Below are 71027 nucleotides of genomic sequence, written 5' to 3'. Positions count from 1 at the left end.
GAAACAGGCTCCAGGCTCTAAGCTAGCTGTCAGCACAGAGCCCGATGCGGGGCTTGAACCCATGAATCGTGAGATCATGACCTGAGCCGAAGTCGGACGCTTAACGAGCTGAGCCACCCAGGTGCCCTTCTCGTTTCCTTTTTTCACATCTTGAGTCTTCAAAGACATTTTATGGATATGTCATAAATAAACACTATTTTTCTACTATTGGGAATTCAGGTTTTTCACATTTAAATTGTTTTTATAGGTGTTACTTTCTGATTCTTACCGTCATTTTCACTTTTGAGGAACTCAGACTGGGTGTTCTGGTATGGATCACTTTAGAATTGAGCAAAATAAGATTCTTTTGTGAAAATAATTTGTTGAAGGGACATAAATGAGGAAATTGAATTGTCTAATGACTAAACTTTAAGGAAATAAGTGTTTTCGAGGCAAATTTAATTCTGCACTACAGTGGATTTTTTTCCTGAAATTTAAAAGCACTTAGTTATCAAAAAAAAAAAAAAAGAAAGAAAAAGTCTATTGGGGCTCCTGAGTGGCTCAGGTTGTGATCTCATGTTTTGCAAGTTCGAGCCCCACATTGGGCTCTGTGCTGACAGCCCTGAGCCTGGAGCCTGCTTCAGATTCTGTGTCTCCCTCTCTCTCTGTCCCTCCCCCGCTCCTGTGTACGCATGTGCTCTCTCTCAGAAATAATAAATAAAACATTAAAAAATTTTGAAACGGCTTGTAATTCCTTATCTTGATCCTCAGATAATTACATTGTCTGATTTAGAATGTGATTACATTAATGCTAGATCATGTTGCTCGAAATTAAACAAGGTAAGATATTTCTTTACTCATTTTCTGTGTTCGAGGTTGTTATCGATAACCAGCAAAGGTATGTTTGATTTTGAAGTGCATTGTTTCTTACTCGTTGGAATGTCTGCACAGCTACTGTGTTTTGGCAGTATTTTAGATGGTGAAACTATACTGGAAGACCCCACTTGAAATTTTGTTTCTTCACTCTGCTTCTGCCTGGTCCCTGTGTCCATAGGTACTTGAGGACAAAAAGGCTCGTTAGGAGGATAATCGTTCTCCCTGCTCGTGACTAAAAAGCTCAGTCTGTGTTTTGTTCCATAAAAGCATAAAAGATGACCTTTTTTTTGCGGCTTGCTGAGAAATGGAATTAGTTGATTTGTTTCAAGACCAGTTTCCCTTTAGTGTGTGCTCAAAGATGCTCCGCACTGCAGTTTGTCTCGGTACAGGGAAACCGGTTAGTCCTGATTCACTTTGCGAGCTGAGCAGACAGAAGACTCTAGATAAAAGTTCATGTCATAGCTCAGTAAATACTGCAGGGAGGTGCTCTTGGCTTCACCTAGAAGTTTCTCATCTGTATCTGCTTCTGTTTCTCTGGCCCATGAGGGGTAAAGAGTGACATTCGGGTATTGACATTTCTAGTAAACTATATCCCTCCTCTTCTTTTTTTTTTATTTTGAATTTTCCAGAATGTGGTTTAATAGATCTACATAGTGATAGTGATAGATAGAAGTGATAGATCTAAATAAAAGATTTTGTATTTATCTGCCAAACTGCAAGACTTTTTTTGTTTGTGTTAATATTTTTTATTTATTTCTGAGAAACAGACAGCATGAGCAGGGGAGAGTCAGAGAGAGGGAGACACAAAATCTGAAACAGGCTCCAGGCTCTGAGCTGTCAGCACAGAGCCCGACGTGGGACTTGAACCCACGAACCATGAGATCATGACCTGAGCTGAAGTCGGTCGCTCAACCAACTGAGCCACCCAGGTGCCCCACTGCAAGACTTTTTTAAAAAAATAGAGATGTAATCAATATTATATTACTTTCAGGCCTCTTCATCTTTAGAAGAATGGTTATATATTTTACCAACTGGATTGTATCTTTTTTTTGTTTGTTTTATTTATTTCTGAGAAACAGAGAGAGAGACAACATGAGCAGGGGAGGGTCAGAGAGAGAGGGAGATACAGAATCTGAAACAGGCTCCAGGCGCTGAGCTGTCAGCACAGACCCTTACGCAGGGCTCAAACCCACGAACCATGAGATCATGACCTGAGCCGAAGCAGACGCTTAACCGACTGAGCCACCCAGGCGCCCCTGTATTTTTTTTTTTTTATGATTATTTTGAGGGAAAGCTTGTGTGCATGTGCATGTTGGGGAGGGACAGGGAGAGAGGAAGAGAGAGAATCCCAGGCAGGGTCCATGCTCAGCACAGAGCCCGACACAGGGTTCGATCTCACAAACCGTGAGATCCTGACCTGAGTTGAAATCAAGAGTCCAATGCCCAACGGACTGAGTCACCCGGGCACCTTCCCCTCTTTTTTTCTCTCTTCTCTTTCAGCAACTTGCACGAACTATATAATTCATCTGCTGGATTATCTGCCTTTTGTTTTTAAAAATTTTTATCCCTTTGGTTTTTTTGTACCTTTTTGTTTTAAGATTCCCTCTGCTTTATCTTCTGATCTCCTACAAATACTCCATTTACAGCAAGATTTTAATTTCTGAGGCCTTGTTGCCTAGCCCCGGTGTGAGTGTCCTAGCCATCTGAGAATCTCAGTTATAGCAGTTTTGAAATTTCCTTCTGTTTCCTATGTTATATGTGTTCCCTACAAGCTCCTTTCCCCTTGTGTTTTCCCCTCTCATTTTGCCGGGGGTGGGGGGATCTTCTTAATTTCTGGTACACGGGCATCTATTCATACTTAGGGTAAAGCACATACAGACTCACGGAGGCTCTGCGCATGGGCCAGGCTGTGGGCCGACCTGCAGGTAGAGCGGCCTCACTGTGGGGCAATTGGCGCTTACCTGGACCCTTGTCAGGCAGTTGTTTGTATGTGTTTTCTCATGTGCCATTCAGTTACTCACAGGAGCCCTTTCCAGGCTCCCGCCGGGGGACTATAAGCCCAGTGTGGGTGTTCAGAGAGCAAGTTAGGGGGAGAACACCTTGCTGGGGAGGGAAGACCATGAAAATCAGGGCTTGGTTGAAAGTAAGTAAAGCAAAAGCAGAAGAAAATGACGTGTCGCTTCCTAAGACTTTTGCCTCTGGTTTGTGGCTGTAAAACAAAGTTGACTGCAGCCTAAGGTAAGAAAGCCTGTTCGGAAATGACCACTGGGGGCGGAGGATGCAGCTGGTGGTAGTGGCGCTGGTGGTCATGGTAACCCCGCTGCGTTTGCGAGTGCTGGCTCTGCGTGTGGCTCACACGGGCTGCCTCGTCTAGTTTGCAGCCTCCTCAGGTGTGGGTGTCCTCGTCCCCAGTTTACAGATGAGCAAATCGAGGCTCAGAGAGGGGGAGCAACCTTTCCTACCCTGCATAGCTGATAGGGGAGAGCAGGGATCCCGCTCCAGGTATGATTGACTTCGCAGCTTACCTGTGTAAGCGTTATGCTCAGTTGGTTACACTTCAGAAACTCCACGTTACATTTTTAAAAGTGTGTTGATTGCAAATTAGGTTTAAGGCCTAGCACATCCCTTCTTCTTTGTTTACTAAAAGAAATATCTAAAATCGGAATGCAAGAGACCTGGGGCCAGTGTGTTTGGACTTACATGTTATTCAGCCACTAAGGAGCTTTGTGACCTGGGGCAGATTACTTAACCTCTCTGAGTTTTGCTTTTCTCATTTCTGCAAGCAGCAGTTTGTGTCTGCGTAAGTGTTCCTATTAACTTCCGTGGAAAGGAAAATCTCTCCTGGTGGGAGAGGAAGCTGGTGGATGGAGGACCTGTGGCCATAGCTGTTGGCACATGAGCAGTAGAGTGCTGCGCAGTCAGCAGCGCACACGTAAGGGCCCGGGTGCCCTGGAGCCCTTCACACTGTTACTGTGAGCTGTTAAAGTACGTGTGTGTGTGTGTGTGTGTGTGTGTGTGTGTGTGTGTGTGTGTGTGAGGGTGTGTGTATGAGAGAGAGAGGGAGAGGGAGACAGAGAGACGGAGAGAAAGGAAGAAAGGATTTTCCTCAGGGTTCTGGAGATTGGAACATATTTAAGTTGCTATTCTGACTTGCAGTGCAGTGTATATTTGGATATAAACCACCCCTATTAGAGTGAGGGGCTTTGGTACAGACCTTGGAATAGCCAGTGAATGAATGATACTCCATTTTTCCCCAATAGTCATTCATACCTGCTTGGTGAATGAATCTGGACCTTTGCTGAGGATAAAACATCATTGCGATTTAAGTGCATTATTTTTGAGCGGTGTGTGACATGTTTGCATGGCGTGAGCGGTTACAGCTCTATGCAGATCTGGGTCATCGGAGTCTAAAAATAAATCTTGGAACACCAGCTTGTACACTCTGTGCATCTCCATCGATCTAGCATCAGCTAACACGGACACTCGGGGAGCACGCAGCAGGGCCACGAATGCCGTGTTCTTCCCTTGCAGTGGGTCATTCCCGAGCTGATTGGCCACACCATCGTCACCGTGTTGATGCTCATTTCCTTGCACTGGTTCATCTTCCTTCTCAACCTGCCCGTTGCCACTTGGAACATCTATCGGTGAGTATAGTTTGTTTACTAATGCTTTGTGTCCTGGCAGTTTAAAGCAGAATTAAAAAGAAAAATATAATGCTCTTTTCCTGCAATAAAATACATGTCAGTCACGAAATAAAGGACAGCAGAATCCCACGTGAAGTCAGCATAAATCCCTGTTTACTTGGTGGATGGGGCAACTAGCAGTTTGCATGGTCTGGTCTTATAGTCAGAACACAAATTTACGTGCATAAATTTTAAAAATGTGTAACATTCAGTTGTGATGTCTAAAGACGTGTGTTTTCCGTTAAGAATGGTCAAAAGCCAGGGGGGCGCCTGGGGGCTCAGTTGGTTAAGTGTCAGACTTTGGCTCAGGTCATGGTCTCCTAGTTCGTGAGTTCAAGCCCCGTGTTGGGCTCTCTGCTGACAGCTCAGAGCCTGGAGCCTGCTTCCGAATCTGTATCTCCCTCTTTCTCTCAGCCCCTCCCTCACTCACACTCTTTCTCTTTCAAAAATAACGAAGATTAAAAAATGAACAATAGTAAGTAAATATTAAAAAGTGCAGTTAGAAGGAGGGGGTGTTGCTGGGTCAGAAAAGCGTGTGGGTCTTAAGGTCCTTAGTTTGAGTCCCATTTTGGGTAGAGATTACTTAAATAAATAAGACTTTAAAAAGGACAAAGAAAAGAGTAAAGGAGGGTGGGAGGAGGTAATGGGGAGCACAGGAGAAGGCTGTGAGGAGGAGGAAGTGAGCAGGTGTTGGGGGATGGATTTATAAAGATCATGAAACTGGGACCTGAGCCACGGAAGGGATTTTAAATCTCTGGACCTCTTTCCAAGAGGGAAACTATTACTTTTTCTTGTAAGATTCTTCATGCTCTCGCGTGGTCATCCCCGTAGACCAGCACCCTGACCTGAGCTCCGCGGGAACACGGGCCCCTGCCCCGGCGGCCGAGGTGCCACCCCACGCAGACATTGAGCGTGGGTCGGTGTCCTTGTGACCCCACTGGGCGGAAAAGGAACTTGGGAGGGAGAGCGGGAACCCTGAGACTGCATCTCAGTGACACCCCAGCCCGCACGTCATCGTCTGCGACGACAGAGAGCCCCAGAGGAAGGGAGGCTCCATGCGGCTTCTGTCCGCAGTATCAAGTATGGTGGGAGGTTCTAGCAGGTTTACTGGGGGCGGGACAGAAAAGTACATGGATTCTGTTTCCCATAATCACAAAGATCGTGTGGGTTTATTGCCCTGATGATAGCAGTGATAGATTGACTGGCTGTTCACAGATTTACCTGCTACTTAGAAAGGTTAAAAAAAAATCAACAGATGGGTCCTTGACCCTTTTCAGACACCTGCACTTCGTGCTTTTGGGGACGCAGACCTATGGGGAGTGGTCTCTGCCCACAGGACCGAGAGGCAAAACACTGAGTAACAAAATAAGCAGCGAGCTTCAGTACAGGGTGGGCGCGAGGTGGGCTGGGGCGCCCAGGGTGATGGGGAGGCCTCCAGCTGGGACCTTCCCAGGAGGGGGTGTCTGCGCAGAGTCACAGGAGGGGGAAGGATGAGGGAGCGCTGGGGGCCCTGAGGCAGACACACAGGGCATGTGTAGGGCTGTTGGGTTGCAGGCTCGTAGACGAGGCTGCGGTAACAGCAGGTGGTGCCCCTCAGGATGCGCCACCCAGAACCGTAAGCATCGGGTCGCGGAGCTCACGTGCCCTGCAAGTGCTGTTGGCAGACATTCAACAACTGCACATTCTCTGTTCCACATCTTTTTAGTACATTCGTACGTGTAAGCAGCCAGCACCAGTCTGGTTTAGAACATGCTCCTCACCCCAAAAGAAAGCCTATGCCCATTAGCAGTCTCCCCTCTCCTCTCCCCCTCCCCTTCCCTCCCTTCCTCTCCCCTCTCCCTCTCCCCCTCCCCTCCCTTCCTCTCCCCTGTCCCTCTCCTTTCCCCTGGCCCTAGGCAGTCAGCAGTCTACTTTCTGGCCCTCCTAAGATTACCTATTCCGTGCTGAGCTGTCGTACAGGAGACCTCAGTCTGTGCTCTTTTGTGACTGGTTTGTCACTAGGCACCGTGTTTTCTAGGCCCATTCTTGCGTGGCAGGTACCGTGTTCTTCACTCCCTTTAGGGGCTGAATCCCATTCCAGCGTGTGGACACGCTGCATTTTGTTAATGCAGTTGATGGGCTTTCGGTTGTTTCTAGTTTCCGGGTATTTTGAGTAATTCCCCTGTGAACATTCCCGTGCATGTTCTTGCGTGGACACGTTGTAACTTCTCCTAGGAGTGGATTTGCCTGGTCATGTGGTAACTTTACATTGAACTTTTTAGGAGCTGCCTGGGGGTTCGCAAGCAGTCACACCATTTTGCATTCCCAGCAGCTGTGCGTGCGGTTCCTGTTTCTCCACATCCTCGCCAACACCTATTGTTGTGTGTCTCTTATTTTTATTTAAGTAACGTCTACCCCGATGGTCATGACCCCTGGGTCAAGAATGCCCTTCCGACTGAGCCTACCGGGCACCCCTGTGTCTTTTCATTTTAGCCATCTTGCTGGGTGTGGTATTTCCCCGGTGGCTGGTAATCCTGGTACCTTTTAATGTGCTTCGTAGCCATTCATGCATCTCGTTCCGTATACTTTTGGGCAGCGAAGCTGATGAAGTAAGTGGTCTTTGGGAAGGTTTTCCCAGGAGCATCGTGTGGGAAGGACCAGCTGGAGATGGGTGGGCCCAGAGGGCCAGGGCAGGGCTGTGATGCGGGTGTGCAAAGGACACCCACACGTGAGAGGGAGGGCAGACAGAGTCTGACGGCGCGGCCAGGACCCAGCAGGAGGGGGCTCTGAGATGGAGCGGAGGCAGCCTCTGGACACTCGGATGTAAGAACCCTCTGCTCAGCTCTCGGGTTCTTGGGGGCAGCAGGGTTTGGGGGTGTTAAGTTTGTGGAACTCAGGGGGCATTTGCGTTTCACAGACGTCAGTGTGAGAACCGCGCATGGCAGGAAGGGGCTGACACACGCGAGGTCAGGGCACGTCCTTGCACACATGGTCCCAAGGGGTGTTGAAGCGGGTCGATGCTCCCCAAGTGAGCCGGTTCCTCTGCTGCAGCGGGTCGTGTGGGGAGCACCTGCTACACACGCAGCCATGGGAAGGAAGCAGGAGAGCCTGAGAGACCCCTGGCGAGTTAAACACGGGGCCTTCAGGATTTTTTTAAAAAGTCGGAGTCCCTCCCGAGTCTGGGGACACTGGGTCGAACTGGTCTGGTGTTGGAACGCTGTGCGGCCTCACGGTGCCCTCTCTCCCAATGGCTTGTGGCCCTGCTCCTGTCCCCACTGCGGCCGCGCCTCCACTCATACGCAAAGGACATTTCTGATGTCAGAATATTATCACTTAACAATACCGTGCACTTCACCTGTTGTTTTAAGGGTTCCGTAAAGTGAGACGTTACATGCTGAGTCTGAACTATTTACTGTCTGAAGAGGGGTTTTGTGTGACCGCAGAAGCACTCACACTACAGCATTTCCCTTCGGCCTTCTCTAAATTGTGTCTGTAAACTGGGCCCCGTTCATGGACCCTGTGGGTGGAGGCGCGTCATCTCGGGTCAGCAGGAGCCTCTCTCTTTACGGTCTTCTGTGAAATGGGAAAATTGTTTGACACTCCTCCTCCTCATAGGTGTTCTGGGGGAATTGCATTAATTATGTCAGAAGTTTCTAGGTAAAGAAGTTTCTGGGGCACGTGGGTGGCTCAGTCGGGTAAGCATCCAGCTTCGACTCAGGTCATGATATCGTGGTTCATGGGTTCGAGCCCCGCATTGGGCTCTGTGCTGACAGCTAGCTCAGAGCCTGGAGCCTGCTTCAGATTCTGTGTCTCCCTCTCTCTGACCCTCCCCTGCTCACACTATCTCGGTCTCTCAGAGATAAATAAAAAACATTTTAAAAAATTAAAAAAAAAAGTTTCTAAGAACTTGATAAAGTTGGTTTGGTTTTGGAGTCCCCTCCACTGTGTCTGCTGGAAAACAGCTGTAGGTAGGGCCGGTTTAGGAGTTCTCTCCAGCTGAGTAAAAGGGTCTCAGCATAAAGTACCCATCTCTAGAGCGTTACCTGATTTGTCCGAGGGCAGAAAATTAACACTCCACATTAACAAGTGTTGTATCTTTCAGAGGAAACCACATGGTGGCCCGTGACATCGTCGTACGAGTCTGTCCGTGTCGGGTCGGAATTCAAGGCCTCTGCAGTCGGTCACTGGGAAGGGCTGCTTGTTGTGAATATTTGTGCTGATGACCGGATTTCCTTCTGTCACTTGTGCATCAGGTTCATCATGGTGCCGAGTGGTAACATGGGGGTGTTCGACCCGACGGAGATCCACAATCGGGGTCAGTTGAAGTCACACATGAAGGAAGCCATGATCAAGCTCGGTTTCCACTTGCTCTGTTTCTTCATGTATCTTTACAGGTGAGTTCCCGGCCCTCCTGGCAGCTCCCTACACGGTCGCCTGCTCATAGTGGGGGGCACGTTACTGTGCTGTGGGTTCTGCATTGTCGCTGCGGAGCCTTGGGGGAGCCTGTGGAATTCTCGCAGCCTGACTTATGTCATTGGATCAGCGATCTGTCTGACCTGCCGTGGGTACTCGGGGTGTTAGTTTCTCCGTGGCCACGGAAGCCGTCCCTGTGCCTCATGCTGACTTTTATTTTTTAACTTCCCTAATTTATTTTTTAAACGTTTGTTTATTTTTGAGAGAGACAGAGTGTGAGCAGGGGAGGGGCAGAGAGAGAGGGAGACACAGAATCTGAAGCAGGCTGCAGGCTCTGGGCTGTCAGCAGAAAGCCTCATGCGGGGCTCGAACTTACGAACCGTGAGATCATGACCTGAGCCTAAATTAAGAACCAGATACTTAACAGACTGAGCCACCCAGGCACCCCTTTAATAATTTTTTTAAAAAGTTTATTTATTTTTATATAGAATCAGAAAAAAAAAAAAGTTTATTTATTTTTGAGAGTGAGCACGTGAGCAAGGGAGGGGCAGAGAGGGGGACAGAGGATTCAAAGGGGGCTCTACGCTTGAACTCACGAAACAGATCATGATCTGAGCTGAAGTCAGACACTCAGCTGACCGAGCCCTCCGGGTGCCCCTTGTCAAATTTCTAGCACCGGGATCTCACACAGGTCCTGTCTGGCTCACCTGCCACATGGCGGACACACACATCCGTCCGTGTTTCTTACATAGAATGAAAGGGAAAAATGTCGTCGTCTTTAGATAGTGGTGAGGGTCGATGCCATTGGTGTTTTGCTTAGGTGCCGGCCTCGTGTGGTCTGGGGATGCTATTTACTGCATGACCCAGGGCTGGTTTTTAACCTCTCTGTGCTTCAGGTTTTTTGTCTGAAAATGGGATAGTATCTAAAACCTACCTTACTGGATTTGATCTGGACTAAATGAGAGAACGCATGTAAAGCACATAGGTTTGTGCTGACCGGCCGTAAACTCCGAATCTTCCACAGGGATTAGCTGCTCCCATTAATCTATGCTGTGTACGGACTACACTTGGTTAAATTTTTTTAATGTTTTGTTTATTTCTGAAAGACAGCATGAGCAGAGGAGGGTCAGAGAGAGAGGGAGACACAGAATCCAAAACAGGCTCCAGGCTCTGAGCTGGCTGTCAGCACAGAGCCTGATGCGGGGCTTGAACCCACAAACCGTGAGATCATGACCTGAGCCGAAGTCTGACGCTTAACCGACTGAGCCACCCAGGTGCCCCTGGTTTGGTTAAATTTGGACAACGAATCACACCATCAGTGATGCGTGATGGGGTTTCTGTGAAGTTTGGTCATCTAAGCAGCAAAGAAAATGGTGGTAGTTTCGTTGGCTGCTGTTAACTGTGGTGGTTTTAGCCGAGTGCTTACTGAGCGCCTACTGAGTGTCAGACGCTGTCTGGCCATGCAGGCGGCACCCGGAGCAGCCCGCAATCCTGAGTGGAAGTGGGGGGCCTGCCCGGTGCACCGCAGGGCTGCGGGCTGCATGTGTGAGAGAATTAATGTTTTGTTTGCTTTTCTGTATTTGTTCCAAACTGTAGGCCAACATTGGTTTTAGGTGGTTGTCCTCCCACCCCCTCCCCAGTTATTTTTTTCTAAGTGAAAAAAATTAGGGCTTTGAGAGGCCCTAATTACACACTTGTTTTAAAAGTTTATTTATTTAGAGAGAGAGCAAGCACAAGTGGAGGGAGGGGGCAAGAGGGGGAGAGAGAATCCCAAGCAGGCCCTGTACTCTCAGCACAGAGCCCCACTTGGGGCTCGCTCTCACGACCGTGACTGAGCCACCCACGTGCCCCTCGACATTCTTTCTTTTATGTGTAAATGATTGTTCCTTGCTGAGCCTCAGAGGCACGAGTGTGGACAGACCGGACTGTGTAGGAACAGTGCTGAGGAGACGTCGCTAACACAAGTCTCTTCTCTCTACAGTATGATCTTGGCTTTGATAAATGACTGAGGCTACCAGAGCCGTCTGCACCACCGAGCGCAGTCAAGAAGCCAGAGACCATGTGAATCATCCTTAGAACCGTGACCATAGCAGTATATTTTTTCCTCTTTGAACAAAATAAAATATTTTTGCTGTATTTTTACCATATAAAGTATTTAAAAAACACGAATTGAGTTTTTGTAGATTTCTGGTTTTCCACTTTAGCCTGAACCCTCCCACGTGGTTCTCTTCATCTGTGTTGAAGTTCGGTACTTGTACGTAGCACAGCCGCCCCAGCCTTGCCTGCTGCCGAAACACAGGGAAGCCCGTGGGCAGTGGCAAAGGCAGAGTGCGGAGCGACACTGGTCCCCTAGGCAGAGGAGCAGGGTGTTACCCTTAAGCCTCTATCGCAGCACTTTGTACATTCAGTGCAGCTCAAAGGCTTATGAGACTGTCCGCTGAAAGCCTTCTCACAAGGATGTTAACAGAAAGGGACATTTCAAAACATATATTTATTTGCAGAATTTGTAAACCCTTATAAGCCGTTTGCCTGGGTACAGTGTAATTCCTGCTTCTAGAAAGGAAAATAAATCAAAAAAGCAAAATTTTATGAGGCATTTTCATTTAAAGCCACAGCCTCCAAGGTCCGCCTCAGACCCCCACAAGCACGCTGGCCTCTGCCCTCCTGCCCTCCTGTCCCGGCCACTCCCGCGGCATTGGTCTCTCGGGGGCACTGGTTTGGGGCAGTGATTTCCTACGAGATGCTCATCAGATTAGACCAGGAATAGCCGGTGGTCGAGTGACCATGGAGCCTGTCACCGCTCTGCCTGGGGCCCCTTTATGGCACCGATCGCCACTGTGTGACACGGGAGACCCAGACGAGCCACTCCTGCGGGTGGTGGGAGCACCGGGGAGCACTGACCTCTCTGGCTCCTCCAGGTGAAGTGAGCCAGGCCGTTTCGTCGCTCCTGTTTGGTGCCCTAACGCCATGCTCTGAAGCGCTGGCTGAGCGCCGCTGTGGAGCCCAAGGGGTAAACCCGGTGTGTGGGGTCAGCAGTGACGGGTGCGGAGGGGAGGTGTCCTGCCCGCCTCCCGGGCCCCGACACGCCCTCCCTGCGGTATTTGCACCTGCGCTGGCAAAGGGCCGAGGGGCTGTGACCGAGAAGGTCCCTTTCTTACCTTTCCCTTTGGAGGCACTTGCCTGTTTGAGAAGAAAGCCGGTTCTCTGCCATCCTCCCTCCTCCCCCGTGGCTCCCAGTGTCCCCTCGAGTCCCAAAAGCGGCGAAGCCGGGGGGAGAACTCAGGCCCTTGGAGCCCAGAGACGACGTGTCACCCCAGGAAGCTCGCATGTGCTGGGGGCTGTGACCTGTGACTGGAGTGGTTTCCTTTCTCCCGCAAGCCTTCCAGGAGCTGAGCGGATGCCCGGGTGCTCTGACTTCTGACACGCTCACTGTGGTTACACCCGCACAGTGCCTGTCTTGTGTGGCTGGCGTGCGGCAGGGCTGGGGGTGACAGGCATGGGCGTGTATTTCTAGAGAGTGTTGCCCAAGTGACAGCCTCTCAAAGCTGTGGGCGACATGCTAAGGTCCGTGTGCTATGCCGTGTCGCTCCTGCTAGAGGTGACCTCAGAGCCCTGAGGTTGGCTGAGGCCACTCCTTCCCTGTCCGCTGGTGCAGGCAGGATCCAGGGGCCCCCGCTGAGTGCCGAGGAAGCCAGACCGCATACACCTGGGCCCCCAGGGACTCATGGGGACAGCACACGCACCCCCGCGCCCCATCCCTCTCCCACACAGGACACAGCCCCTCACACTCAGCGGCAGTGAACTACTGAACTTCCAGCAGGAAGGCCCGACGGAGCAGCACCAGCCCAGCCCCACTATCTGTGTTCGAGGCCAGATTGGAGGCCGGGAAACCTGAAGCAGGGGTGGCAGAGTGTCCCGGGTGGCGTGTGACTGTCCCCAAATGTGAGTAACGCTGTCCTAGTTGTGCAGGAACCAGCAGTGAGCTGGAGGAGGGTCTGAAGCCCCGCGGGTGCTGCCTAGGCGCCCACCACCTGCTGTGTGCACTTTGGAATGAGGGTCCGTTGCGCGGCGAGGTGACGCCCCACAAGGCTGATCTGGCTTCTGCTGTGAAGCCTCGTGGTTCTCAGCGGTGCCTTCTGTGGAAGTTCTGAAGGTGGTAAGTAGTCATAAGTAGTCAACTTGTTCTTGGTTAAATCTGTATCCTCTTTGGTTGGTCCTGATGCATCTAAATTCCCAAATGAAGGCCACCCAAAGTGGAAGGGTAGGGGGAACTGCGGCCGTCTCATCTGGACCCTGGGGGTCTCGGGGGTTGCTCAGCCCTGAGTCCGCTGCTCCTTCAATTCCTTGACAAAGGCTGATTCCTCGAGAAGGCCACTTTGACAACTACTCCAGGTCCCGTTCCTAGGGGACCCCTGGCCAGACCTGGCCTCAGCTCCTGGTCAAGTCCCTCCTTTGTTTTCACTGAAATTGATAATCTGTCAGTGACGGTGTGAGACGGAGTCAAGGTGGATGAACAGATCTCCTTTGACAGCTGATCCCATGTTTATTTTGCAGATTGGATGCATGCGGGGTGAGCGCTGCACCGGCAGGCCCTCCATCCTCCCCGTCAGACAACTCGTGTGGCTGCACGGGAACACACTGACTTCTGAAGACAGTGACAGACTAGTCTTATTGGTGATTTTGTATCTCATCAGCTACAGTAATCGGTTGTGGGTATAAGCTGCCCCCTACCTGCACTGTTCTGAAGTCAGATGGTTTTGAATACGAGACATCATTACATCTGTGCTATTTTGTCCACATCGCTGTAACATAACGGTTCTGAAAACACTCACACATGCGCGCGCGCGCACGCCCGCAGTGTCGATATCCTACATAAACTAGTGATTTCTGGTCCAAAGTATCCGGTTGGTGCTCACATGTCCCCCGTTGGCTCACAAGTGTTTCTGTTGGTTTATTCACGCTAAGATAGATCTAAGCCAGATGTACACATTTCCTTTGTTGATGTCTCCTCCTCCGCCAGGTTCCTTCTCATTTCCCGGCAATCTGTAGAGCGGCTGGGTCATGTGACCCAGGTCAGGTCAGCTCAGGTCGTGTGTTGTGCAGAAGCTCCAACATTCTGGATTTCACTGATGCATCATCTGTGCTGACCTTTCAGTCTGTCTTCAAGCAATTTGCCAAGTGGCTCCGTAACGCAGGGTGAGTGGCTCCATGCACACCCTGCGTTACGGAGCCCAGCGCCCAACACCGTTAGCTGTACCTGCCTGCAGGTCAGGGGATGTGAAGTAGCTTATCTGCATCAGCACACAGTGATCCAGTGATCGGATTTAGAGTCAGGCCTGATGACTCCAGAACCCATGGTTTTAACTACTACTCTATAGATACGCGCACTCTGAAGACGTGCAAGCACACCGTGGGGGCTTTCATCTATAAAACTTCTGCGTCTGTTGTATTGACAGCTTTACTGATGCAGAGAGAAGTCTCGAGAGAATTTGAGAGTCATTTTCTTCTCTGAGCTGCGCAGTCGGCCAGAACAAGGGGGCCCTTCAATCTTCACCGAGCTTCGACAAGCTGGAATGGCTTTTGGACCAAAGGAGTTTGTACTTGTCGGTGCTTAAACATTGCGCTCAGAGGTGCCCAGCTTGGAGGCCCCGCGCCTGCAGACCAGTTCATTTGAGCCTAGGCCGTGCCCCGTGAAGCTGCTGGAGAATGAATGAGAAAGCACGGAGGTGGCAGCCGGCGGCCTGGGTGAGTGCCCGCTGCGTGGGGACCTCCCTCCACAGCCAGACAGATGCGTGGTGTGGGGGCTGGTCCCTGTCCGTCCCCTTCTCGCTCCTGCTCCCTGGCCTCATGGCCAAGGTTATGGGCTCAGGCTCCGCGCCAGCAGTGAGCGCCAGCCCAAAAAACGTGTTCATAGATGTGACTCGCGGTCTGGAAGCAGAGCGGCTCACATGGGCCGGGATTTGGGAGAAAGCACAGGCTGTGGAATCACAGGGGGATTCAAACCCCAGACCCGCCGCCCGTGAGCCATGTTAGTCTCATGAATCCGGGCTAGAGCCCCCACATGGAGGGGCACTCTTGCTCACAGGGACTATGTAACACACACACCGTGCACATCTGGCACCTGGCAGACGCCCCGAGTACCCGCACGGGTGCCAGGAGGGAGAGCAGATATACTTGCTCGCAGGTCCTTTGTGGATAAGGAGATGGAGGCTTGCTGGAACGTTTTCTGCATGCAAGCCCACGAGTGGGAACAAAGCTCACCAAAACACACCAGCCTGCCTGGGAAGTGCGCAGGCACATTCACTTAAAGTCTATTTTCTTTTGCAAGCTGTAGCTTTAAGAGCCAGAAGACGGGGCCCCCACAGGGCTCAGATAGTTAAGTGGCCAACTCTTGATTTCAGCTCATGATCTTACGGTTCGTGGGTTCAAGCCCTGTGTTGGGCTCCGCGATGATGGTGTGGTGCCTGTTTGGGATTCTCTCTCCCCCCCCCCCGCCCCTCCTCCACTCATGCGTGCTCTTTTAAAATAAAGTTAAAAAAAACAATACAACTTCTACTCTTGGATTTGTGAAGGCTGGAAAATTCTTTATGCCTGGTACTGGGCTCTGGCATGAGAGCTTACGTGTAAATGAACAGTTTCTGAGTCTGCAAATCCACGACGTAGCATCCTACAAAGAAAACACATAGACCACCCCTGCCCCAGCTCTGGCGGCTGCTGACCACCCCATTAGCTGCCTGCCGGGTGCTGACCTGTCACAGGTGAACGTCCTTTGGCGCAGGACGCTGCCGCTGGCACAAAGCCCTTATAGGCTCTTTGCCTTTCTTCGTAAGCACACCTGTGCTGTGGGTTTGCACACACTGGGTGATTTCTCCTCAGAGACATTTACATTGTCTAAAGAAGAAGTATGGAATTATTCATTAGGAAATAAATTTTAATTTCAAACTGGAAGCACATTTCTTCTACTCATCAACATACCTAATTCATAATGCAGAATTTCAGATGCAGTTAACATTTTTGAAATGGAGCAGGCATGGAATTCCTTTAAAATCCAAGTATCCCTTAAATTTGTTTCCTAATCTGTCCATGATTCCCTTTAAACAAGACATTCCAGGCGCACCTGGGGGGGCTCAGGCGGTTGAGCGTCCAACATTGTCAACTTTGGCTCAGGTCACGAGTTTGTATTTCGTCAGTGCAGAGCCCGCTTTGGAGTCTGTTTCTCTGCTCCCTGGCCCTCCCCTGCTTGCACTCTCTCGAAAATAAACATTAAAATAAACCTCCAGGAAAACAGAGGGAAGTCAAATGTAGCAAATCCATTGTTTTAGGTTAAAAGTCGTACTATTTAAGCATTCAGATCAGTGGATATTAGAAGATTTAACACAGCAACAGTTTCTTACTCATTCTGTTTATTGGATTGAAAGGGAATACAAAGGACTGGTTAGGTGCTACGCACGGACACGGAAAAGGTGTGTTAAAAAAAAAATCCCAGGAAAGCAAATCAAAGTTAATGTAGTTTCAATTGAACAAAATTTAAAGACGTTTAATATACTACACATTTATAAAATTAAAGTTAACAAAGGGTGTTTTGTAAATAATTAGTAGAACAAGTGAAAATAAATATCCGAGACCTGAAGTTTTTTATGCTTTAATGAGATAATAAAGCAAAGAATTTTAAACTACGAAATATAATCTGAGAGGCAGTTTAAAAAAACAAAAAACAAAAAAACCCCAAAAAACAGAACCCCCCCCCAAATTTAAGAACACAATCCTTGGATTGGAAACACTGAATCAGTCCATAGCGATGGTTATTACATACCAAAAGCTCTAAGTGTTAACTAGTTCCACCACAATGCCGGGTAAATCTTGACAATTTAGGTATCTTGAGATCAACACTTAAGTTCTTTTCCCGATCTCTACAGCTTGGTTTGTAAGTACGCACATGCTTTTGTGGATCTGTTCCCCTCACCACACACACAAGTTTTCAAGGAGCCAATGACAATTTTTCCATCTGTGCCTAAAAATGTTACGATTCGGTTTTAGCACATTGACCCTGATAATGCAAATGTCTGAGTTAAGCGTGGGGACACATCTCAATCTTATAAAAATATACCAGTATTAACCAGACCTTAACTTCAGAGAGGGCACTTCACATGTGCACGAGACTTTGTAAAATTGACACAAGAACCCAGAAAGCTGTTTCTAGGGCTTCTGATGAACTCAGTACACTCTCTTCCACACACACAACATGCACACGTTTTTATGCTATTAGTTTCACTCAATCTGGATTGAGTGAAATTCAGCCTATCTGGATTAAGTAGACAGGGAACAGGCTTGTACAGATTTTGTTTCTGCAACTAGAGGGAGGCCACTGTAACAATAGCTCATGGCACTGAAAACTTCGGTTCAGTTCACCCTGTTTTTAGAAAGTGTTTATGTGTAAATAAACACAAATTCACCTCTTCGTTTAAAGTGAGTTTATATTAAATCAGGTCTGGTTTTGAAAACCCAAGGAATCTTTGGGAAAGTAACGCTTAAAGAGAGTTGCTGAAGTCTAAATGAGAAATTAAAACTAAAGCGAGGTACGTTTATGCTTTAGAGATGGGACAAAAAGGATATTAAGAAAAATGTCTTCTTTCCTCCCCATTCAAAAGCTGCCATTCTTCTGCTGTGAAAGAACGTGACAGAGAGATTTCCCTCTCAAGAGATGTACGATACATTTACCACCGTGAGCAGAGGTGATAGGTCAGCTCTTGTGTGCAGGAAACAACACCCTAAAAAAGAAAATTTCAAGGTGGGGAGGGGTGGGGAAGAAGGGTTTTCTATTAATGTCACGGACGCCACTCTAGAGGGAGAACATACCTAAGAACAAAAAAATCGTATTTCTACGAGTGTGATTTCAGACAAATGTTGAGAGAAAGTTGGGATTTTTTTTTTCCTTTCAACTAGGCAGATGACTTTAATCATTTAGTTTGTATTTAAAGTTAGGGAATTCCTTTTTGCTCTCCCACCCACGAACACAGGCCCATCTGTAGGGACGCTGGCTAGTATGCTCTCCTATTTTAAACGACTTACCTGGTTTAAACACACACGTTTACCTGGCCTAGAAGAGCAGCGGGAACGCAGAGGGTAGGAACACTGACGGTACAAACCCCAGGCCAAAGCCGTCACCCCTCCCCGCCGCCACCTGACCTCTTCGTTGCCACCCCCACCCACTGCCACAGTCCTCCGCTCCAACACTGTACTATCGACCACCGGTTGTTTGGAGGAAAAGACATTTAATTTCATACTTGCTCTGCCCTTTATGAACAAATGAGAACACATTTTTAAGCACATGGAAACGAGCCTACTAACCTGAGTTTTGGAGCCCAAACTCTCCACTCTACTTTTGATCTATGTGCAAAAAGTATTGGTACTTTTCAGTTTCTACGTTAGCATGTCGCGCCAGCTTGGCGGTCCCCTTAACTCTTGGGCCTATGCAGAGACTAGAGCCCTGTTGGAGCTGGTCACCTCATAGCTACGGGTCGCCCCGTCCTGCTGCCAGGCTCTTTGCCTCGCCTGCCCTACGGGACCCCGCGCGGCAGGTGCAGGGCACGGCGTGTCTGGGTGGCTGAGGGCTCACAGCCCCTGAGACCTCGGCACCATCGTTCTTCTGTGTTCTCTGGCAAGTGGGCCTCCCTTTTATCCGCTCTTTCAGAGTGGTCCTCAACTACATGGGGGCAGTCGGGTGAGGCGAGGAGTGGAGGGCTGAGCCCCGCCACTGGGTGCCCATCTTGGGGGTGCGCTGGACCTAACCTGTCAGCAGCTGTGGCGTTTCCGTGCCCACATTTTGTTATATCTGCTGTGGAGACAGGGGTGCGGTAACTACCGGCCTCAAGGCAGAAAACATGACTGGATTTAACTGAACTGGATTTAACTGAACTATGGTAAAGAGAAGTTGCCACTGAATTATATACAGTTACCAATGAAGATTTTTATTCAAGCTTAAAGTAAGAAGTAATCTTAGTTAAGAAAAATGAAGTACCAGGTAAACTGTAACAGGTGGTTATCGTAACTTATAAGTATCAAAACAGGAATTCTTGATTCTCTAAGTGGAGGTCTCTGCAAAATGGAGCTTAAGGAAATCTTTGACATACCAATTTGATAAAAGGACCTGCTGACCACAGTCTGTCACTTCCTGTTGCTATGAGCTTTTGGGAGAATCTGTGCTATTTTAAGGCCAATTGTGGTTTTCTTTCGTCTCCCCTCCCTGACACCCCCACGGGAGAGTCCCCGACACCCAAGCCTTTCCTCGCTCTGCTCTGCGGGTCCCAGGCCCTAGAGGGGACTTGGCATAGGCCCTTGTCCTCGCCAGAACCTCACCTCGGGGGCGCTGCCACTCCTCCCCCACCGTAACAGCCGCGGCCCCTTTGACCCTCTGCGGGAGTGGGGAAGGGTTTCAAAGGAGATCAAGTACGCTGTGCCCGGCTGTGGTGGGGTTTAAAAGCACAATGTGAACATCAGGCTTTTGGCTTCTTTTAACTGTGAAATTCTCGAGATTAAAAGTGCTTTTCCATGGAGAAAACCTCTCCTCGAGCTTCCAGGGAAAGGGGAGGCAAAGACTACCCACAGCACCAGTTTGGAATGAGGTTCGGTATGGCAAGATCGGAGACACTGAGGAGCGTTCTGTACGTTTATGTCCCCCTGTAGGTCAAAATGTTAAGGGCAATTCAGATACAGGGCTCTGAGGTTTTAAACCCGGTTCCGGTCTGTGGCCTGTGGAGTCTTCTAACACACTCCACCCTACTATGAACTTTCCCGGTGGTCACACCTGCTTTCCACTTGGGCTGGACCCCCGTCAGAACAGCCTCCCAAGTGGGGAACAGCTTGGAACGTGCTCTAGGAAAAGCTACGCTGACTCACTACCAATCTCTCCTATTGGTATAGGTTTAAAATCCTCTCTTTTTGAATCTTGAATTTCTTCGACATCAGGTACTGATGTTCCTTCAGGGAGAAAAAAAATGGAAGGGGCAAACCTTCAAGGGATTACTCTGGATTTCCTGTGTCACGTCCTTCCAAGCTCTGGTTCTGACCAAGTCTCACGTGGGATTCCGGAAGAGTACTGCGTATCTAAGTCATACAGGAAACTCTTTTAAGCTGGTTTAGATTCCAAATGTATACAAATGAAGTCACTTTAATCCTATAAATACTTCTTAATTTATTTTTAAAAAATTGTGCTGTTAACCCTTTTACGGGGCAACAAGCTATGTGAAAAGTACAAAACTTTTTGTCAAATGTCATATTGAGAGTGCTTTTGACATAGTTCACTGGTTTGTCATCTGGATCAGTATCTACTGCGCAACGGGCAAAGGCTAGAATCCATGAACCAAGCTGCAAAGATCTCAAGCTAAATAAGGCGGAAAGATCTGGAGAAACAAAAGGAGGAAACTCTTTCCTATCCAATGTGTACTCTTCAGACTAATGCACTCCTTCTATCAAGCCTTCTAAACTGTTAAATAAAGTTTTCCAAACAAGCATTTAAACTTCATTACACAGAAGAGCAACAAGAATGGTGTCCCACCAGACAAAAGGCAGGAGGGAAAACAATATATATACGGAGTTCGGTGGGTAAGCCTGAATGTAGCACAGTCCTTCACAACCGATGGGGGCGATTCGACATGGCGTCCAACAACGTTCTAACGACGTGCTTCATCTCAACTGGTTACTATGAAGCAAGGTGTAAATGTTTGGCCCCAATCGGGCTTCAGAAATGGTTCTTTTTTTCATGACGAGCATGTCTGTCCAGCTATCAATCATGTTTGTTTGCACCAAATCCCAAGCCATTAAAATACGACTAATTTTAAGTTAAACAGAAGCCGTCTGCTCCACACTCGCCATCAACTATCCATGCTACTGCATTCCTCTGAATGGAGACAAGACGAAATGTGTTTGGGGTAGGGAGAGGGGGCAGGGGAGAGAGGGGAGGGGAAGAAAAAAGTTACCAGTTAGTAAGTTTTAATATTGGCATCATGACATTACAACACATACTCCCACTGAAAAACGATCACACCAAGGCACACACTTGACATTTCCGGCATAATCATTACAACGAAGTGTCTGTCTTATGTCTCAGCCTAGACAGGAATGTCTAAATTCATTACTCTGGAGCCCAAGTGAACAATCAAGCTAGGCTCTCATGGACTTCTGAGGAGGGCCTTGCTTCGCTCGTCTCAAACTGTGCCGTCGTCAGCCTCCCCTTTCTGGCTGTGGGTCTACCAGCTTTACGGCCAGAATTCACGTTCCACACAACACACCCACTTAGAGCACACCACTCAACAGCTCTTACTGGCACATTCACAGGACTGTACAACCACCACCGCCAACAACTGTAGAATGTTTTCATCCTGCGCTGGCACTCATCTGCAAACACCAGCCCCCGCCCGTCTACTTTCAGCGTCTGTGGGTTTGCCTGCTCAGGACATTTCAGACAGAATCACACTAGGCGGTCTTTAGTGTCATCTATGCTGTAGCACGGGTCAGTGCCGGACCCTGTTCCATTTTCTACCTTCCTCAAAAAATATAGTGTGGAGCTCCACCATTATAACCATTAAAACAGAAGTATCTAATGGAGTCATGGTTTTTGGCTATCACTTTCTTCAGCCTCACCTTCAAAATTTCTATTCCAAACAGGTGTTAATTAGTAAAAAAAAAAAAAAAACCAAAAAACCAAAACAGTTTCTTTAAGCGGGGGGAAAAGAACCAGAAGAGAGCTACCTAGAAGGCCTACAGCCACATAATTGGTTATATGTCTATGGAAGCGGTTTTTCCATTTTAGGGCCCTCTCTATACAGCTCTATCGATGCTGCTAAAATCCGAGGCAGGATGCTGACCTGGACCAGATCTCACAGACACACCACATCAGGTGTGTCCGCATCAACTAAACCCACGGAGTGGCAAAGCGGCTCTTCACTGGATAGAGACAGAAGCTCACAGGTGTGTCTAAAATAAATCCACTTAGAAGGTCAGTATGACAGTACAGACCAAAGATTCTTCTGAGCCTTCAAATCTTATTTAAAGAAATAACTTCCAAATGACTGAGGTTAGAAACATGCAGTGATGGATGCATGCAATGTCTGTTAGAGCGCTAGCCCAGAAATCGCATCAGGACAACAAATGGAGGCGGAGGCTGCATCCTCATGGCTTTCCCAGAGGCAGCGGGTCAGCCAGGTGGTGACGCATAGACCAATGGCTCTTCGGGCCCTAAACCACTGACAGTGGTCTGCAAACTTCACCCCTGTCGTCTTCAGGCTCCTTAGTCTCATCTGACAGCAGCTGGTCGCCTTTCTTGCTCAAACATTTAGGTGGAACAAATCTCCTCCCGGTTTTCTAGGTCAGGGACTTCCTTCTAAGCAAACAAAATACTCTACTTGCTCCATTTGAAAGCAGAGCAGTATAAAATTTCTCATCATGCCTTCCCTCCAGTGACAGTGTCTGGCTCAACGGAGCTTCCTCGCTCTGGGCCTGCTTCATCGCCAAACATTCCGAGGTGGTGGGAAAACCCTTTTGGACTCAGGACTCAAAGGCTGGCAGCATTCAAGTGAGGCTCGCCCTGACTCTGTCTAGAACCCTCCAGAACTGAGGGTAAATGTATCTCTCAGAGGGCCGGGAGGATTTACGCAAGCCCACACATGCACAACTGGGCTGGCACACTGCCTGGCCCCGAGGTCTGGGGGAAATTCAGTTTCCTTCCCTCTCCTCTGCACAGAGGCCAGGGTGCTACGTGGTGCTATACAGGTTTATTTTTAAGAGTAAAATCCATAATCAAGATTGTTCTAAAGTGGTTCAAGTTTTGTATACTGGCTAGTTTTCGTGGGTATGAAAGTAAAAAATGCTTTCTGCATCATGAAGCAAGATTTTCTATAGATTGTTGAACTGACCACAGCCAGTGGATGCGAAGGAGGTGGCACGTTCCAGTTTATTCTCCCCACCGTTACCCTGCACACGCGTGCACACACACACACACCCCCGTGTGTCTCACATTACTTACACTCCTTCTGTGGAAGGAGAGAGTATACAGCCTCTAAATGAGGGAGAACATAAATCCTGTCCCACACTAAAAGTCCCGCAACTTTAGCCATCGGGGCAACGTTCCACTGGAAGGGAGCGCAGGCTGCCGTGCAGCGGCGTTACCTTCAATATTCTGGTGGTCTATAAAAGGTGCTGGTCCCCATATTCTAACAGTGCCGTCGTCGGAGGCGCTGGCCATCATGGATGGGATCTGTGGGTTCCAGCTCACACAGTTGACTGTGCGCGTGTGCCCTGTCAGCTCCGCGATGGGCAGTTCACTACGTTTGTGCCAGATGTAAACCTTGTGATCTGAATGAACGGCAATTCGAAGAAAAGTTAGGGAGCTGTCCTACTGATCTTCAGTTTATCATTTGTTACACACAGAACATGTGACATGATCATCAGGATTTAAAAAGAGATGTGACATGAGCAGTTCAATAAATTACCTTGTAAAAAAACCATTTTAATAAAATACACATTTTCCCCTGTTAAAGGTGCCTGATTAGCTCTCAAGTCATCACAAAACCTGCAATAGTGTGTAAGACGTGAATCGCAGTTCACAGTCCAGATCTTCCGACGTGAACAAATCTAGGGCAGAGATAATAAATGCTGGGGAAACTGGAGGGAAGAGAAGAGCAATGCATCCAAATTCAGAAACAGCAATGACGTGGGCAACAGCAGACACCTCACAGGGTATCTGGCGCACACTAGGCCCTGGACGCTGTCTCCCTCGCCCCACGCGGCGCTGCTGTGCTCACACCCTTTCGGGGCTTGGGGATGGTTGGGGCTCTAGAGCCGCGACTATCCAATTCCCGGCCGCCCTCCACCTCTGACCAGCCCCATCACCGTGGACAGGTAACCCGCTCCTGGTGATGCTTTCACTGTAAAGGAGGGACTGGACTTACCTCATCATGTAGGAGGGTGAAACTCATTTGTGTGTGAAAAAGAGTTTTGAAAAGAGCCCGGCACAGAGGAGACACCAGGTGTTACTGTGAAGTGATGGCCCTTAAACAGGGGGCAGAGTCCTGGCTGAGTTAGAAAAGGGTTCAACCTCAAGAGACGCACCACTAGTGGCCGGCATGGGAACTTCCGGCGGGGGGCGGTCAGTCCTTTGGGGGAAAGGACGTCTAACGTGAAGATGCAAGGCAAGGCCGGGGTTGCCTCTGAGCGCTCTGCGTGCGTGTGTGAAGCAAAAGCTGAGACCCTCACTGGAGAACTAACGGGTCTCCCAAAAGGCGTGTGCCGTGCAATCCTTTCTCCTTGCACAAAAAGACAAAACACGGAGAAGACGGACCGGCAGATTAGCCATGCTTCCCCCGGAACTGGAGAAGCTCCCAAGGAAGGACACCACAGGCCTGCAAGTGTGAAGGCGCCTGCCAACTGCGGGGGGCACTCTGTGAACACGCACCCATGGAGCGTGTGGGCTGAGGCAGGGCTTGGGCTCAGAGCCATGGGCTTAACCGACCAAGCTCTGCCAGCCACTGCTGTCCAGGGCACCCGCGGCTCGCGTGAGGGCAAAAAGTAAGGCAAGTGATTTTTTGTATTTTTTTTTTTACATCGCCAGAACGATGACTAAGCTTGAGTACCAACAGAACTCCTCTGGGAAAAGGTTTCCTCACTGCTCTATTTCGTACTGGCATTCATGTGTTTGGGGATTTGGAAGGTCCTTAAAGTATTTTCCTTGCAAACGAATGACAAGCAAACTAACTAATGTGATCATCTCAGGACAGAAGACATTCACTATGTCCATGTGGTGCTCAGGGCATTTTCAGAACCGGTCTACACCACCCGAGTTGTGAGAACGCGTATCTTGCTACTTCAGGTACATGTCACTTTTAGCCCCGAACGGAACATACTGTTGTTACGTTACTCATCGTTCAAGGTTCGTTCGGGGCCTAGAATAAAAGAACTGTATCACTAGTGATAATGTCAGCCAGACGGATTTCCGGGGGCTTCCAGGGCACATGTGACATTCGGAAAGGCTGTGAGGCCTAAGAGGGGACACAGGGCTGCGAGAGGCCTGGGGGGAAGCTGATGGGCAGGCAGAAGGCTGCACAAGCGCATACCAAGTCAGAGTAGGAGCCCATGCAGAATCCGGGCAAAAACAACACACTTAAACTACCAGGGGAAAAAAAGGATTTCTACCTGGAAAGACTTGAGCTTTCATAAATACCTACAAACCACTCTTGTCTCTTCTCAATCTTACCTGATGTATTTTTTCTTTTTAGGGAAAGAAATAACTGATAAATTCATGTTTCATATGAATCCCTAAAGGTCTTTGTCCTGATTCTTTTTTTTTAAAGTTTACTTTTGAGAGAGAGTGAGTGCAAGTGGGGGAGGGGCAGAGAGAGGGAGGGACAGAATCCCAAGCAGGTTCCACGCTGTCAGTGCAGAGCCCAATGCAGGGCTTGAACTCACGAACCATGAGAGCACAACCTGAGCCAAAATCGAGTCGGATGCTTGACCGACTGAGCCCCCCAGGTGGCCCTGTCCTAGTTGGTAAGTGTATCTTGTACACAGAGGAAAGCTCCTGTGTTGCTCTGTGATCCTCTGTCTACTGAGATCAGGTTTTTGTTAAGATAGGTGACAAACAGCTTCTATGATAAATGGATTGTTAGCAACATAATCAAGTTCCTTGGTCTGGGTTGTAAAACTAGAGTCAGTATTTTTAAAAGTGACTTAAATAATTTGCTGCCCTAGAACTTAGAACAGTAAGTGGATACTCAAGAAGAATGTGACCAATGAAAATTTCCAGTAATTTCCCATTACTTGTATTTCCATCACCATAAAAAGTACACTAACTTTTAGTACTTATTCACCCATCTGTGTTGCATATTTTAAACAATTTCTCTTTTAAATTGGATGGACTAATTTCTCTTTTAAATTGGATGGACTACTTTAGGAACAAGCCTGCCTGAAACACTGATATTAGCAGACTAGAGAGCACATTTACTCCGAAAGGCAGTAGAGACTGTTCTAGAATTTCAGCTTTTCTGAGACTGTAAGAATTATCAAACTAAATTATTCTCTTTGGCCATTAAAGAAACACTGAAACATCTAACTATCTAACTATCGTCAATTTTGTCTAAGTTCACGTAAATCATCATAATCAACTTGACTATTCAGATTCTACTAACCTCCAAACGCCACCAGCCTTGTGAAAAGAGCAGGCAGCATTCGAGTTTGTATTTAAGTAAACCTTGATTTGACACATGCACCAAGCACGCCCCCATGCGGCCAGAGCAGGCACTACTGATTTGGGGGGAAAAAGGATGGTCACTCCGCCAAAGGGGAAATGACCAGTGCTCTCCTACGATTTTTAACCATGTTAATACCCTGAATCTGCCTGGCGACATGGCCACCTTCACACACAGAGATGATCACAAAGCTCCCACTCCATCCGTACACACATGCCGACAGAGCACACGACTCACCCTCACTGCCACTAGCGATGAAGTCTTCGTTATGGCCTCCAAAACATGAATGAATTGTATAAAACCCTTGCGTGACACCTTGATACTTTCTTACTAAAACTCTGTCTTGCAAGTCCCATAAATGAACTCCCTGTAGGCAAAAGAAAACATATATTTATTCTACCTCAACTCCAAAGAATTTTAAAAAGTCATCTGTGAATTCCCCTTTTCTTGATTGAACATTTTCAGTTTCAAGTTACACAAAATGCCAATGTGCTGATAAATCTATGGTGGACTATACACACTTAAGGGTCAAACACATGCAGTAAAATGTAAGAATCTGTAAAAACAGCAGTACTGGAGAAAAAGAATTTGTAGAAATATTTGTTTACACACACACACGCAAGCACACACCAACAATAGCACTTAAAATCTGAACTACACTAACTCTTGTGAGAATGACAATAAGCTTACCTGAGTTGCTACATTTAACAAAGCTAACCGGCCGTTCTTGGAAATAGTAAAAGACATAATGGGGTGATCTTCTTGTACTCTGTAACCAGAAAACAATCTGTCAGAAGCAACGTACTGAGAATTAAGACATTCAAATTATCAAAATATAAAATGTTCTACTAGCTTAAAGACCACAGTTCTGCCTATAATCAGCACTACACACTGCATTTTAATCAAGGAAGAAAATCAGAGTTTCTGGTTACTAAGCACCACTGGCCCCACCAATCTAAACAATCAAACCATGGGGTGCCTGGGTGGCTCAGTCGGCTAAGCATCCATCCGACTTCGGCACAGGTCATGATCTCACGGTTCGTGGGTTTGAGCCCCTCATCGGGCTCTGTGCTGACAGCTAGCTCAGAACCTGGAGCCTGTTTCAGATTCTGTCTCCCTCTCTCTCTGCCCCTCCCCACTTGTACTCTCTCAGAAATAAACAAACATTAAAAAATAAATAAATAGTCAAACCAAACCCACAACATAAACTTGTCTTCTACAATAGCAAGTCCCACCACATATTTCTATATAAATCAACAAATATTTAACAGACACAAAAAAGAGTTACATGTTCCTATCTGTAAGATCCTCGAAGTTGTACCCCCGGATTCGCTGGTGTGTATCTGATGCCAGAACCGTCTTGCCGTCGCTCAAGCACCAGAGGCATTGCACTCTGACCCCTTCCCAGGAGTCAAGGAGGTTACCATCTAAATCCTGCAGAGAAAACCACTATGAGCCCCAATGCTAAACAGTGTGTGGAAAACAAAGAACAGAAAGAATCTCTTAGCAATATCTTTCTGCAGCAATGCTTCCCCCCAATCTCAACTGAATTGTTCCACAGCTGGCTTAAGTCACCAAAATTTGAATATAGGTCAAATTTCATTACAATAAAACTGCTGGGGGCGGTGGGGGGTGGGGGGGGCGAGAACCTCTGTAAAATCTATCTTTCCTTTTATAACCAGCCAGATACAGTCAAACACAGTAAATACAAAGAAAGAAAGAATCCCGGAATTCCAAGTAAGGGCCTCACTACTATTGGAAAAGAATTCAAATGCTCCTTTAAAATACATTATGCTAGGGTCTGTCCTAACTACTCAGAAGCTGAGATCCGGAGATTACCCAAATTGTAATTTCAGAAATTACTGGAACTGTAGCTTTATGGAACCCAGAATGCACTACAGCGCTTTAAAAACTTATAACATGCTCCAACCTGTAATGTGCTCTACAGATCAGAGCTCTCAGGATCATTATTTTGTTGAATGTTCAAAGGTCAGAGAGGTACCCTGTTCCCATTCCCCAGGGGCGCAGCTACCAAGTCCCTGTTCTGAAGGGGTCAACACCGTAGGGACGGCAGGGTCAGCAGAGACATGGTGGGCATTTGCAGCCAGTGACTCAAGAACAAATGGCTTAAATGCTGTCGCGTACAGCGTGGTGACTAACTTGCAGACTGCGAGTTGTCCTCATGACGACTTTGGATGGTAGTGGACAATTACTGCGGTTTATAATGTTCAATGCACACGAATATCAAATCATTATGTTGTATGCTTGAAGCTAATATAATGTTACATGTCAATTATACCTCCATGAAAACAAAGCAAACCTGAGTAAAGAAAAAATAAAACTAGTACATTAGCCCTCGGATAAAAACTCCATTTAAAATATGGGAAAATCACGTACAGATCAATACACTGTGTTGAGACAATTGGGGACAAAAGAGAACCGAGGGCTTATAAACACGGGCCACTGGCCAGCCTAATGAAGACCCCGCGGTCTGTAATGACCACATAATGGTCTTAGCGAAGCTCCATCTCCAGCTACACTGAACAACCTATAGGACTCATGATCTTGTTTAATCCTGGTCTTAGAACCACGTCTCAAGGGCCCCTGGTGCCAAGCCTCGAGCAGACAGGGTGACGACTTTGCACCCTGGGTGGAGTCGGCCTTGTCACAGGACCTGTCGCCTAGCACATCTGCTCGTCAGCCCACCAATCCAGGATGCACAGGGCAGATGCAAATCAAGATGCTTCAAATAAAGACTGGAAGGTTCTCTGGTAGCTCTCCTCACCACTTTTAGTCCTCAAATACTTAAGGCAATCTACTCATGAAACTCAGCATATTTTTGATACAATAAACCTAAAACCTGGAAAGAAAATTAGTAAAATATTTTCAATTCTATACATCAGAAACTTGTTTATGAGAACAAACTGTTCGGTAAAATAATTTTCTGTTTTACTGAACTCGAAGTCCACAGTTCGTATAAGAAGGAACACAGCACGGTCAGTTCTGTACATGCTCGTTCAGAACGAAGGCAAAGCAGTTTTCACAGGATGCATCTTATAAAAGATAACAGGGCAAGTGGATTCTTTATTTAACCATGACGACAAGCAGAGGCGCAGAAAGGCGCGCGGGATACTCACACACTGATAGAACTGGCCGCGCTGGCCTCCAGTCACGAAGCGCTTTCCGTCTGGGTTCCAGGCCACACTTGTTAAACTGTCCTCGTGAGACTGGCTCATCTTTGTCCTCAGCTCTCCCGTCTACGGAGAAAGGAAATTGTGGGTAAGACCTTCAGCTAGTCTTCTAAAGGGAACCTGTAAGAAGCCAACCGTGACTGGGCTGTCGGTTAGTTTAGGCCTCCTAACTGGAGGGATGGACTATTTTAACCGGCCTCACAAAAAGCAAAGGAACAAAAACACTGCAGCCTCAGGAGAAGCATTAAGAACGTGATGAAAACTCAACGCTGCAGGCCCGTCCCTTCTGAGTTCCCACCGCCCCTTACTCCACAGCTCTTTACAGATTTTCTTCTAAAACAGCCATTAATGCCATCAGCAATTCCTCAAGAACATGATTAACAGATCGAAAAACTGTGCCCTTGAACTAGGGGAGGGGTGCAGGCAGTTCTAAATTATGTTAAACTTTGTATTTGAGATGCTCAAAATGTAGTAGGGAAGATGGGAAGAGAGAAATGAAAACTATTTTCCTGATATCTAATTTTTTAAAATTTATTTTCAGAGAGAGAGAGTGAGAGAGCGAGAGTGCGCACAAACACATGTGTGCGTGAATCCCAAGTAGGATCCGAACTGCCAGCAGAGAGGCTGACATGGGGCTCAAATTTACAAACCGTGAGATCATGACCTGAGCTGAAATCAAGAGTCGTATACTTAACTGAGTCATCCAGGCACTCCAATATCTAATTTTATCTCAATTAAAAGTAACAGAAAAGAAGAACTTTTTACTGTTTAGCATAGCCATTTTAAAGTATTCCCGACTACGAACAACTCTTTAGTGGTTGCAACACTGAAATGTCCTCCTCTTATTTTTCTAGGTTATTCAGCTTAGAAAGCAGACCCATACTATTTAATCTAGTCTTAATTCCATTTTGTTCATGGATTAGAAACAGGCTCTGAGAGAGATTAGCTGCCCTTGATGTAACAAAAAGTACATGGGCATAACTTTCCTGTGAGAAATGGATAATCAAAAGTAAAAAGAAAAAGTGAAAACAAAATATATAATCAGGAAATGGGGCCAAGTAATAAAAGCACAGAGGACACAAAACTAGAAAACCAGAATCTCCCTTACGCTGGGGGGGAAAAATGTCCAGCACCATTAAAACCTTCCCCCACATTGTTAATTGCTCTCACCTACTTAGCTTTTTGGGTTGCTTGAGAGAAACAGAAGTTTAGAACCACAAGTACACACACAAATGCTAAATCCTCCACACTTCCTGTCACAAACACGCCAGCATGTGTTCCTGCAGGCAGAAATGGTCCTCTGTCACGCTCAGGACAGTGCACGTATGATTGGGAGACAGCTTAAAAATATAAAGGAATAATGTGAACATGGACTAAGTAACGGGTCCATCGAGTACTCCACAGGCACAGGTGAGCAAGAACAGCATGTAGTGGTCCAGTAACTCAGGACTGACTCAAAGACTAGGGTCCCAGTAAATTCCGAGTCTGCTGCTGCAGAGCGAGGACTACACACACCTTCTCTTTGAGGGGAGAGAGCTTTAATGGAAAAAAACCTACTTGGTCTTTTAGAGAAGATTCACTTCAGGCCTGTTTTACTGAGAGAAAGCTGCCTATCCTCCTGTGCCTTGCCACTCCCCGAAACGGATCACGCGTGCGCACACACACCACTTACACACTGGTTTGATAAAAATGGCAGAAGACACTTGCAGAGCAACTGGGTGTGTTTGATCATGAAATGAACGTTAGCTATTAGAGAATTAATTATAGTTAACGTTATTGGATTACGACAATAGTACGTATTATATGGGAGAACGTCATTGTTGAGAAGATACGTGCTTAAGTATTTGGGGTAAAATAGTCCATATATAATTTCCTCCCTAATGTTTTGGACATGGATGTCTGTGAGTGTGTATGCACATCTACATGTGTATGCACACATGTGCCCACACAGGACACAGAGAACGTTAACCGCTGAATCCAGGGTGCTGGGCTCAGATCACCAATGTATCCCTCTATTTTTCTTCTTAATGTCAGAATGTTTTCCTTGAGAAAGCGGGGGAGCAGTAAGCGAGCAGTGACAGAGCCTCCTGGGGCGGCAGCAGAGCAAGAGAGTGGCGGGTCACCTGAGGTGCACACTTCCGCCGAGTCTGAGCTCTACTCTCTCAGTAAAAACCAACTCACTTCCAGGCCCCCAAACTCCCAATCCCACCCCATCAACTCACATTTTACACTCAAACCACAGCCTGGACCACGCCCTGACCTTGGGTCAGAAAAATGAAAGGAACAGCATCGAACCAGCCATCTTGCAGAAGGAAGTCAACAAAACACAGTCCTTAAATCGGAACTATGAGGTTTCCAAAACAGAGGACAAAATTAACAGAGGGAACTTAATGCTAATTTTTTAAAAAATGGGACCCTGGATAAAGGCCAAGTTTTCATTTAGAGACAGTAACAGAGCCCTTATTAGTAAGAACTGAAACTTCACTATTTCCCAGATTAGACAAGAACATCAAACACGGGCGAGGAGATGACAGCCTGGCCACCAGGGTGAGAAGTCTGGACCGGCACGGAGGCCGTCACCTGACTGGGCTGTCCCATGTACATCCAACTATGAACCCACAGGGTCTCCTCGGTGGGGGGGGTCCACAGTAAACAATCCCAAGTCCAACATCCTTCCTTTTTTTCCAAACTCTATCATGCTCAGCATGATATTTATGTTTACACAGTTGGACACCTGGGTTCCATTCGATGGATTCTCTTTGCTAAGGGGGCCCAACGGCTCTGCTCCACGGGGGGTCAGGTTAAAAGCTTGTGTGTGTGCAGGACGTTTGTCTGTAGGGGCGGCCGCAGGCATGGAGCGCACTCACCTGCACACTCCAGAGCCAGAGCTCAGAGCAGTCATCTGGGCCACACGCAACAAGGTAGTTGTCATCCGGACTCCACGCTATGTAAGAAACGCCATACGCATGTCCTTCTAACGTCTTAAGCAGTTTTAGCAGATGTGTGTCCTAAGAGGGAAAAAGACCACTCGGTTAGAGTCCCCAGGGTCACATCCTACTTCAATGAGCTGTGAGGGTATACTCTGAGAACATAATTCACTCTGAGGAGGTTTTCAGATTTCACCAATCTCCCCCCAGCTGAAGCCCGAATAGCTTGCTTCATACACTCGTCCACAGAGCAACATCCAGTAAGCATCCACCATGTACCAGACCCTGTGTGCTAGAGGCCAACATAAGCACACAGGCCATTCCTGTGGATGCTCTCGGGGACACAGAGCAAGCGTGGTCACAGGTACGTTTCCGTTTTTGAAAACTGCTTTCTCGAGACAGGACTTACGTAGCATAAAATTCACCGTCAAAGTATACGACCTAGAGCATTTAGAACGTTCCATCACCTCACAAAGAAACCCCATATGCACTGGCAGCTACTGCCCCCGCCTGCCTCCCCGCAGCCCCTGGCAGCCACTCCGGTCTCTCCAGACCTGCCTAGCCTGGATGTTCCATACGAGTGGAACCATCCAATACGGGTCCTCTGCGATCGGCTTCTTTCACTCCACGTGGTGTTTCCAGAGTTCATCTGCTTTGTAGCCGGGGTCAGTATTCTGTTCCTTTTCCCTGATGACTATTCCATCTGGTAGATATGTCCTACCCTGTGTATCCACTCATCAGCTGACCAACACGGGGACCATTTCCATGTTTTCAGCTACTATATCTAATGCCGCTATGACTGTGGATGAGTCTCCTCTGGGTTCGCGCACACGAGTGGAGCTGCCACATTTCTGTATGACACTGAGGAGCGGCCACACTGTCTTCTGAGCGTGCCCCCGGCAGAGCTGCTGCGGCAGGGTAGGACAAGCACGCCTGGCATCACCCTCGTCAGTCTCCAAGATTAGCCCCTCCCCCCCAACAATACAGGGAAGGAGGCTAAGTCTGTGAATGTGGGAGGCCTGCCCCTGCCTGGGACCCACGTGGGCCATGCAGGAGGGACTGCACTGTGAGAGGGGAGGTGGTGAGTGACAGGGCCGAAGAGCAAACACCTTCGCTTTGGGCTAAGGGAGAGAGGAGAGCCACTGACGAGTTTTAAGCTGGGGACATTGTGACATAACATCTGGCTCTAGGAGGAAATGGAAGGTGAGTCAGAACAAACAGATGCAGGATACAGACACCCGTAAAGAGTAGACACAACAGCCATTAACAGTTAAAACAAGACATGCCGTCCAAGATGAACACAGTTCGGACTGCAAGAGGTCACACACGACAGAATGAGACAACCTGTACATTTGTGTTGTGTGGACAGGAACAGACGGAGAAGGTAGCTAGGAGTTCAGTTTTAGGCTTTGGTCAAAGATTGAGACTAGTATCAAGCCTGCAGGATTCCAATGGTGAGGACCCAGAAGTAGTAAGGGATAGGTTTGATAAACTGCTTTGATAAAAATAGGTTGGGAGATTTTTTCCAGAAATGTCACTGACAAATAGATGTGTTTAATGTACTTTGTTTCTTCACTGGACCCTAAGTTTATCATTTTTTTCAATCACCTTGTCTAAACCACCATCATTGGACAAAACTAACTAGTTAACACTATGACTACTTGTGATTCTTCTCTGGCTAACATAACAGGCCCCGGTATCCGTACAAGAGTGGAGGATCACCAGAATAATTTAACAGGCAAGTCGAGGCTTTTGGAGTGGCTCAAGATCTTCCAGCAAGAATCTCTCATTCACAGTGGTCCTTTGGATCTACCCAAAGATTCACTTCTAAACTGATGACAAACTAGAGGTATGTAATTGAAAAGCTAATTGTTTCATGCACATTAATTAATCCTGGAAAAAAAAAAAAAGCAAAACATCAATGGGAATATTAATACTAGGTCTTTACAAGCACAGTGTCTCTATACTAACCTATTCCAAGCGGAAATACCATGTTCATGGATGCTTAGAGTATGGGTGGCGAAATAGTAAAATGTTTTTTGGGGAGAAAAGTTCAGAAAACTTGTTAAAAGAAATTAGGCACTGGAATCACACCAACTAAAATCTCAAAGGTCCCTATGTATTCTCTTTTCTGTTAAAACACACAACACACACAGACACGTAATACATACTCAAGAGGATCACCAACTTTCTTACGAGTTTTTGAGCTTTCTTACCTGACATAACAAAATACCATCACACTAAACTCTAAAACCCATGGCCTCTCAAACTGGAACAAGAACATTAATTCTGCACATCCCAAGCTAACCTGGCCACAATAGCCTTCACGTGGAGCTCCTGTTCTGGCAATAGCACCCTGGGTGACATCAGCATAAAGGCCCAAAGTCCCCCGCAAAGAGTACAAGACCTCCTTGCCTGGCTGCCCCATCTGTCATGGCCTCATCTCCTAGTCTGCAACGCAGCCTCTCCCCAGCCAGCCATGTCCTCCTGGACCCAAGGGCCAGTAGGAACTAGTTCGTCTAAGTAACCATTTACTCCTTCTCCTCAGACTTACTCGTCTTACTCTGCCTTGCTTTCCAGCTCCAGTGGGGCTTCTTCTTTGAGCCCCTGTAGCACCCAGTACAGAACAAGGATACTGTATGATCATGAGCTTGCGATAAGGCCTCACATACAGCACGTGCTCAGCAAATATGTGCCAAACAGAGGGGACCGTTACATGCTGTTGCCAAAGGAAAACATTAATAATGCACAGTCTGATACAATTTCTTTTCAGACATCTTGCAAATAATTGCTGAAATGCAACTCCTTAGAACAGCACTCAAAGGCCAAGATTAGATCCCACACTATTTTACTAGTCTCATTTCCCACTCTTTGCCTTACTCACTCTATATCTGAAGGTAAGGGTAGGAGAGGTTAAGGTCCCTCTTTCCCCAAAATGCCCCTTCCTGTCTCTCCGTGTTGTGCATATTAAGGTCAGACTAGGCACGCTCACCTGTGCAGAAGGCCTGCACTTTCATGACACTTTATACATACTGCATGAAACTTCCTTCTGTTCACAGAGATTCACCTGCAGTCTGCCAGGAGTTGTTTAGGGATAGAAACAGGGGTCCCTGAACTTGAATGGGACAAGTGCACATCTTTATTTTCACTAACCATAGGCTAAAATTCAGTATCTCCTTCAATCTTGAATGAAGGCAATTAACAAGGTGGAATTAGGTGATACCTGAGGGACATTCATATACTTACATATCAGGTAGTATAAGGGGACGGTAAACAGAAATCTCAAGTATTCTCACGTCATGTTACTTGTTGTGGTGATCCTGAAATATTTATGCTCATCACTACTTTAAAACCTGGTATTTGTTAGATCTCTTGCTAGAATTTGTTGTTTAATGTGTTAATAAAAAAAGCATATGATTACACTGTATCTGTTTTTATACTATTTTGACAACTATATTTCAACATACTTGGGCTTCCTATATGTTCTGGTCTATCCAATTAAAAATGTTATTTGGGGGATGGGGGGGGCCTCTAGTCATCAGACCACCACAGCAGTACATGGTACAAAAAAAAGAATGCCTGCTTTATGGCAAAGAGTAGATCATATTTACCTTTCATCACAACCCCGAGATCAAGAGGCATGTGCTACGGACTGAGTCCAGTCAGGTGCCCTTGATTGTTTTTTTAAACAATATTTTTTTAAATGTTTTAAATGTTTTTTAAAAATATTTCCTTCTAGAGGCGCCTGGGTGGCCCAGTCAGTTAAGCATTCAATTCTGGATTTCAGTTCCGGTCCTGATCTCAAGGTTTTTGAGTTCAAGCCCCGTGTCAGACTCTGTACTGACAGCGCAGAGCCTGCTTGGGATTTTCTCTCTCTCTCTCTCTCTCTCTCTCTCTGCCCCTCCCTGACTTGTGCTCTTTCTCTATCAAAATAATTAAACTTAAAGAAAAAAAGATTCAGAAGGCAAAATGGTAATGAGTCTTCCCTAACCTGTGACACAAGGACATTGTACTAATCCAGAAATCAAGTGTTAACAAACTGGCAAGGGGCACTGAGAGCAGTGGGTCTGGAACAAAACTGTTCCTGGATCAGAGTCTAAACTCTGCCACTTGCGAGCTCCGAGAGCCTGGGCATTTAACTTCTACCTTGGTTTCCTCATCTGAAAACAGGAGGTGTGAGTAGAGGATGAAGCCAGATCACACGTGCACAGACTCAGGGCCGGCACGTAATCTGCATGAAATGTTGGTGTACGCGTATCATCTAGACAACACAGCAAGAGGAAAGACATCACAACAAAAATGATGGGAAAATGCTCTTAGAAGAACCCATTTACATATGTACACTTTACAAACAGGTAGCCTAAGCACACCCGCGGTGCGGCATGTGCTGGATACACCCGTGGTGCAGTACGTACCGGGTCAACTTGCCATATGATAACTGTTGTGTCCTTTGATCCTGTTGCTAGTTTCGTGCCGTCATTAGAGAATTTACAGAACCACACTTCGTTACAATGCTCCGTAAGGATCTGCTGAGTATAACACGGGAACTGCCTCCTAAAACAGAGAAGCCCACAAGTAATTCTTCATTGGAAACAGAGTAGAGTAATAATGACGAAAAAGGTGAAAAAGTGACAGAACTGTGTGGAGATCAAAAACTTCACAAATGAGATATCAGCTCCCTTATAAACCTGGAGAATCAAGCTTCCCTGGTACGTTGAAGATTATAGTATCAGCTAAAGTATCAGCTAAGGCCTCTCAGGGGAAATCAGTAATCCAAAGTCTGCTTCAATGTACAAGTTTTCTTTTTATCCCTATTCCCAAGATTAAAAAAGAGTAAAAGTATGTATCCATCAGAAAATTTTTGGTCTGATTAATTCAATTCATATGAATAAACATTAACAATTAGGTGTTCAAGTTCATGTGAGCGGGCCAGCTTCAGGAAGGATGTACGCTGACAAACAGAAGGGTGACAGACATCAGGCAAGTGTGGGTCATAAGCTGTCATGTCTGGCAGGTCCCGACCTCCTCTAAGCCTCCTCCATTCCCTCATCTATAAAATGGGATTCATCTATACCTAACAGGGTCTGCCAAGGATGAGAAAAACATCTAAAGTTCCTGGAAAGCAACAGATACTCACGAGTGATCACTAATACTCACTAATACCCTGTTGGGGGGTGGGGGGAGCAGAAAAGTGCCGCATCCGGGAGGGGCCACAACGGTCAGCCACTTATCAGGTAGCTTCCCAGGAAGTAGGAAACTCCTTTCATCCAAGTCTCAGTTTTTCCAACCATAAACTAGAGAGAAGGGGACCTGCCTCCTGAAATTCCTTATGCAAGGGTGGAGTCCAAGAACGAGGCCCTGAAGGCAGAGAACGGAGACAGTGCCTGATGCTTGGCTGGCACCTCGGAGGTGGCAGTGCCCATTCTAGACCAGGGGCAGAGACTTCTACAATCACCAATGTAAATAGGAGGAAGTTATCACAAGAATGACTGTTCTCAGCACCTTTTATACCATTTTTAAACTCACTTGAAAAAAACCCATCCAATTGTTTTCCAACTCCCGCAGCAGCACATTGGACAGCTTCCTGAGCTAACCTGGCAAGTTTCCGGACCCGGACCACCCAGCCTGAGCCCGGCCACAGGGGGGGAATCTCCTGGCCACATGACATGTAGTTGGTACAACTGAGGAACTTGAGTTTTATTTATATATAAAATTTTTTTACTGTTTATTTTTTGAGAGACAGAGAGACAGCCCGAGTGGGGGAAGGGCAGAAAAAGAGACAGACACAGAATCCAAAGCAGGCTCCAAGCTCTGAGGAGATGTCAGCACAGAGCCAATGCAGGGCTTGAACCCACAAACTGTGAGATTATGACCTGAGCTGAAGTCGGACGCTTAACTGACTAAGCCATCCAGGCGCCCCAAGAACTTGAGTTTTAAATTTAATTTTAGTTTCTTTATGTTTAAATTTAAGTGGTCACATATAAATTAGTGGCTACTTTTGGAAGAGCACGGCCCTATAACAGTCTCTGTAAGATTATAAAAAAATTATTTAAACATCATTAGATAAACTGTTCTCTTCTTAACTGAAGTACACTTGTACTATAGTAAACGAGTTTCAGGTGTGCAGCAGTGACTCAACCATTAAGTACCACAAACGCTTATCACAATAGGTGTATTATACCATTGAGTAGGATACCTGTACTGTACTTTTCATCCCTATGACTTGATGAACTTCTAAGTCTGTTTTGAAAAATGATCTTCCTTATGTTTTACTCAATGTATAATCTAAAAATAGATTTCTATCAATTCACTGGCCTAATATGTAATATATATTTAAAACCAAATTAACATTCTTTATCTGCACACAATGACCATCTACTTTAGCACTTGATATGCAGGGGGCTTTAAACTTTCAGATTGTCTGTAAGTTGCTTTAATACTAAACTGTTATTCTATATCTAAAACATAATCGATACCAGCTGACATTTATTAGGCACTTTCTGGATGCCCAGCACTATGCTGAGCACTTTACATGTAGTACTGCTAATTCTAAGACTACCTTGCAAGGCAAGTAACTATCTCCATCTTCACAAGGCTCAGAGGACAAATAATAAGTACCACAGACTGGTAACTGAATTAGGATTTAAACCTATGGTTGATTCTCCAAGACCAGTTTTCTTTCAATTATCATTTAAGTTGTATTTTTTTTTTAATGTTTTTATTTATTTCTAGGAGAGAAAGAGACAGTGTGAGCAGGAGAGGGTCAGAGAGAGAGGGAGTCACAGACTGAAACAGGCTCCAGGCTCTGAGCTGGCAGCCAGCACAGAGCCCGACGCGGGGCTCGAACCCACGAACCGCTAGATCATGACCTAAGCGAAAGTCGGACGCTTAACCGACTAAGCCACCCAGGCGCCCCTTAAGTTGTATTCTTAAAGACACCACTGAATAAAACTCCAATCAAGTAAGTACTTTCAATATCAACAGTATTTCCTCTCCTTTCTGGGTAGTAATCAATAGTGAGATCTTTTACTCAGTGAGAAACACTTATATTTAGGTATAAAATACACAATAATTCAAATGGGTAAGACTGATCCCATTATCAATGAAATGACAAATCTAAAAACAGAGCAATAAAATGTTCTTGAGAAAGGACCAATTCATAATCAGAATTTAGGCACAAATCATCCAGTCTACCAACAGTCATAAAAGTAGTATTTAAATTGGCATTTTTATTATTAAATAATTTTTGAAAAACAGCCCTCAGTTTAATAAAAGCCTAATTTTAGATGTTTACAAGTCAAAGTTGAGGACTTTGTTTTCAAGTAAATTTAAGATGATGGGGTGCATGGTAGGTGGCTCAGTTAAGCGTCCGACTTTAGCTCAGGTCATGATCTCGAGGCTAGTGAGTTCAAGCCCCATGTCAGGCTCTGTGCTGACAGCTCAGAGCCTGGAGCCTGCTTTGGATTCTGTGACTCCCTTCCTTTCTGCCCCTCCCCCACTCATGCTCTAAAAAAAAAATCAATGTTAAAATTTTTTTTTTCTAATTTAAGATGGTGTTAAAAATAGCACCTCCCCCCAAAAACTTAATAGGATAGCATTTTAATCAAACTGAACCTTCACATTTTAAGTTTCTATAAATATTTCATAATAATCTTTTACTAAAAAATTAATACTTATAAAGTTTCCTATAGAAACATCCTTCCACTGGATGCTGGTGAAAAACCTACCAATTTAACCAAAAATATGCACTCACTGTTACAAATACAAATAACATAAGATCTAAAGAAAACTCCTTGGTGCTGATGAGGATTTCTAAAAGTTCCTGTTCACTTATTCATGATCAATTCTCTACCCTCCAGAGAGAAGAGAGAAAAGCTGGTATTTAGGCTTCAATGCTAAGATTTAACTTATAAGTTACAGTTTTCTAGTTTCAATGCTAATCTAATTTCCACAAGGGAGTATGGCCGGTAATAAAAAACAGAAAATTTTCTTTTGAAGACCTCTAGGTAAAAGGGGAATACTAGGTATTAAATCAAATCCAGGTTCTCCTCTCCTAGTCTGGCAACAAAGGAACAGCTCTCTGTAAAGACGTGTAGCCCAACTTTATGTATGACACGCCCCGCTTTGGTGTCGTTCAAATGCACCCCTGGAATGTACCGCGAGGCTGAGTCCTGGTGTTCTGGCTTGGAGAAGCTGGGCAGATGGAGCCCTTCACGGAGACCGAACTTAAGAGGAAAGGCAGACTCTGCACAGACAGTCAGAGGAGAGGCAAGTTCCACTTCGGACATGGTGCATTTAAGATCCTCAAGCAACACCCCCGGTTGTATTAGGGTCCAAGGCTTAGGAGATCAATTCCGCAGCCCTCGCCTGGACGCGAGCACCATCAGAACACAGAGAAGGAAGGTCGGACGACAAAAGAAACCATCTGGAGCACACATTTAATAAAGGGACAGGTAACGGGCAGCAGCCAGCAGTGAAACGAGAGGGAGTCTGCACAGAAGCTGTTCGTCACCTGCATCTGTACGGGGCTGTGCTGGCTGCAGAAATCCAGATGAGGGACACAGTATCACTGCACAGCAGGGAACTACCTCCAGCAGCAGCAGACTCTGAGGCAGGTGTGTGTGTGTGTGTGTGTGTGTGTGTGTAAAAGACTACAGGGGAGGGGTGTGTGTGTGTGTGTAAAAGACTACAGGGGAGACCTTCCAGTCAGTGGTGAGTTCTGAAAAGCATGAACCCTCATTCCCACGTAAAACTCCAGGGGTGCTCTCTATGCAAGGGTCTAAGGGCATAGAGATCCCTGACCTGAGGGCAGGACAAGATCAGACTAAACGTTTTCCATCATTTACTTCCACAGGTGCTACAGACGTCAAGAAAAATGCAGGTCTCGTGCTCACAGATTCGAATTTCTGCACAGGAAGGCAAGCCCTTCACCCACTGACACCTCTTGAACCATAAAGGTCAACGCAAATAGCATTCAGTGTGTTCCACCAGCAGCAAATTCATGAACCAAAAAGAAAGGTTTGGGTTCACAACTGCCTCAAGTTCCCTAAAAGGGGCTGTGAAGGGTGAAATCATGTCACCCTTTTAAGTATTATCTCCTACCTCTATTCAATTCAGAAATTCTCCTAAGTTAAAGACCCACGTTAAAGAGTAAAACAGAAAAAAGGAAAAGGACTCTAATCAATCTCTTTCAGCAAGTTTAAGACACACCATGTCATCACCTGCTACATGAAGGCCAATGACACTACTGTAGCTCAACCGCCAGCCTCCCGCTCTCAACCGTCTGGGGAGGGGAGGCGACACCGACTCACACAGGAAGCACTCTGTGCACACCCGGCAACCTCCGCTCCAATCCCTGCGCAGGCACACTAACGTCTGGTGGCCGCCCTGGGCCCACCCCGGCCCCACCTGCCACGCCAGTGCTTCAACAGGGGTCTTTGGCAGAAGACACTGGGCACATGCACCGCAGCTGTCTTGTTTGCTTCACCAGACCCAAATCGTTTCCCTCCTAATGTCTGAAACATTTCCGGGTTGGCTCCTTAGCACCTTATTTATTTATTGACAGAGAGAGAGAGGGAGAGAGAGAGAGAGAGACACAACACATGTGTAAGTAGGGGAAGGGCAGAGAGTCCCAAGCAGGATCTGCACTGTCATCACAGAGCCCCGGGCGGGGCTCAAACCCACAAACCATAAGATCCTGACCTGAGCTGAGATCAAGAGGTAGACGCTTAAACAACTGAGCCAGCCAGGTGCCCTGTTCTTCAGTACCTTAAAAATGAGAGCTCTCTGCTTTAATTTGAAGATCATCACTGCAACTGCAGGGGCATTTTCACTCAAAATACTCCTCATATCAAAAGTGGAGCCTTCATCCATACGAGTTAAATTACGTATTTGACAGATTCAGCAACAAACCCAAACCAGAAAGTGAATGCCTGTGACCCCAGCCACGTCTAGTTCAGGGGCCAGGTCCTGCTAAACAGCAGACCTTCCATTAGGAATGAAGTAGTTCCATGATCTTTAAGGGCAGGAAATAATTGGGGCCACTGTTAAAGTAGCGAGAGCGTCCAGAAACAGAGTCCTGGCCTCTAAGCACAGCCAACACTCAGGTCAGTGGCATTGCCACCAGACACCACTCACAAGCCCTCCTAGAGATGGCCGGACACAGAGGATCACCGACCTGCCCACAGAGAGGGGGACCCTCTCCAGCTGAGGGTCACTGCACAAGCACCCTCACATTTCTCTGCAAGTGTCAGCTTCAGTAATTCCAGCCCCGCTCGTGAATGCTGGATCGGACATGAATGGTTTCACTGCCACAGGACAACACTCCAAAAAAGGAAACCTTTTAGCGAAGTTCGTACTGAGTCTGTGAGGTAACAGCCTACTTCAGAACAGAAGAAGTTGCTCTCTTACCTACTACACACATGATCTATGAGCAGAGACACGGAATCTAGGTTATTATCGAGTTTGGTATTGTGGTACAGGCACCGGTCCCTCTGTAGCTCCACCGCCTGCCGCAGGAGGGTCTGTAAACGCCGCGGGGGCAGCATCACTGATGGTGGCAAATAGGCTGCAAGAGAAGATAGTTTTGAAACAAGAAATGAAAATAAATGTTAAAAAACCAAGACGGTAGAACCTTTTATTGAAGACATTTGCTCGCCCTGTGCTGCCCCTGCCCTTCCCCAGTAATAGCGGCCCCCTGGGCAGAGCCATGGGGGGTGGGGCAATAGAATGTGGGCTTTATCAGTATCTGCCAGCGGCTATGGGGATGCTGTCACAAAATGGGACGGACAGGAGGGCTTCAACTTGCATTCTTTTAAAAAATGCTGTTTAAAAATTTTATTTATTTATTAAGTAGGCTCCACACCCGAAGTGGGGCTCAAACCCACAATCCCAAAGTCACATGCTCCCTGACAGCCTGCCAGGTGCGGCAGGAGGGCTTTCATTTGTATGCAAATTTACAAAACCAAACAAAGACACAAAGCAAAACAACAACAAAGAACAAACCCCACAACACCTCCCCCCTCCCAAAAGGCAGTGATGGAAAGAAAATGTACAGATGACGACCATGCGCCAGAGGGAACTAAGTGGCACTGTGTGTGCAGGGAAATCTAGAGACGGAGGGGGACTGGTGTTTTGACACGACACCTGTGCATTCCAATCCCAGACCACACGGTTTCCCGATTCCTAGGATGTCTACTGCACCTCAACATGAAACACCCAGAATAAGACGATTTAGTCCAAAAGGGAAAAAGGTCGTTTATGTACAAAACCATAGTGAAATTAAAACCCTCCTGCTAATTAGGAAGTTATACAGAATAGATCTAGGGGGAGAGGAAAACCATGGACTTAAATCTGGGCCTTCCTACTGACATCAACAGAACACTTAGAACACTTGTAGTTTGGTGGCGCCTGGCTGGCTTAGCCCGTGGAGCGTGTGACTCTTGATCTTGGGGTCGTGAGTTCGAGCCCTGCATTGGGTGCAGAACTTACTTTAAAAAAAAAAAAAACAATAAAATCTTTAAAAAGGAAAAGCAGTTGTTTAAAGGTCTGGTTTATGTCCATTTTCTACAACCGCAGCACTTGCCCCACAAAGAAAATCTTCGCAGAGCATCAACACAACACGGTGCCAGGAGAGCCGCACGGGCTGAGCATCCTGCCCTTCCCGCCCCCTTGCCCGGCTCCCAAGGGGTGCACTGCCTCCCAGGCTCTGTGACCCAGTCTGGAAAGGGCCTCCTGATAGATTTTCCCTTCTTCCCTATGCACCCGCTCACTGCCCGCAAAGAGTGCGTCCAGACACAGGCTACCTAGTCGATGCTCAGTCTCTACTGTAACGTGAGCAAAAGCACAGAGACCAAGCACGGAGACTCCTCTTACTCTGCAGCTTGTCCAGCAGTTTGGAGCGGGAGGCCGTCCCTTTGCCCTCCCATTCCGCTTTTGCTCGGAGGTCTTCTGCGTGGCTGCACATCAGATAGCTACAAACGTGACAGAGAGAGTGGGTATCAGAGCCTGTGCTTCGGATTAAACATAATTGGAAAACATTGATTATACTTTCACAGAAATATACTCATCGAGAAGAAATCTCTACAGTAGACAATGCACGGAGACAACCTGGCACCTGGACAGAATCACAGAACCGTAATGCAGCGTAGTGGCACCACGCGCGGTGTCACCCACTTGCGGGTTCATGTCGTCCACCAGCGCACACGTGCAGCTTGCACTGTGTTCCCGGCTCCATTCCAGGCGCCACACTCACTACTTGACTTGACGCCCTCCACGATCCCGCCACTATCCGTGTGGAGCAAGCACTAGCATTCTACTTGTACAAATGAAGTGCCCAAGGCACAGAAAATCTTCAGGAACTGGCTTAGCTAAGAGGCAAACACAAAAGGGATGTAAACCCAGGCATTTGGGCTGCAAATGTTGCTCTTAAATCCTATGCCAACTCAATTGCTCCTCAGTCGTCAAACAAAACCCCCAAATAAAAAGAAAAACCCTTCAATTTACATGAAGTTAATTAAACAACAACACACTTTCCAGAGCTGATCACAAACGTCACTCAAGAAACGGTATAACTTGATGACCACCCTTGTGTCGTCCCGTGAAAGGTGCTGTGAGCCCCCCCGCCCCGAGCAGGAAATCTGGGAGCTGCTTCTCGGTTCACTATGTGTGCTGAAGATGGCAAGAATGCTAGTCATGGATTCTAGAGAACACGGTGGGGGGCGGGGAGGGTGGGGGGCACGGTGGGGGAGAGGGTAGGGAAGTGGGACGCTGACTTGGCTCTCGCACCTCTCCCGAGAACCGGCTTTAAAAGGGAAGTGAAGGCATGATCCAGACGCAGCAATCAGATCTGGCAAGGGACCCTCCTGCTGCCCTTACTCTATCTGGGATGATGTTCTCAGACAAATCTGCTCTTCTCACTTGTTAAAAGGGTACTAAATACGGAAGTAAGGATTAAGAGAGAGTACCTGAAGTACTTGGTCCACTACTTGGTATGTAGGTAGAACGTACTCTCAGTTAACAGGAGTATCGCCTACTCTCCTCTTGAGTTGCACAGAGCACACTGTACTTAGCACCCAGTCACTTACTCCCCTCTTCCCTGGGAGCGGACCTACGTGCTCTCTTGCTATTTACTATACAGTGTCTTAGCTGATGAGAACTGTAACAGCACGAGTAGTTTAACTCAAAATACCCCATAAAAAACCCAAATATCATAAAAATTTTGGTTTCTAAAATAACTTTTTGAAGTAAAATTTATCATCAATAATTTTATGGAAGAATTGTTTACTTTGCCTGGGTGGCTCAGCTGGTTAAGTGTCCGACTTGATTTTGGCTCAAGTCATGATCTGACAGTTCCCGAGTTTGAGCCCCGCACCGAGCTCTGCGCTGGCAATGTGGAGCCCACTTGGGATCCTCTCTGCCTGCCTCCCCCCCCCCCCCCCGACTGCTCTCTAAAATAAGAAAATTAAAAGTAATAATAAAAAAAAATACACATTATACCTTAAAGTTCCAAATGAATATGTTTACGGGAAACCACAGGGTATAACTGACAGCAAGGAGCGGCCGAGAGGAAGAAACCCTGTGTCCGAATGCCAGTCCACACCTGGCCATCTCTGGGCCACTTCCTTACGTGAAACATTTCAGGGACACATTGGGTGAAGTTCGTTTTGGAATAAAGGCTGTATGATTAAGTTACGTGTCTGTTATTGGACAAGACAAACCTCATCATGGGAATGTTCTTTAGGTGACACAGAAATCAGACCCCTTATCAGAGAAGTAAACTGGAGAAGGCAGGCGCTCAGCCAGTGCATCATACCCAGCAGCTGTACCATTTCAAGAGGCAGTGGGTGTGGACTGGTCACTCCAGGATCAGTCAAGCCCGACTCTGGGTCTCGGCTCTCTGGTTTGTTAGCTGTATCCTGGACTGGCTATTTTGCTTCTCTGATGTTCAGCATCCTTTTCTCAAAAACCCTAAAACAAGCCCTACACCTCTCTGGGTGCATCGTTTTACCCATCAGTTTGTATCTGCAAACCCCTCAAGTGTCAATGCAGACGCCGAGGCTGGGGCCCTGTCTTACAGCCAAAAAATGCCATGACGAAAATCATGAAGCACAGGGATGTGACAGAGAATGCCTGGTGGGTGGTTTCAGGAGAGGACATTCAGGCTGGGACCCTAGCAACGAGTAGCCCCTAGGAAAAGATGAAAGGAAAAGCATCTAGAATAAAGGAAACCGGCAGTGTGAGTGGCCTGGCAAGTTAAGGAGCGGAAAACACACTCCTGTCACTGGAATGAACGGATAAAGGAAAAGGTGGCCGGGAGGGTCAGCAAGCGTGTGGGCTTGGACTGAGGTTCTGGATTTTAAGAAAGGGAGAAATGACTTCGTGTACGGTTTTACTTCTGTCTGTCCGGCTGCTGCGTGAACTGTGTGTCACCAGGGAAGCAAGAGCGCACAGCGTGGGACGTACAAGGAGGCTATGGGAATATTCTAGGAGAACCATTTGTGGACTAACTAGGGTAGAAGTGGTGGAGATGGAGAGAACTGGACAGATCTGCTATGTTTTAGAGTCAGGCCAACACACGGCAGAGTGAAAGGGTGAAACATGTGCAATGATGAACCTCGGACAAGTTTGGACAAGCGGGAAGAAGGTCTTACGGTTTACGGAGGGAGGAAAGTGAGAGGAGATGGGGGGGGAACAGGAGGACTGGAGAATGTGGGGAGCGTTCACCTGAGCTCCTGACACACCTCAGAGACACCCTGGGGACATCAGGCAGGCAGGCAGACATGCGCCGGGAAGCAGGGAGCCTCCCGCTCAGACGGCACGTGAAGGCGCAGCCGGGAGTGTGTGCATGAACCGCAGGGGGCCAGGTGCAAGCCCCAGGGGCCGCCCCCCGCTCCCCCCGCCATATACGACTGATGTGAGGCTCTAGTGAGGCGCTCAGCCAGGGTCCAGGATGCGTCCACGCTAATGGAAACGTCTGCCGCTTTGCGGGTTCTCACACAAGACCACAAGATGGCAACACGCACGTCTTTCTTTCGCCCACAGGGAGCAGCTCTGCCCCCAGAGCTTCCCACGATGACAATAGCAGCTTGGACACTGAGTGAGTTTATCCAGACCACCGTGGTCGAAGGGTTCAGCAAGATTCAGACGTGGGCAAACCATCAGGAAGTGGCGCCCTGGCACAGGGCCCCTGCCAAGCCTGGGGCCCGGCCCGGCCAGCTTCCTTACCCGCTGAGAACATGGATGCGCTCCGTGTTGTACTTCAGGGGCGTCAATTCGCAGCGCAGAACTTGAAGCGCCTCCAGGACCTTGCCGTCCTCCAGGTACTCCAGGTACTTCTGCTGCAGCAGCAAAAACTTCATCCTCTGACATGACAGAAAGCAGCGGTCAGGGGAAAAAAGTTGATGGAGGTTTCAGAAAATGTTTGTGCCTAAACAGAACAGTAGAAACCATTCTACTATGCCCTTTGAAAATAACTTTTATAAAGCTTTACGATGACTCAAATATTTTGGGTTAACACAGTCACAGCAGACGAAACAGGACTTTGCGCAATTCCGTATCTTAATAAAACTCTGCTTTCAACACACGATCTCAAATCAAGTAAGACCATTAGTACCCAAGGCACCAACACAGGAAAACACGAACTCTGTCCTTAAACCATTCACCTAGAATTTTATTTCTTTTATGAAAATAGGGAACTATTCCAAATATTCTAAATTTGTTTTAAAAGCCTGACTTTTGGGGCACCTGGGTGGCTCAGTCAATTAAGCGTCTGACTTCAGCTCAGGTCATGATCTTGTGAGCCCCACACATGGTTCTGTGCTGACAGCTCAGAGCCTGGAGCCTACTTCGGATTCTGTGTCTCCCCCTCTCTCTGACCCTCTCCTGCTTGTACTGTCTCTCTCTCTCTCAAAAATAAACATTAAAAAAATTAAAAAATAAATAAAAGCCTGACTTTTATAATTGGGCATTAGGGGGTTTTATGCGACAAGTTTTGAAAAGATGGAAGAAAAACTGGTTCACAGAGGAATCACTTAAAAACTACAATGCAGGTGCATGTGGGTGGCTCAATCAGTTAAGCATATGACTCTTGACTTCAGCTCAGGTCATGAGCTCAGAGTTCATGAGTTCGAACCCTGAGTTCAGCTCTGCCCTGATAGTGCAGAGCCTGCTTGGGATTCCTTCTCCCTCTCTTTCTGCCCCTTGCGTGTTTTCTCTCTCTCTCAAAATTAATAAATAAACTTAAAAAAAAAAAAAAGAAGGCAGAGCGGAAATGTCTGCAAAAGGATTCCATTTTTGTACTTGGGGACTGGTAACTGCCTGAAGTGCGAGGCAGACAATTCTCAGCTCTTTTCCCCAAAACGACAAACCACTTCCAGCTTACTATGAAGCACTTTCATGTTCAGTTTATTCTGGAATGAGTTTGGTTCTAATCCTTTTTACTGTCCCTTAACTCTTATTACTGTATGTTTGAAAGTGATCATCATGATCTTATTAGCAGCTTTTTGGCTAGAAAAGAAACTTAGAAAAGAAACTTCTGAGTGCCAAGGTGAGACTCTCTTACAAGTGAAGACCCCTGCCTAGCAGGGCTCTCTCCTCACCCCTACCTGTGGTGCCTGAGCACACCGAATGGTGCAGGCACAGAGAATGTCAGTCATGTTCGAGACCCCAAGGAACTCAGTGGCAAAGATTTTAAATCTACTTAAAAGAAAAAACCAAACTGTAGCTGCTGCTTCTTCAGGAAGAGGCTTACTTAGAAAATATTAAATATATATACACCGCTGTCCAAAAATGGTGTGGAGAATTTATCATTTCTTCCCAGAGTTAAGAGCACAATGAACCCCTCCAAATGATTTTTTTCGTTAGATTTTTTAACCTTTATTTATTTTTTTGAGAAACAGAGCATGAGCAGGGGAGGGTCAGAGTGAGGGGGACACAGAATCTGAAGCAGGCTCCAGGCTCTGAGCTGTCAGCACAGAGCCCAATGTGGGGCTTGAACCCATGAACCGTGAGATCATGACCTGAGCCGAAGTTGGATGCTTAACTGACTAAGCCACCTGGGCGCCCCTACACGGTTTTCCATTAGGCAGTATTCAGAAAAAAGGCATAGGCACAAGCTTACAAAAACGGTTTCTAGCGAAAGTAAACAAAACTAACCCTGTCACATAATCAGGCCTCCATTTAAACACATCTTTTAATAAGATACGTGGCATATGTGATCATCTAAAACTTAAATCTGTAACTGAAGAACGATGAAAAAAATTTCAAACTGTAAGAGAAGCTCTTACAACTCTAGAAAATTCATACCCTTATCCAATTTTACACTTAAACTGCCTGATGATGCTTCAGAAACAGACCAGTTACCAAGATGCCCTGAAAAGGGTCCTGTTGTACATGGAGCCTAAAGTTAACCTCTCTGTGTCAAATAAAAAAAATACGTTCAAGTCCATCATGACAAAACCCAAAAAAACAACTTAAAAATTAAAAAATTTCATATTTGAAGTTATCTTGGACGGTCTCATCATTTTATCTTCTGAAAAAAAACCACTATGAAATGTAGATTTTATAGATTTCCATTTATCGATATGCCGTTACAAGTTTCATTTCCAAGTATTTCTAATTCAAACCTGAGAATCGTGTTTAGCTGCAGAATTTTTCATTTAAATGCCACAGGGATCAGGCCAGTATGTATACTTATTTCTTTACTAAATTTTCTTATCAACTGGAAATTTGGAGAAAATTACTTTTTAAAACTCAGGGTGAATTTTTATTTTTTGGGTATCCATCATTAGGTCTTGGGCACACCCCTGTTCCAATGTGTGTAGGGTCAGTGCCCCGAGCAGGAGTTCCCCTTCATCTTCTCCCCAAGATCCCACGAGGGCACGTTTCTCTCTCTAAGGGGAGAGGCAGTCTGGGACACGGGTGGAGGACGCCGTCAGAGGCCAGTACGGGCACATGTCCTGTGGACAGGGCGTGCCGGACAGCGCACAGACCTTCTCTGGGAGACATTTATCCAGGCCGAGACAAAGAATACCCTCAAAGGGGCATCAGACCCTGGTATCGTGGATGGTGAGTGACACGCCACTGGCCAAGCACAGCCAGAAATTTGGTTGGAAGAGAAAATACTTATGTTCCTAAAAATCAGTTCAATTTGTATTTGACACGTATGAGGAGGATGGAGAGTAATACTGTTCTTTTACTTCCCAAAACTGGAAACACAATTTCAAGAAAATTAACATCGTTCACAAATGATGTTGATTATTTACTGAAAAAGTTTTAAAAAATTAGGTGAAACTAGTTTGCTGAGCTGGAGATAGAGCGTTATTAAACTTCTCTTGTTTTAAGATCACAAGCTTCTCAAATGAAGAAAGAAAGAGACTGAGAAAACAGGCTCCCCCTTTCTGTCTTCTCCCGGCTCCTAAAGAGCCCCCTAGGAGAGAGCACTGCTGTCCCAGGGCCATTTCTCAGGTGCCTCTCTCCCCTCTACCACCTAACAGAGGCATGAAATGGACGAGGGACTCGGGGGCGGGGTGTGTGTGTGTGTGTGTGTGTGTGTGTGTGTGTCAAAGACTGCTCCCCCACGTCACCCCCCATCCTACCCAGTACTGAGGCCACTGCACCCTTGCCCCCCCACCCCACCCCGCACAACTGTTCCACATGCGGAGGGGAAGGAAAACCCCGAAGCCGCATGGGAAGTCTGCTTATCCCGGGCAGCCTCCTCGCGAACTCAGGAGCACTTCTGACTAACTCTGGAATAAGGTTATAACCAAGTTGTAGCAATTAAACCGTGACTCAGAGGAAAGGGGAAATGAATTCTATTTAAACCATGGCTTTCAAAACCCCTCCCTATTTAACTTTAAAATACACTAGTTGAGTTCTGTGCCTCAAGTTAGCATTTGAACACTTTTCTGAAGCACATTTCTGGATACTGAAAAATACAGAAAACTTTAAGACCGAGTCTCCCATGCTACTGGCCGCTACTGCCCACCCGAAACTCCCCGGACATGCTGAGCCATACTTGAACCCAAACCGAAAAACTGAAAAATGTTGATTCATGAGCTCACTTTCCAGAAAGTTCAGAGCAAATTCTGCTATTTCTTGTATCATCTGACTGAAAAGCATTTAAAAATATGGTGGGGGGGGGCAGGTGAGGGGGATGCAGTGAGTAGATTGAGTCAATAATCTAAGTTAAAAAAATATAATACAGGGGTGCCGGAGTGATTCAGTTGGGTGAAGCACTTGATTCTTGATTTCGGCTCAGGTCACAATCTCGTGGTTTTGTGGGTTCGAGCCCCAAGTCGGGCTCTGCGCAGAGCCTACTTGGGATTCTCTCTCCTCCTCTCTCTCTCTGCCTCTCCCGCACATTCTCTCTCTCCCAAAATAAACTTTAAAGAAAACTTTGAAAAGTAAAATACAATTTTAGCCTAGACTAAGTCATCAGATGTGTCTGGGCATACAATTAGAAGAACGATGCTAAAAGAAAGCTCCAAATAGTTGTCCCCTGTGGTATTATTACAACTACCCTTGGGCTGGATGATCTTCTGGAGATGGTGTGGGAGAGAGGAGCTAATCTGAACACAAACTCCAAGGGTGAAAAAATGCTAAACTGAATCTTAAACCTGGAGCCCTTTTCTTGTATAAATACCTAAAGAGTTTGGTGGCATGAGCTCAGCCAGAGATTTAAGGTTCATCTTTTATAAGATCCTAGAATGTTCTAAAGACTAAACAGGCTGTAAAAAGAAAGGATTCCTCCTCATTATCTATTACTAACTTTCCTGAGTTTACACGGTGCTTCTAATGAAGATTTCAAATGAGACAGTCTTAACCTAAATCCAAGACTTTACCTAAATCCGAACTTTCTATAAACAAGTAAGAAAAAATAGGAAATGAGCCTTCTAAAATAGGACTACTAAATTACAAATATAATTTGAAGTCAAGCTTACAAAAGGCAAATAATCCTCCCAAAACTCACACACTTGTAATTTTTTGTCTTTATTTTAGGGTCACCTTCCATTCTGCCAGAAAATAACTACTCAATTAAAATATAGTTTTTTGGTTTTTTTAAATAAAACCAATGACTGGGGAAAACTTAGAATTGCTGGAAAATTTATAATCCTTTTAAATATAGACATTTCTGTGTTTTCATTTCTAATATTTGACACGGAACTGATTATTTCACGAGTTAACTTATTATCAATCATCTGATTAATATTTAAGTATTTACTGAAAGCAAAAATATATATATACTAGATCACCAATTTAAACTAATCCACATTTGATCATATTCTGTACCTTTAATTCACCTGAAGTCCATTCCCTAGTATTATATATTATTGTATAAAATCGTATTATGAATTTTAAAACTCTTTTGTAATTAAGATTCACACACGCACACACACACAGCTCAAAAACGAAAATAAGAGGCCCTATTAGGTTTACAAAGGCAGAAAGATTAATGTTTGACCTAATTTAAAAAAAAAATCAAAAGGTAACAGTAGTCACTAATGTTTAACAAACAGCTGGTTTCTCTACTTCACTTCCTATTGGTGTTCCTTCCCTCCCCCACCAGACAGGAAACTGCTTTTGACAACAAATGAATCAGCTAGAAGTTAAAAGGCCAGCAGCCGGCAGCTGATTCTTCATGGTTTCCAATCACAAGCACTTAGAAAAACTGACCCCTCCTCTCCCTCACCGACATCTACACAAGAATTAAAGTCCTCTCAGAATAAAGGATTCCTGAAGACTGAGAGAGGGGAGAGCTGGTTCCACCACTAAGGTGATCTCGTCAGGGCAAGAAGGCCTGTGAACAGAGGGCCCGTGGTCAGATCTGCTCACAAAGCCTCTACCAGACCAATACCCACGGACCATCTTGGGCACTGTCAGTTCCCACACCTGGAAGGCAGGAATGGAAAATGGCGAGCACACAAAGGGAGTTGGCCTGAGTTGACTGTTACTCCCAAAGATTTAAAAAAAAAAAAAAAAAAGACAATTATAATGTACCAGCTACTGAGGGTTACAGGATACATCTCCTTTGCTGGCACGTTCAGTATAAATAATGGAAAAGCAGAGCTTATCTTTGATTCCACAAATATAAAACTGGTCTTAATAGCACTGAGAGCGTGAGCACCTTTCAATTCATGCTGTAGAAGCTTAACTTACTAGGTTCAAATGACACATTTATTAAACATGATGTTTAAGACATTAAACATGATTTTCAAGACATAAAACTCAGAACTTTAAATCATTAACACTCATCGCAGTTTACAAGCTTAACTCTACAAAATTTAACAATTTTTAGACTTTATCTTTCATAGGTAGCAGAGGCCTAGAGTTATCAATAACCTACTAAAATAAGCATGAATGTGAAACTAAGAACAAAAGTGTATTTACCACAATTATTCCCAACAACGTTTGAGAGATTTCAAGTGCGCCTCTTACCACAATAGCATGAGGAGAATGCACTAAGGGCTTTAGTTCATTCAGGTCATTTTCTGCCTGCAAAAATTGGTATAAAAAAAAAAAAACAGAAAGGTCACAGAATGCACATTCAAATATATAATTGTAGCAGCAGTCACACAGCTCTATATGCCCTACTTTACCTTATCCCAGTCTCCTTCCATGACATGATTTCGGAATTTGGTAGCAGAAGGATGTTCTAAACGACATCCTGACTCTTGCATGAGGAGATCAACAGTCTGGCTGCAGGAGAGATACAGTGTAAAAAAGACCTGGCCAACTTTAGGGTTCACCCTTCTAAATAAACTCATGTCCATAAAAACAGTTGCAGAGGCTTTCAAGCTAAGCTCACGAGGAAGAGAAAGAAAGAAAGAGCTTTTCAATGTGCTTGGCTCAACAAACTTGCATTTTTAAACTGCCACCTTCCTACGTTTATGTCAAGCTAAAGGCCTTCTTGAAACCAGAATTAGGGTTAAATTCTTCCGATTTTTACCATGTAATTCCTCAGAAGTTTAGCAAAGTACAACATCTCCAAAGACATGTTGTAACCGACCGGTCAAATAAACGAAGACCCAGGACGGACATACTAACCACCTTACAATGTATCAGAAGACAGAAACTATCAGCTCCAGACAAGGTGGTCCCAAGGCCCTGGGCCAGGGGAGGGCCTCACATCCAGACAGTACGTTCGCACGGAAATTCTACTAGGTCAATCTTTGAAATTAAAATAAATCCAGCATCAAAAATCACTCTCTTTCTCGCTCTACTAAAAATAGCAAATTTACTATGGTGTAGGTTCCAAACAGTCACGAGTTATTTCCTCCTGCTGCTGTCAGCTTGCTTCTGGTCTCAGTAATATGTTCTGCTCGCATTTACAAAATCTGTTTTCTTACTAATCCTTTTCCTCAGGGAACAAAGTGCAATCTTTCGAAGTGTGTGTGTCTTTGAGAGCTGGAAAGATTGATCAAATGTAGTTTCTCTCATCAGATAGTTCAATCCCTGAGACTTTCCTCATCACTTTACATGTTTGTGTTTATGATTCGGTGTTTTCTTGCTCAGCTCNCACAGATGGGCTGGCCCAGAGCTCAGCGGGGCCCTCTAGGGCACCCCTACCACCCACCCCATCTTTCACCCGGGGAAGGTTTCCTTTGGGCACACAGCCCTGTGGGTTGTGGCCCAGGTCGCTGTCCACCTCCACCCCAGTTTAGGCAGGTAAGGCCACCTGCATGTATCTGCACATCAGATGTCCCTTTTTCACAGACAATGGCTTAGCCCTGGGCCAAATCCGGGGGCCTGGGGCAGTTGGTGGCAGGCCTTCTGCCCTTACAAGGGGGCCTTGAAATGACAACGGGGTGTCCCGCTCCTCCACTCCCACCAGTCTTCCTGCACTGCTTCCCTCTAAGCGTCCCGGCCCCTCTGCTCCGGCGGAACACTTGTAGGTGACTATCCTCCCGGGCTGGTGCTCTGCCCAGGAGTGTCCATCAGAGCAGGGCCGGGGGGGGGAGGGGGGGCTGTCCCACAAAGACGNGGGGTCGGGGCCCTGGGGGGTCGGGGTCTCGGGCTTCGGACGCGACGGCGGGATCTGGACGAGGAGGCACAGGGTGGGCGGCCGCGGCGACTCACCCGGTGGTAACCCCGGGTGTACAGCCTCCTGCTGTCAGAAGAAGCCGGAATTTGCGCGTGCCGCAGGGGATCTGGGGCGGTGGGCGGACGAGAGCCCTGCTCCCCCCGCCCCGGCGAGGTGGGCTGCTTGCCAGGGAGCGAGGTTGCCCAGGGGCTCCCCCTCTCCCTTCCAGCCGTCTCCTCCAAAAGCACACCACTTCCCTGCAGGATTTGGACCCTGCTTGGGATCCAGGCATGACATTTTTTGGTGAAACGTGAGGCTTCTGTCACTGTGACGTACCCGTTTGTGTTGCTGCATTTGTGCAGCGACAAAGACTGGGCTGAACCTTGACCACGGGTGAATGGTCTGCACTACCCCAAACGAGTTTTATTTACCTGTGGGGGTGATCCCTTACACACCTGGTGTGTGCAGGCATTTTTCTCAGAAATTAAAAAACAAAAACAAAAAATCTTTCTCTGAAGTAGTTTCCCCGTGGAAAAAACATAGATTTAACTAAGGGATTTTCTGTCTCTGAAATTTACCGTAGTAACAAGCCCAGGTAACTTTAGGGAGGCCTTGGGAGACAGTCCTTTAACACTTTGGAAAAATGGTAAAGAATGATGGCGAGGAGAACTTGGTAAAACAGTCCTGAGCTCTAATGATCCTCAGATTCTCAGATGGGAGAGGAAGTCTCATGCAGGATCCTACAGACTTAGCTTTGTGGTTCTCATCTCTTAAATATGCTTTCAGGTGGCGGTGTAATCGCAAGGNAGGCTCTGTGCTGACAGCTAGCTTGGAGCCTAGAGCCTGCTTCAGATTCTGTGTCTCCCTCTCTCTCTGACCCTCCCCTGCTCACACTGTCTCTCTCTCTCTCTCTCTCTCAGAAATAAATTAAAAAATATTAAAAAGTTTTTAAAAAATGCTGAGGTAGTATGCGTGTTTATAATAAAATATAAAACCCCACTTCCGCAAAACTTTTTTTTTGGTATTCATATTTAATCATTATTAATAATTATTTTAATTTTTAAATGCTTGTTTTTGAGAGTGTGTGTGAGTGGGGAAGGGGCAGAGAGAAGGAGACACAGAATATGAAGCAGGCTCTAGGCTCTGAGCCGTCAGCACAGAGCCCGATGCAGGGCTCGAACCCATGAATGAATGTGAGATCATGACCTGAGCCGAAGTAGAATGCTTAACTGACTAAGCCACCCGGGTGCCCCTAAGTTTTTATTATTTTTAAGTAATCTCTGCACCCAATGTGAGGCTCAAACTTAATAACCCAGAGATCAAGAGTCCCACACTCCACCGACTAAGCCACCCCTATCATAGAAGTCTTTGTAAAATGAGTCATGACTATTACTCTGTCACGGTGTGGCTTTGGTATCTCAACCTGATACTTAGAGCCATCAATGTTATTCAATTCATTAAATTTTTGTTAGGAAGAGGTGGTTTTCATGATCTCAGGTACCCCTGGGGAGAGTGTCTTTATTTCTCTGGCTCCTTTCCTAGCCCTTTAACGTTCTCACCGGGGCAAGCTGGGCTTGGACTTGGGTGGGTGAGGCGAAATCAGGAAAGAGCACAGTTCTTGGAGCAGAACACTTAGCTGATCAACCTCGGGTGAGTTGTATAACTTTGCTGCTCTGTAGTCATTCTGTCTTGTAAGTACAGAGAATGACCTCAGCCTACCTGTTGAGTTGATGTGGGAGTCAAATAAGTTAACAAATATAACAAATACTTGGAAAAATGCTTTCAAAAGATTTCAAAATAGATTAAAAATTTTTTTAATATTTATTTTTGAGAAAGAGCATGAGCTGGGAAGGGGCAGACAGAGAGGGAGACACAGAGTGTGAAGCAGACTCCAGGCTCTGAGCTGTCAGCACAGAGCCTGACGCAGGGCTCAAACCCATGAACCACAAGATCGTGACCCAAGCTGAAGTCAGACCCCTAACCGACAGTGCCCCTGAAAATAGATTTTAAGCCTGCCATCATTTCAGAAAGGATTTGAGGCAGCTAAGTGCCAAGATGTTAGATGGTTTTCCTGTTCTTACCAGTCCTGAGCTGTAGGCCCTGTAGTCCCTCTCCCGTGTGACCATACCTGTGCCGTCCGAGGCAGGCGGCTCCGGGCCGTGCTTCCTGTTGGTCCTCGTGAAGGGGAGTTTGGGCACGCTAACCTGGCAGTCCTCCCTGCTGTTCACACCCGTCTCTGGCCCTCTCTTGTTTCCCCCTTCTGCAAACATCTCATCCCAACATCCCGTCGTGAGCCTGCACCGCATACCTGTAAGCGACGGGAGGGTGGCGCGCCGGGTGGTCTTATGCGCAAAGACGGGCTCCTGCGTTGCCACTCGAACCCTCACACTCAGAGTCGAACAGGCAGAGGCATTCACCTCCCTCAGCTGGAAACAGGCCTTTCCCGCGCTGTTCCTGAGACGCCATGGGGTGCAAACCATGGCGTCCCAGGAAAGTTTCCAAAGCCCTGAAATCCACCAAGGGAACTAGACTGTTCTTTTCCAACCACACAAGCAGGATAGACGGCTTGGAGCCGCCTGTGCGGACTTGGGTAGCTGGTCACGTTGAAAAGCCACGTACAACACTGACCCTTGTGTGCAAAGCTATTCCCCAAAGCACTGTGTCAAGAGCAAAAAGAATGTGGTCATCACCGTGTGCTGGTCTGGAAGTCGTCTCAGGATACACTGTGAAGTAAGAAATGCATGTAGCAAAACTGTGTAATATGATTCTGTTTAGGGCGCCTGGGGGGCTCCATCGGTTGAGCATCCGACTCTTGATTTCCGCTCAGGTCATGATCCCAGGGTCATCAGATGGAGCCCTGTGTCAGGCTGTGCACTGAGCGTGGAGTCTGCTTGAGATTTTCTCTCTCTCTGCCCCTCCCCCATGAGCGCTTGCAATCAACGCGTATGCATATGTTATTTTTCCGATAGGATAAAAAAGCCTAAATCTTTGGGTGGGAGGACTCCAAAGGTGAGAAGGAGCTATTTTTTCCATCTGATCCATCAGTGTTTGCATTTTCTAACTATGAGTATTTTTTTTAGGTGTCATTTGGATTTTGCTTTCTTTTTTTTTTGTATTAATGTTATGTTTTTGAAGTACTCGTGTTTTAAAATACCCTCAGAAACTATCAAAATAGTCATAATTTTGAGAATTTAGTCATAATGAAAACATACCAGGTAAAGCAGTGTTGTGCATATTTAATTGATGTGAAATCTGCATTCTTTACCTCTCCTTTTGGCCCCTGTATCTCCCTTGTGCCCATACTGCTAGCTCTGCATGTATACACCCCTCATTCTCATTTGGTTAAATTCATCTGGGGAATAAAGGGCAAAAGACACTCCTATTTATTAACTTTGAAAAGTAGCTAAATAATTAATGGCCCCTGGAGTCTGCGTGGTAGACAGCAGGCCCTTTGGGCAGTGTTCCTCATTCTCAGTGTCATACATGCACTTCACTTCCCTGTCATTATGACCATTAAAGAATAGTCCAAGGTGAAACATGGACTATTGTTATGATTGTTAACGAGAAACAAGTTCCAATTATGAGAAAATGTGTTTTAAGAATGTATACCCAGGACATATAGAAATAATGGTCTAATGGCTAGACTTTTATTTTGTTATCATTTTTTAAAGTTTATTTATGTATTTTTGAGAGAGACAGAGATAGCATGAGTAGGGGAGGGGCAGAGAGAGAAGGGGAGAGAGAATCCCAAGCAGGCTCCACACAGCCAACCAGTACAGAGCCCAACTGGGGATTCGAACTCATGAAGCCAAGAGATCATGACCTGAGCCAAAACTAAGAGTCAGATGCTTAACTGACTGAGCCCCCCAAGTGCCCCTAATTAATAAAATTTATGTTTTAATTCCCTGGACCTCTTCAGTCTATTATTTTGAAATTACTCTCTTTACTTATTAATATTAAGTGTATAGACAGATGTGAAACATTAAATTAAACACATTTAAAAAGTTGTTTGAATGAGCCCAGGGATGCCAGAGTAAAAGCAGCTCTTAGCTCCATTTTGGGGTGCATGGAGCGGCTGTGTCTGAGTCAAGGCTGGGAGTGCACGGGCTTGCACACTCCTTATTTAGTGCCAGTAGGGTTTGTACAGTCACCCAGAAGGGCAGCCTTTCTGTATACCTTTCTCATATCCAAGGCTGTCCACTTTCTGCTATACCTCTGACTTCTTATCTCCGAATATTTTTTTCTCTGTCCAAATTACTGACAAATATTGTTTGATGACAAATGGAAATAGCTAGAAATAAATGCTTTCATAAAGTTTAGCCACAGAGTTTCAAAAACAATGTGTGTGTGTTTTTTTTTTTAGCATTTATTTTTGAGAGAACGAGCATGAACGGGAGAGGGACAGAGAGAGAGGGAGACACAGAATCTGAAGCAGGCTCCAGGCCCCAAGCTGTCGGCTTAGAGCCTGACATGGGGCTCAAAGTCATGAACTGGGTGCACAACCCTGACGCTATTCAAAGATGCCTGGTATTAGTCTGAAAAGCACCTGCTGTTTAGGTTTCTGGGGGTCAAGAGAAAAATGGAACAGTCCTATAAATTCATTTTTTAACCTTGCCCTTTATGTGTATATGAAACCTTGGGCCCTTAACCTTTGGAGCCCGCACGGTTTCATTAGCCTGATTAGTAGATAAGTGAGCCTGTGAGGGCAGGCAGTGAAAGATGGTCCTTCCTCCAGGAGCCACCGCAGGGAGAGCTCACTTCTCTGAGAAGTCCTTGTTGACATGGACTTTTGCCCAGAAGGGGAGCAAACTAAGCTAGGTGCGTCCTGGAGATATGCTCATCAGTTCAGTGGCCTTCACTGCCGAGTGGCGAGTGGGGGCCAGAAGGAAGGACTAGACCCGGAGGGCTTCCTGGGGGACGCACTAGGTCAGGAGGCCCCAGCCAGGTTATTTTTGTAGCCACTTGAGTCTCTTTCCTGAAGGTTTGTTTCTAGGCTGTGAAAGCCCATCCTAGTCCCTGGAAGATCCCAGAAGAAGAAAGAGCCAGACTTGTTTCATACAAGAATTCATAGTTGATGACTTTACTCCCGGAGCAGCCCCAGCCAGGCTGAAGGAGCCACAGACCTGTCACCGAGAGAGGCTGGACAGCACTGGCTTAGTGTCTGGTCATGAGACAGAAAGGGTTAGCTCCGGGAGCCTCTGTTTGGAGTCTGTTCTTCCCAGGAGGGCACCCAGGCTGCCCGGAGACTTTCCTTTGGCATATCCCCCAGAGCGTATAGATCAATGATTGCTATTCCGTAAATATTTTCTATCTGACTGCTTCTCTGAGAGTAGACATTTCCTAGGCTGCTCAATGTGCAGATGTGGTGTGGGCCCTGTTTCAGATACCCCGCCTGATGAGGAGGGATGGCCAAGATGACTTCTTGAGGTGTCTGTAGCCCAAGGGTTCAGGGTTCATGGCTTCCGTTGTCACAACACGATAGTATTTGATTATGTTGGGGCCGGGTGGAAGAGAGGGGTCATGGACAGCTCTAAAGCATAACACCTTGGCTATGCAATAGCTTTAAAAAAGGTGTTATTACACAAGATTTTAAAAAATATTTATTTTTGAGAGAGAGAGAGAGAGAGAGAGAGCATGAGCAGGAGAGGGACAGAGAGGGAGACACAGAATCTGAAGACAGGCTCAGGCTCTGACCTGTTAGCACAGAGCCCGACGCGGGGCTTGAACCCACAAACCGCAAGACCATGACCTGAGCCGAAGCTGGATGCTTAACCAACTGAGCCACCCAGGTGCCCTGACAAGATTTTAAACATACACGAATGTGCAACAGTACAGGTGACCCTTGAACAACACAAGTTTCACTTGTGTGAGTCCACGCAAATGTGGATTTTCTTTAATAGGTTGAGCCTAGTCCTGTGAATGTATTTCCTCTTTCTTAACGATTTTCTTAACGTTTTCTTTTCTCCAGCTTACTTTATTGTAAGAATACAATATATAAGGCATATAAAAATGTGTGGTAACTGACTATTGACATTATTGGTAAGGCTTCCAGTCAACGTTAGGCTATTAAACAGCTAAGTTTTCAGAGAGTCAGAAGTGACACATGGAGTTTTGGCTGATTTTGAGAGAGAGGGAGAGCAAGTTCATACTGATGTGTACACGTGCGGGGGTGGAGGTCAAAGGGAGAGGGAGTCAGAGAGAGAATCCCAAGCAGGTTCTGCACTGTCAGCACAGAGCCCGTCGTGGGGCTTGATCCCATGAACCATGAGATCATGACCTGAGTCAAAGTCAAGAGTCAGACCCTGAACCAACCGGGCCCCCCAGGTGCCCCAAGACCTTGCTGCAACACCATCATGTCACCTAAACAATGTCTTCATTTGTCATCAAATACGCAGGTAGTGGCCTAATTCTCACAAATACTTTCTTAACAGTTGGTTTGTATGAAGCGAGATCCAGGCAGGTACATGTTAAATTTGGTTGATAGATTTCCCAAGTCTCTCCTTTTTTTTTTTTTAATTTTTTTAACGTTTTATTTATTTCTGGGAGAGAGAGAGGCAGCGTGAGCAGGGGAGGATCAGAGAGAGCGAGGGAGACACAGAATCTGAAGCAGGCTCCAGGCTCTGAGCTAGCTGTCAGCACAGAGCCGATGTGGGGCTTGAACCCACGAACCGCGAGATCATGACCTGAGCCGAAGTCGGACGCTTAGCCGACTGAGCCACCCAGGCGCGCCAAGTCTCTCCCTTTTTTAGGAAACATTTTTATGGAAGCATCATAAATAGAGAAGAGCACATAAATCCTTCAGTGTACAGCTCAGTGGATTTTTTCCTGGGAGGCCCCCACATTGCCCGACCTAAGTAGCATCTTACTGTTGTTTTAATTTGCATTTTTCTGATGACTAATTGCGTTGAGCCCTTTTACAATAGTCTTGGGGGGGGCTATTGGGGTGGGATGTTCTGTTTTATGAAGTGCCTTTGCAAGTCTTTTGCTTCTCCCTCCTTTTAACGTGTGTTTCCTCTTTCTTATTGATTTGTGGAATTCTTTATGGGTTCTGAGTGTGAGTGTTTTGTTGAACCCACTCCTGCAGATTCCTTCTCCCACTGTGTGGTTTGCTTTCAGTCTCTTAATGGTGTGTTGACGAGCAGAAGTTCTTAATGAAATCCAATTCATCAATTGTTCCCCTTATGGTTTGTGCTTTCCGTGTCCTACTTCAGAAGTCATCCACATTCTCAAGGGCACAGAGATACTCTCCTGAGATAGCCTCTGCAAGTGTCAGTGGCCTGCCTTCCCAGGACATGTCTACACTCCATCTCTGCCCAACGTGAGGCTCGAACTCATGACCCTGAGATCAAGAGTCGCACGCTCTCCCATCTGAGCTAGCCAGGCACCCCTAGAGGTTAGTTTTGTGACTGGTGCGAGGTAGGGGTCAAGGCTCCTTTGTTTTTCCATGTTTGCATAGATGGTCCAGCATCGTTTTGAAAAGACCATGCCCTCCTGGCTGCCCCAAGGTGTGGCATCATTACCATAAATTAGAGAACGGTACACGTGTGGGTCTGTTCCTAAACCCTTTGTTCTGTTGGTCCGTTCATGTATCTTCATGCGTTTGCTGACAAAAGTTTGTGCTGACACCGCACCAACTCGATTGCTGTAATTGTGTGGTGAGTCTTGCCATCTGGAAATGTGAGTCTTTTGACTGTGTTCCTCTTCAAGATTCCCTGGGCTCTTCTGGGTCCTTGGCATTTTGTGGAACAAAATGGAGTCATCTTGTCAGTTTCCACAAAAAAATTGCCAAGATTTTGGCTGGAATTGAATACGATCCGATTCAAATTGGATCCCATTTGGGGATCCAATCAATTTGGGGAAAACAAATACCTTTACAGTATTGACCCTTTGTGCCCAGGAATGTGGGTAATGTCCTGTTGATATAGGTTGTCTTCTATTTTTCATAGTAATGTTTCTAGATCCTCTGGCAGGTCTTGCACCTCTTTATTCAGATATATTCCTGTGCGCTGGGTGAGGTTTTAGATGTTAATGTATCTAAATGGGTATCATGTTTAAAATTTCATTTTCTCCTCTGTCCTAATGTTAAGTTTCCTAACAGGTGGTTCATCACCCAAGATAAATTAAAAGTCCATATTGGAACTCTGTTTTAGTCTTGAATTTAGTACGTTTTTACTGCTTATACTTGCTTCCCACTTACACAGATTTAACAGTACAGCTGGGCCCCCATTCTTTCAGAGGACCGGACCTCCCCGCTCCCTCTGGAAGCCTTGGGAAGAGGGCGGCTCCAGGGATCTATTTAGGTGGGAGTGAGGGGTTCTCCTGGGAAGAACGCGTCTCAAGGGAACAGGAGCCAGGCTGGCCCCATTTGACCCTGTAACAAAGCCCCTCCCCGAAGGAGGGAGACCGTGTGTGTCTGTCACTCACTTGTGTCCTGGCCCGGGTGCCTAGGGCTCCGACCCCGGTTAGTCCTGGGAGGATGGTGTGGAAGGGAGGGCTACAGGGATAAACCATCAGGAACGTTCTAATGATAATTTCAGAAGACACTGGGCACCATTCTCTTCTGCTCTGTGGCGCTGGGGGAAGCATGTAACAGGAGGAGGGCACGGCCCCTGACCTGGTGGCAGAACCCTCGTCGCCAGGGCACTCTGTCATAGGACTTAGTGAGGCTTCCCCGAGCCTGGGGGGAGGGGGCCGGCAGTGGGAATAACAGTGAACATTGCTGGGCACTCGCCGAGCGCCAGGCACTGTTCACTCATTTATTTAACTACCTCATTGTTTTACCAGTTTCAAGACTGAGGCACAGAGAGGCTAGGCAACTTGCCCCAGGTCACACAGCTCACACATGGCAAAGCCAGGATTCAAACCCAAGCTGGCAGGTACCAGNGGGGGGGGGGGGGGGGGAGCAGGAAGGAAGGGGTGAAGTGGGGTCCCTGCAGAGTGCTAGGCTGCACCTGCTCCTCAGCCCCTGGGAGGCATCCCTTGAGGCCTGTGAGAGCTCTCTTGGGGCGGGGCCGCTCTCGAGGGTTCTGGGGCCCAAGTTAGCAGGGGAGGGCAGGAGAAGTGCGACAGGTAAGGCAGTCAGGATTGCTCATCAGGTCCACAACTATGAGAAATGGGGCCTGGTTTGTTTTTTAGTTTTCTCCCCTTGAAACTTCTTCAGAGTGAGTAGAGCCATGGCTCCTGGTCTGTTCTTTCTCGGAGGTGACAGGCGTGTCTATATTTAGACCCACAGTCATGCTCCTGTGGCAGTGGCTCAGCGCGCCTCCAAGAATGGCCACGCCGAGATCCTAACACGTGGGTCTTCACGAGCAGATAAATCACCCCGGCCGTGGCCTGGATGCACGCATCAGAGGGGCCTGTCACTGACGGTGGCCAAGGGCTGAAGTAACTGGCTGGGCAGGCGTCCCTGAGCTCGCACGAGTGGGGTCCCCACTGGCCCAGCTGCCCCTCGGGCCCCATGCCCAAGGCCACGCAGATCACAGCCCGTCCTGTCCATTGCCTCCCATACGTCACGTGTCGCTGAGCCCCCCTAATTACACCCCTTTTTAAAAAAATAATTTCCAGTGTTTATTTTTGAGAGAGAGAGACAGACAGATAGAGTGCACAAGGGGGAGGGGCAGAGAGAGAGAGGGAGACACAGAATCCAAAGCAGGCTCCAGGCTCCGAGCTGTCAGCACAGAGCCCGACGCGGGGCGGGGCTCGAACCCACGAACCGTGAGATCATGACCTGAGCTGATGTCGGACGCTTAACTGACTGAGTCCTCCAGTTGCCCCTGATTACAGCCTTTTAACAGCTTCCGGTCTGTGACCGCATTTCCCTCTCTGTTGCTGCTGGGGGCTGACGTCCCGGGTGTTTTCTGGCCCGGAGTGCACAGTAACCCGTGTGCTCTGCTCTGCTGTCTCCTCGTCACCTTCACTGCCACCCAAAGGATCTTCGTAAAGCAAACCCATCATGCCACCTCCCTACTTAAAAATACCTCGACGGCTCTGCTGCCCAGAGGACTGGAATCCAGCGTGCAGGGACTGGTGTGCAGGGCTCCCAAAGAACAGGCCCGAGCCCCGCCCCCCCCGGCCCTGTCCAGGCTGCACCCCACTCCTTCACGCGAGGCTCCTCTGGAACCGACGGTCTGCTCCCAGACGAGCTGCCTTGCCACGGTGTCTCCCCCCACAGGGTGCCTTCCCCGCCGCCCCTCTGTCTCCTTTGCCCGGCTGGCCTTTCCTCGGAGACCGTCCGCACACTCCCACGCAGCACGCAGCCCCGCACGCTTCCACGAGCTCTCCTCGCCCCGCGTCGGTCTGGGCGAACGTCCGTCTTCCCCGGCGGACTCTGCAGCCCCCTTGCCTCCGTGCCAGCGCCCCGTGGGCCCTTCGCAGCGACGCCCTCCCCCGCCCTCCTCCCTCACGCAGCCGCCTGGCCGCTCCTTCAGCGGGCGCTCGTGCGGCCCTGGCCGTGTGCAAGGCCCCGTTGTAGCTGCCGGAAACGGTCGTGAACACGACACGGAGCGCTCGTGTCCACGGAGCTTTCCTGCTGGCGAGAGGACAAGCAAGAGAGACACACGGGGCACAGCCGAGGGGGTGTGCAGCGCCAGCCGGGTGCCAGGGTAGGTGCCAGGGTAGGGCCACGAGACAGAATACGNGGGCCCTCTGAGAGGCTCCTGGAGGCAGAGACCTCAGTGAGCCTCCTTCGGGAAGATTAGGGGAGAGCGCATTCCAGGCTGAAAGAAGAGATAATGCAGAGCCTCGGGGAAGTAACAAGGAGGTGACTTGGAAGGAGCCCTGCTTACCTGAAGCCAGGAGGGTGACAGGGCGTCCCAGGGGGTCACAGGGCGCGGTGACAAGAATGCCTCTGAGAGAGGAGTGGAGAGAGAGAGGGAGAGGCTGAAGCCGGTTGTGGAGTCAAAGATCACTCACTCCTCGGAGCAGAGCAAGCTGCACACTTACTGGCAGCGGCTAAACGGCCCACCGGTGTTCACAGCTGGGGCACAGAGGCCCCTCCCCCCCCCCCCCCGAATCCCAGGGGGCAGGAGCCGCTCCCTTGGAAGTCACTTCGATTCCGCCCAAGGCACACGGTACCCGTCACCACAGGAATGCGAGTCCTCCTATTTGGACCGAAATACGCCTATTGTTAACCTTTGCCACGNCACTGCCCTGCCCCCCCTCACTGCCCTGCTCCCCCCATCACTGCCCTGCTCCCCCCTCACTGCCCTGCTCCCCCCATCACTGCCCTGCTCCCCCGTCACTACCCTGCTCCCAGCGTACGAGAGCCCGTGTGTGCCCACTTACGCATGCACGTGTAGGGCCACCGCCAGGGTTATGTAATGAGAGCCTCTCTGAGCACACTTGGCCCCTGCAGACAGCCCTGGTGTGGCAACCATAGGCCTCATCACAGGTAGGCCCAGCGTGAACTTGAAAAGCGGGAGTTGCGGCTCCGAACAGCCTGTTGGTCAGCTTTGCTTTTTCACTCGAAATGTTCCCTTGAAACACTGAGTTTAGGTTCAAGCAAGACTCAGAGAGGTGCTCCCCACCTCCTGGGGACCCGCGCTCCTCCTCCCCAGCGCGTGGTGGCTCTTTTCCCCCACGAGGTATTCACATCCCTGTGTCTGTAGTCACCACGTGGCTTGGCCACACCAAGGCCACATCTAGACCCTGCTACAGCACAGTGATGTAGTTTTGTGGGGTCTCTCCTTTTAATTATGTTCCCCATTGTTCTTTTGGGAAGTGACCGTCCAGAATGTCTGTTGAGCTCTACAGTATGATCGTTTAGTACTGGAAGGAATCTGGGCCTTGAAACTTTTCAGGCAAGGTGACTGTGACTGAGACGTGCGATGGCCAGGTGTCTTGTCCAGGTGTCCTGGCAAGCCCTAATTGTCTCGCGTTCCTGACTTCGAGGACACTTCTGTTCCTAGTGAGTTCCTTCAGTCATTGAATGGGAGGTAGCAAAGTGGTGACCTGACATTGTTCTTTTTTTTTTTAAGCTTATTTATTTTGAGAGAAAGAGAGGAAGAACCAGCACAAGTGGGAGAGGGGCAGAGAGAAAGAGAGAGAGCATCCCAAGCAGGCTCTGTGCTGTTGGCACAGAGCCTAACACAGGGCTTGAACTCATGAACCATGAGGTCATGACCTCAGCGAAAACCAAGAGTTGGACACTCAACCGGCTGAGCCACCCAGACACCTCCTCTTTTTATCCCTAAAGTTAATACTGTATATTTACTTGTTTATTTATTTGTAAACATTTTTTTTTAATTTTTAAAGTTTATTTATCTTGAGAGACAGGGAGAAAGTGTGAGTGGGAGAGGGGCAGAGAGAGAGGGAGAGAGAGAATCCCAAGCAGGCTCTGCTCTGTCAGTGCAGAGCCCATGCAGAGTCCAATATGTGGCCCAGACTCACGAACCATGAGATCCTCACCTGAGCTGAAACCAAGAGTTGGATGCTCAACTGATTGAGCGACCCAGGCTCAGGGCACCCAGGTGCCCCCTGTTTTATTTTTTGTAAGCAAATTGTCCTTATTTATTTATTTATGTTTAAACAATATTTTTAATGTTTATTTATTTTTGAGACAGAGAGAAAGAGAGACAGAGCATGAGCAGGGGAGGGGCAGAGACAAGGAGACGTAGAATCCGAAGCAGGCTCCAGGCTCTAAGCTGTCAGCACAGAGCCCGATGTGGGGCTTGAACCCATGAACCATGAGATCATGACCTGAGCCGAAGTCAGATGCTTCATGGACTCAGCCACCCAGGTGCCCCAAGATGAGTGGATATTGTAAAAAGTAAAGTGGTTTGGGGCCAGAAGAAACAGTTCAAGATGATATTATGAAACAAACCCATTTGGCACCTGTGGGCAACTCTTAATACTGTAATCCAAAGAGCTTTGGCTACATCTTTTCACCTTTAGGTCACTGTATACCTTTGACAAGTTTTGAAAGGAGATTTTCATGGAGAAAGGGGAGCAAACAGGGGAAAATGGGGACCCTTCTCTCCCTTTGCCCCACAGCAGAGCTACTAAAAGGAAGATCCGTTTGTTTAGACCCTGAGTCAAGGTGTCTGAACAATTTTGCTTGGAGAGTTCTTCACCTTGACTTTGGACAGGATTGCTTCGAATGGTTCCACTGGCCATGACGGCCGCACACCTACTGGGGGAGCCGAAGTGGAGGGTCCCTCTGCCATTTGCTGAAATAACACTGAAATTGTCTAGAGGACATAACTACATTACTTGGAGAAATAAATTAGAAGCAAGCAGCTCCCAAAACATCCCACCCTCATGGCTTCCTGAGTGAAAGGCCCATGCCTCGCCTACCCAGGACAGGAAACCGCCCCTTGCATGGGCTCTTTTCTACTTGGAACCTTTTCTCTGGCCTCCCCTTCTACCCTTCTTCAACCCCACCTGCTCAGATTTCTTTTGTGAACCAGGAGACTCCACACAGGTTAAAAATACTTGGGCTCTATTGTGCTGTACATAACTGAAATGTCACGAGCCGTCCAACGAGCCGGGAACCAGTTCCTCTTGCCTCCGTTGGTTTCGGCTGTTTCCTTCTCTGGTGCCTGTCACTGAAGCTTGGGCTGGGAGGCCTGGTGAGGAGCGTGTCCTCCATGGTTTCGTAGGGTGTGGCTGTTTGTCATGGCCTCAAAAGCTGCGTGGCTGCGGGTGAGGATGGCTGCCCTTCTGGGAGGGATAATTATGACCAGTGACCTCGGAGCATTTAGCTTGGCCTTACTCTGCGCACCCAAACTCTGCGCCCTAACTCAGGTGTGACTCAGGCTGTCATCTGCTTTTGTGTTCACATCGATGATTTCCTTCCCCCTTTTATGGAAGGGAATCGGCCTCGGGTACCAGTGAGGAGACGAGATTCGGAATCAGGCCTTTTGCCTGGCCGGGCTCAGGGCTTGGAGGTGGGGTGCCTGCGCAGGAAGGATTAAGTAGTGGGCGGAGTCATGGTCATTAGGGTACCATGCACCTGGCAAAACCAAGCACAGCCGCCCACCTCCTCTGTGACTCACCCTCCCCAAGCATGAGTAAACCGGAGGGGGTGTGGGGCAAGCAGGTGTTTGATTCAGTGAGGTGGGCAGGGGCCTGAGTCCCCTCCCTTCCCACCCTCGAGACCCCATTGTTTGGTTTGTTCTTTTTCCCCAGAGACCTAGAAGCTTGGGGATCTCAAGAGACACTTGACCTGTGACGTCTGTCTGGGCCCTAGTGTAACCCTGTCACATGAGCGGCCTGATGAAGGAGAACTAGTGAGGAATAGCTGGACTGCTCATGGACTTCAGGGGCTCCTTGACTTAGCAGGAATCCAGTGGCTCCAGGATTACCCAGGAGTCATCACAGTACAGTGCCCGGAGGGGAGGCTCATCATTAACCAGGCCTCCCCAGACAAACCCAGAGCCGGTGGTGCTCGACGCCCCTTCCCTCGGCTCCGTCTGACCCTCCTCAGGGACAGTGTTCCCTTTGAAACGATCAAGGACATAGCCTGCTTAGCATTATGAGAGATTTTTTCAGTTCCATACCCCTGATATCATACGTAATAGGATCACGGAAACAAAAACACGTCAACGTTCAGACCAGTGTTGGCCACATCAAAGCAATGATTACTGCACCAAGTGGTAGTAAGTTAACATGGATCCCACTCTAAACATTGTTTTATCCTTTTTTTAGTTTTAAATGAATCATTTGGCTTGAATATGATGCTTGAGACGTCGAGCATCAAAATGCATGGTTGTAATTGAATATGAATATGGCCTATGTTTCAACGATAATTGCCACTTTTATTACGTGTATGGCAGCAGGTGTATTATTTTAAATTATATACATGACACGGAAGGTGTAGAGTGACTTAAATAATTATTGTTGCTTCATGTGACAACAGTACGAGTGTAGCCGATGAGGCCATTCCAATCACAGAAAAAGGTCGCCTTCACCTGCCTGTCAGAATGCATGGAGATCACGAATCAGGAGTCGTCCTCAGACATCAGTGGTGTGGTCCTTACCCCTCCCCCTCCCACAAGCTTGGCCTCCCTATAGGTGGTAAAGGTTCATCTGTGAAAAGCCCCAGTGTGCAGTGGGCCTGGACCTGAGGCCAGAAATGGGGTGTGGTCCAGGGACCCCTTTCTCTTGGACACTGTACAGTGTACTGCTCACCTGGAGCCAGGGTCATTGTGCCCCCCCCACCTCCTTGTTGTGACAGGCTGGCTCTGGTGACCCCGGAATTACAGGATGAGGCTTGCCCGGGGCAATGCCCGTGAGCTGAGCCCTCGAGCCTACTGGATAGGGCCAGGCCCGGCTGGAAGCCACTCCGCGTGCAGAACACCACTTGTGTGGGAGGGGTGGCCGAGCCCACCTCTGTGTGCCCCCCTGTGCTCACCCCTCCTCTGGGGAGGGTTGGTGGCCACTGACCGCTTCTCCAAGGAACAGAGGCTCCCCAGGAATGAGAATCTGCAGTCTGAGAATTTAATTGAGCTTGCAGCTCCCTTACTGCCCCCCCAACCCCATAGTAGACAAAATTTGCGCCAAAGGGCTGAACAGTGCCATGCGGGGATCTCTCCACCCCTTTTCCCTCCCCACACTCCCCTCCCCGTGGGCTGGGAGCACTGTTGGTGGCTCTGACACCTGGTGGCCATCTTGGGAACTGTGCCTGGGGACAGCCCCCCCCACCCCCCCCCCGTCCATCTCCTTCCTAGTAATTTTAATGTAGGATGTACTTTATATGTGACTTACTGTTAATCAAATTGTTT

At 47.4% G+C, this 71027-nt stretch overlaps 2 protein-coding genes and 1 non-coding gene across 4 annotated transcripts in view; 1 reads left to right on the top strand and 2 right to left on the bottom strand.

Moving 5' to 3' along the window:
- CNIH4 (cornichon family member 4) overlaps positions 1 to 11095 on the top strand; it is a 13951-nt gene extending 2856 nt beyond the window's left edge. Inside the window, exons 2-5 of the mRNA XM_077779867.1 lie at positions 751 to 819; positions 4387 to 4499; positions 8771 to 8911; positions 10912 to 11095. Coding sequence (XP_077635993.1) covers positions 751 to 819; positions 4387 to 4499; positions 8771 to 8911; positions 10912 to 10939 — 351 coding nt within the window. The 3' untranslated portion in view covers positions 10940 to 11095. The remainder of the gene's footprint in view (positions 1 to 750; positions 820 to 4386; positions 4500 to 8770; positions 8912 to 10911) is intronic.
- A 5702-nt stretch (positions 11096 to 16797) lies between these two features.
- WDR26 (WD repeat domain 26) lies at positions 16798 to 53978 on the bottom strand. Of its 2 annotated transcripts, none has more exons than XM_077779893.1 (13): positions 53882 to 53978; positions 53673 to 53777; positions 47511 to 47647; positions 44160 to 44257; positions 42696 to 42852; positions 36701 to 36839; positions 32226 to 32366; positions 29305 to 29424; positions 27456 to 27601; positions 26858 to 26936; positions 26405 to 26534; positions 23094 to 23279; positions 16798 to 20826 (listed from the first exon to the last, which is right to left on the bottom strand). In XM_077779893.1, the coding sequence occupies exons 1-13, from the start codon at positions 53960 to 53962 to the stop codon at positions 20801 to 20803; spliced, it is 1545 nt and encodes a 514-aa protein (XP_077636019.1). In that variant the 5' UTR covers positions 53963 to 53978; the 3' UTR covers positions 16798 to 20800. The 2 variants fall into 2 exon arrangements, with proteins under 2 accessions (XP_077636019.1, XP_077636020.1); XM_077779894.1 differs by having other exon boundaries at positions 53721 to 53777.
- An 8637-nt stretch (positions 53979 to 62615) lies between these two features.
- TRNAK-CUU (transfer RNA lysine (anticodon CUU)) lies at positions 62616 to 62688 on the bottom strand. Its single transcript has one exon. It is a non-coding gene; the product is annotated as a tRNA-Lys (tRNA).
- Positions 62689 to 71027: the final 8339 nt, after the last annotated feature.

Source organism: Crocuta crocuta, unplaced genomic scaffold (genome assembly GCF_008692635.1).
Source record: "Crocuta crocuta isolate KB4526 unplaced genomic scaffold, BGI_CrCroc_1.0 scaffold322, whole genome shotgun sequence".
Lineage (NCBI taxonomy): Eukaryota > Metazoa > Chordata > Mammalia > Carnivora > Hyaenidae > Crocuta > Crocuta crocuta.
Note: the sequence above shows the minus strand (reverse complement) of the source record. Positions and strands in the feature narration are given on the sequence as shown.

Coding starts and splice junctions, on each gene's coding strand:
- WDR26 (XM_077779893.1), bottom strand. CDS start 53,962: ATGCAAGAGTCAGGATGTCGTTTAGAACATCCTTCTGCTACCAAATTC. Junction 36,840..42,695: donor ATAGATCATGTGTGTAGTAG/GTAAGAGAGCAA, acceptor TCTCTGTTTTAG/GAGGCAGTTCCCGTGTTATA. Junction 23,280..26,404: donor CATCGCTAGTGGCAGTGAGG/GTGAGTCGTGTG, acceptor CCGTTCATTCAG/ATCACAAGGTTTACATCTGG.